The following is a 62,520-nucleotide window of genomic DNA, read 5'->3' on the forward strand; positions in this document are numbered from 1 at the left end:
AGGGCCAGTAGCTATATATTTGGATCATGATCAATGCCTCCCAACAACCCATCGAGACGTGCTAGAAAAGAGAGAGAAAAAAAGAACTACCAGGAGTGGATCGCAGGATAAAAGAGGATCAGTACCCACAGTAGGATATCGACCACAGTACTGGACTCGGCTCAACCCCAGGTCCTCGTGCACAGAAGAATCCATAAATCAAGGATAATCAAACACCTCCAAAACAATCCCAGCTTCCCAGGACGTCCTAATAGGCTCTTTCGAGAAAGGACATCGCAAGTTCCAGGGGGCAACTGGATACCAATCACAGCACCGGACCTGATCAAGCCCAACGTACAGGAGTCAATACAACCAGGACCTTCAGCACACAGCAAAACCTACACCCAGTCAGCCCTGCACCTCACCAACCACACCCAACCACACCATGCCAACCTCTAAGCGAGGAACGTCCAAAGTGACCTAGGAATATTAACCACCTCTCCTCACTGCTCACCATCACAAAAATGGAAATTAAGGGAAGCGACAGCACAGCCTGAACAGAGACACAAACGCTGCTTCCACATGGAAAACCCACCCACAACAAGGATATTCAGGAAAGCACCAGATAAGACCACTTGGAAGAGGGTGCCTAACTCCACCATCAAACCTACCCCCACACGAGGGAAGGGCTCCAACAATGTAGAGACATAGCAAACAGTCTCTCTCTTCAACAAATCTGACAGGGATTTACCAAACCCACCAGGGCGTGCGCCACCACTGAATTCCTCCTCGTCTAATAGATCTAAAAAAGGACAATTTTTTAAAAACCTCAAGAAAGAACCAGAAGGAACCCAGTCCCCCCAGGATACAGAGGGCGCGACTTTATGGCCACGCTGCACCTGAAAAGCAGCGCACCAAGTCACAGCGTAGCCGATAGAAGCCGGAGACCCCGCTCCTGGGAGGGTGGGGGGGGGGGGTGGCAGGCGGTGTGCCCCAGCGAGCCCCGGGACCGTCCCATAGTGTGTTGGGGCTTGGAGGATAGAGCGTCGCGTCAGGGGCCTCAGAGCTCGGGACGTGATTTGAAAATGTTGCCCCGACCTCCCGCTGTGGTGATATACATCACTGTAAGTACACAAAGGGTTAATGTACATACACTACACCTAGCTAGACACTAGAGGGAACACCAGAGACAGACACACAGGCAGTCAACCAATAGGTCAGTAAGATAGGACACGACCAATGGGCAGTCACGATACACACAGAGGTGACACTACCACAGGATTACACCAACCCATATAAAAGGACACATCACACATGCTCAGTCTCTTTCCAGTGGAGACACTCAGTGAGTACAGACACAGGGTTGATTTGAAACACATCACACCCACCACGTGGATTGTAGCAGCCTGGTTTGTCAGTCTGAATAGCTACAGCAGGATTAACAGTAGCGTTGAATCCAAGTAGGAGAATTGTTAATAGTTTAATAAACATGTTAAAGCTGTCTCCAAGTCTGAACCTTCCTTTGTCAGAGTGCACATCAAGGAAGCAGCTTATGCTACGTCAAGAGCATAACAAAACACCCACTACATTGAGGAGTTCCACGAAGCAGAGCTCCTCATTGCACAAAACGGGGCACGCATTCCCTGCTGAGGCCCCGGGAAACTTGTGGCTAACTGCTCGCGACGGGACTTTGTTCCCTTTTAGTAAAATCTCTCCCATAAACTGCCTGGGACATCGAAAGAGATAGGCAAAGTAATAAAAAAACAACATAAAAACCTGATATGATTTGCTCTAACTAACTTGGGTAGGACAGTGGCTATCACTGTGGCTTCACAGTGCGAGGGTCCCAGGTTCGATTCCCTGCTGGGTCACTGTCTGTGCAGAGTCTGCACGTTCTCCCCGTGTGTGCGTGGGTTTCCTCCGGGTGCTCCGGTTTCCTCCCACAGTCCAAAGACGTGCAGGTTAGGTGGATTGGCCATGATAAATTACCCTTGGTGTCCAAAAAGGTTAGGAGGGGATATTGGGTTCCGGGGATAGTCTGGAAGTGAGGGCTTAAGTGGGTTGGTACAGACCCGATGGGCCGAATGGCCTCCTTCTGCACTGTATGTTCAATGTTCTATGTTCTAACTAGGGAGCTATCCTCAAACTCAGTGAGGATTTAATTAACCCGACCACCTAACTCCACAACAACCAACCACCCATCACCCTGCCGTGGCTCCATTCATCTTCATTATAAATGAGATAAGGCTTGTCCAAAATGCACTCTCTTCCCACAAGTACAAGGATTTCAGCACTTAATTTGAAAAAGGAGTAAAACTGAGCAGAGGCCACATTTCACAAAATCAACTCAACATGGATTCCGCTGGAACAGGATAACAGGCGACTCTCAACCTCGTGCTCACACCTCGCACGTCCTTGCAGAAGAAAAAACAACAACAAATAATCAACAACATAATCACAAGGGTGTAACATCCAGCATTATTGAAGAATTGCAGGATAATAACACCATCATGTTGCTCAAAAAAGCCCAAAACATGACAGGATCATCAAACCCTCCTCGGATCTCGAGAAAATCCTGACAAATGAAGCCCCTTCAATTCCACCATGCTGTCACCCTACGGATCAAGTGCTGGAAAATGGGATTTGATGGTCGGGTTAGATGTGATGGGCCGAAAGGCCTCTTCCCATGCGGTAAAACAGTACAACGCTATAAGCAGAGCCAGATGTCGGAAAAATGGAACTGCTCCCACACTCACGTCACGTGACCCCCCCCCCCCCCCCCCCCCCCTTCACTTTTTAAAAATTCTTATACGGGATATGAGCGTCACTGACAAGGCCGGCATTTGTTGCCCATCCCTAGTTGTCCTTGAATTTTTTTTAGAGAGAGTTAAGTAAGCACGGTAGCAGAAGTGGATAGCACTGTGGCTTCACAGCACCAGGGTCCCAGGTTCGATTCCCCGCTGGGTCACTGTCTGTGCAGAGTCTGCACGTTCTCCCCATGTCTGTGTGAGTTTCCTCCGGGTGCTCCGGTTTCCTCCCACAGTCCAAAGATGTGCAGGTTAGATGGATTGGCCATGCTAAATTGCCCTTAGTGTCCAAAAAAGGTTAGGAGGGGGTTATTGGGTTATGGGGATAGGGTGAAAGTGAGGGCTTAAAGTGGGTCGGTGCAGACTCGATGGGCCAAATGGCCTCCTTCTGCACAGTATGTTCTATGTTCTAAGCAGCAAGCAGTCAACAGTTTCCACAGTGACTAAGTTGGGTGGCGGCTTAGTTGGGGGGCGCTGTGGCTTAGTTGGAAAGTGCCTGTCTCCTAACCAGGAGATCCTAGAATCAGATCCCAGCGGTGCCTGCTATTTAGGGCAGCACAGTAGCACAGTGGTTAGCTCTGTTGCTTCACACCACCAGGGTTCAATTCCCACTTGGGTCAGTGTCTGTGCGGAGTCTGCACATGTCTGCGTGGGTTTCCTCCGGGTTCTCTGGTTTCCTCCCACAGGTCCGAAAGACGTGCAGTTAGGTGAATTGGACATTCTGAATTCTCCCTCTGTACCCGAACAGGCACCAGAATGTGGCGATGAGGGGATTTTCACAGTAACTTCATTGCAGTATTAATGTAAGCCTACTTGTGACAATAAAGATTATTATTAAATGAAGCTCTCTGAGTTTTGTCAGCAAGAACTCCTTCAATGATGTAAGTCACTGATTGGGGTACACCACTGCTGTTGTTGTGTTGAGTTGGGTGGTAAATGTGTTACGTTCCCAAAAGACTGACAACAAGGACATGTAACAAACAGTAGTTTATTTACTGAGCAGCTACTCCACGCTTGTGCTCTGCCCCACACTCTTGGGGAGAACTCCCGCACTCACAACACGTGACCATTTTTGTAGCTGCCACATCACGTCATCACGTGACCACTCGATCGCGAAATTCCCCGTTTAGTTGGGACAATTAGTTCCATGAGATGTAACAGTGTGCGTAAATGGAAACTTGTGCACAGACCATTTTGTAACGTACAAATTAAAAGGCTGTCATGAATCTGCCTAGTAACAGCAGTAACATAAATTTGACAAGGCAACAGGTACAAATCTGCCGAGCAATAGCAGTAGCTACTATTCAAATTGCAGGATGAGATGTGACATTCTCAGTCAAGAGACTATTAGGCATCTAGAAAGAATCAGGTGTAAATCACCTGGGGGGTGGCACAGTAGCACAGTGGTTAGCACTGTTGCTTCACAGCATCAGGGTCCCAGGTGCGGTTTCCAGCTTGGGTCACTGTTTGAGCGGAATCTGCAAGTTCTCCCCATGTTTGAGTGGGTTTCCTCCAGGTGCTCCGGTTTCTTCCCACAAGTCCTGAAAAACGTGCTCGTTATAAATTGGACATTCTGAATTCTCCCTCAGTGTACCTGAACAAGTGACGGAGTGTGGCAACTAGGGGACTTTCACTGTAATGTCATTGCAGTGTTAATGTAAGCCTACTAGTTGCACTAATAATTATTATTATTCGTAGAAACAGCTTAACCAGATGATGGAGTGATCAGTGGAGGTATACACATGCTAATTTCTAGAGTCAAGGAATTTGAGAGAGATAGACAGCCAAACACAGAATGCAGAATCAAGGGGGAAAAATGGATAATTGCCATCACCCTCAGAAGCAGACAGGCCAGTTTACACCTCACAGCCGAGAAGCCAGTTTACATCTAACTGCCAGGAGACTAGTCGCATTAACGTCTCACAGCCAAGGCAGTGCAGAAACCTTTGTAAAAGCTGTTTAAGCATCTTCATTGGACCAGGAAAAGACATTTCCCAGACTTCATTATCAGTCTGTATTGTGTGGTAACTATAAACTGGATTTGATTTATAAATTAATTTAATGTGGATGTTGTTTGGGGAAAGGGGAAATTTCAAGGCGTTTAGGGATGATAGATTTATTTTGGAACAAGCGGTACGTTCGATATAAACTATTTGTGGGTTCAGTGATTCATATACTTAATTGTCTTAAGAATTGTGTAATCCTGTTCATGTGTATTTGCCTTTTCTTTAATTTAATAAATAGTATTTAACAATTGTTACATAATGACCTGGCTATTTATTCTCACTAGATTTCCACCTGACTCCTCACATCATTCCAGAAACACAATTATACACACCCACGATCTGGTGTTTCAAGATGGGATAACCTCCCAGATACCATCAGTGTGGTTCATGACAAGGCTAACAATACATAACCATTTACATATGGGACGCGATTTAATGGAAACATTTCAAAGTGTCATTTTGGGTGCATTTAGCAGGTGTTTCCCGACGGCCTCGTTGGCGAGATCGTGGCCCGAATTCAGTTTAGTACCAAAATGAGCCCCACGATGTTATCACCATTACTGGCTGTCTCGTTGTATAATTCACCGTTCTCACTCTTCGGTTTCTCACCGCTCACTCTCAGTCAACACACAAACATGGCAGCGTGCAGACCTGTTCCTCGCTTTGGCGAACTGGCCAGGCTTTCAATGCTGTGAATGAGATGCAGACATCCTGTTCCCCCCCGAGGGGGGGGGGGGGGGGGCAGAGGACCAGCAGCAGGATCAACAATGCCACCTGGGTGGCAGCTGCTGTCACTTTGGGCAGCATGACCAGGAGGACTGCCGTCCAATGCCAGAAGACCAATGACCTCCACCAAGCTGCAAGAGTAAGTTACCACCTTTCTTCTGCTTCAGTTCCGCCTGCCACCCCCAAATCCCCCACAAATCACTGGCTGGCACCTTGCACCCTCCTCACATCTGCTCCTCGTGCTTGTTCTTCAGTAACCCCTGGCACCCACCCAACCCCTTCATGTACAGGTGTGGTGCTCACATATGCTTCTCTAGACCCCCGACCCATCAAGCGGTGGCTCACAACGCCCTCTTTTTCTTCCTGCAGGAGAAGAGTGCCAATATTAAGCGGGTAAGGGCCACGATGGGGAGTGGGATGCCAGGATTTGGGTCCTCATTCACTGAGGAACAATCTGCGGAAACCACGCGGTTGTCCGAGAAGAGAGCAGTCACCGTCAGCGAAATTGGCCTGTTCCACAGAGGTGAGGATGCATTTCCGCTTCACCCAGATGAACTACTCACTTGAGACGAGTCATGTCAGACGAAATGATCCTTCCCTCTCACTGACCACATATCTGTTCTTCACAGTATATGCCTCTGATGAGGCAAGGGCATCTGGAGTCATTCCACCCTCTAACCCCCCCTCTACTACCACACCCCAAGGGACCATCTTGAGGTGACCACCATCAACCCCACCTTCCACCAGCGCAGAGAGACACACCTCTGTGGGCAACATTAGTAAACCAGCTTCTGGGGCACAATCTTGTGAGGACCCCACAGTTGCTGATGCACATCAGGTGGGGGCAGGAACATCCAAGGGAGATGGCAGTCAGAGGGCTGCTCAATCCCAGGCCTCAGCTGGGTCCCAGGCAGATGTCAACCCTCTGGGCAAGGTTCTCCCAGAGCTGGTGCAGATGAGAGGACACAGCCGTGACATTGAGGAGAGGATGTCAGTGACCAACAACTGCAATGCCAATTGCAGGAATCCTAAAGGCATCAGGTGCACAAGACGGTGCTGGCAATTTGTGGCACCCAGGACAACTGCTCGGCTGGCAACCAGTGGAAAACCTGGAGCACGACAACCTCTTCTTGAGTGATGGTGCCCAAGGCAGGGCTCAACCCGTGATAATTATGGCTGAGGGCCACAGCTTCATGTCCCAGTCACAGAGACCGCCCCAGATGCTGTTGAATATTGCCAAGGCACTCCAGAGCATGGTGCAGTCACTGAGGGCATCAACACCACAGTGCAGACAATGGGAGTCTCCAGGCCTGGTAGTGTTAAATGACTGAAGACACAGCTGCTCCTACATCTGAAGTCCCGCAGGAGCCTATGGGCACCATCAGAGAGGAGAAATTGCTCAGCAACCCAGGCTTGCCAATTAGAAGATGGTATTCTACAGTTCTTCTGCATCACCCCCTCCTGATACTGGCACATCAAGGACAGTGGGCAGAAGAAGTTGGAGTAGTGATCCTTACAGTACCCCACTAGTCACTGGCTGAAACTACCTCTTCAGCCCAGTTTCCTTTGCGGCCTGCCAACCAGTTTTCTATGCATCACAATAGATTGTCCCCAATCCTGATGCTCAATTTAGACAGCAAAAAGTCTGCCAAAATGCCAAGCAAACCCCAGCCTTGTCCGTCATCAATGCATGTTAACAATTTGATCTTGCCACTTGTTTCCCCTGGGAGGAATCAGTGATGTTGGGGAGTCAGTGATGTTGGTTAAGCACAAGTAACTAAAATGTATGGCTCAATCAGTAAATAGCTGGGGGCTCTCTGAACCGGTCAACTATGATGCACATGTTTTTGTCACTAGTGACTGCAGGGTAGAAGTGGTACGAATTGAAATCATCCTACATCTATATGAAAAATCAGGATGCAAAGTAGAAGCAACCACAGCATCTCCGATTCATTGTTCAGAGAATGTGCCCCATTCAAACTGAAGGACCATTGCTGCAGCAAAGAGGAAGACAGCCTCAAATACAGTCTGTATATCTGGCTTTGAATAAGTTGGAATAAATTTAAGGAAATCTGAAAAAAAAAAAATCAAGGTAGATTAGTTGGTATGTCCGATACTGATGTTTATTCAATTCTACTCATTTAGCTGACCTTTGCTATTTCATGGTCACAGCAAAACACAAGGCAAGTTCATCTCAGGTTGGTTTATTTTTTGTCTACAGTTCAATTTCATTACATTGAGAAGCAGCAGCTCTTGGTCTCTTCATGAACACTGCAGCCACCACCAGCAGGGACAGGGACAGCATCATTAAGCCAATGGATACTCCTTGCAGAGCCCAAGAAGGAGATTCAGCAGCACCTAGTGGGAGATTAGAAGAAATGATATTTGAGACATGATATTTGAGAAGGGTTGACAGGTGACCTATTGAAAAGTCTCTACTTACCATTTGCTTCATGCAGTTTCTTTGATTGGTGACTCTCATCTTCCAGGAAAATGGGACCAGGAGCACTCACTAATGTTCCCTCATAGATGGAACTCCTGCGTTGTCTCTCTATTGGGAAGAGAGGACGACAGTTTTGATCCAATTCAGACTAGTTCGCCCAAAAAGGCGAACTAGCAAGCAGCATGTGATCAAGTGAGGAGAGCAGCAGATACAGGTCTAATAGCGGAGCTACAAACAAATCACTTCAGCTTCTCCTTTTAATGTTTATGCATTGATGATACTCAAATACAAAACATCTCGACATGCAGGGAATAAAATTCATCAAGAGTGAGAAAGGCAGGCCTATAGAAAGGCTTCTTCAGAGGGAGATAAAAACGTAACCAGATATCCCTTTCACAAGATTAAAATAACTCACTTTGGCCACATTTGGGTGCACAGTCATCCTGACTAGAGGGTGAACAGACTTCAGCACTGCAGTGCAGGTAAACCTGAAGGAAAAAAAGGTAATGATGAACGAAGCGGTTTAAAAGTAAGGCTCGGGCGGAGGCTGGGAGAAATCATGGCGGAGGACTAGAGTTCTGGCTTGCTGACCCAGCGGTCAACAGAGCAGTTGATGCAGTAGGGTTTCGCCAAGCAGCAACAGGACTGCTTGGATCCAATTAAAGAGTCGATGGTGTGACTGGAACTCAGGTTGGATGCGCAAGATCAGGTGATCCAGAAAGTGGGCACTGACTGAGCAGGTTGAGCACCAAGCTGTAGTGGAGTTGGGAATGTTGAGACCAACCCCCCCACTGAGCACAATGGTGGTGAGATTCCAGGCAATTTGGTTGTGATTGTTTATGTTTGCATGTGTGTCTCTGAGTGGAGGAGAGGGAACAATAAGTGGGAAAATGTCTGGCACCATGGGCAGGGGCCACCAAGCTAGCTGGGCAGGCTAGCTCACAGAAGCACAGTGGGGGAGGAAATGTTCTGCTGACAGGGTGGGACTTGTGCTGTGGGACAATGGGGGGGGGGGGGGGGGGGTCAGCAGATGGATGGGGTGCAGGCTAGAGACTGGCCCAAGAAAGGTGATGGCTGATTGGTGGGAGGGGGGGGCGAGAAGCCCCCCCCAACCAGGCTGATCACGAATTCAAGAGCACTAAATGGGCTGGTTGAGAGGGCACACATGTTCGCACATTTGAGGGGACTGAAGGCAGATGTGGCAATGTTGCAGGAAACACACCTTAGACCAACACCAGGTCAGACTAAGGAAGGGACGAGTCAGACAGGTTTGCCCACTCGGGGTCACGATCCTGATCAATGAGAGTGTCATTTGAAGCTGGAAGAATAGTTGCGGACATGGGGGGGTTGGTACATTATGGTCAGTGGAAAGCTGGAGGGGTTGCCGGTGGTACTCATGAACATGTACGTGCCAAATTGGGATAATGTGGAGTTCATAAGAGCATGTGGAGGAAGATCCCAGACTCGCACAAGCTGGTTATTGGGGGCAGGAGGAGGAAAGGCTTCAGTCATTAACTCAGGGCTAGACCGATTTAGCTCAAGGACAGGCAGGGTGCCAGCAATGGCAAAGGAGTTTAGAGTGGGGAGGGGAAAAAGAAGACTCATTGAGATTTGGGCAGCCAAGAGTGAAGGAGTTTTCCTTCTACTCGCATGTGCATAAAGTGTACTCCTGGATTTACTTTTTTTTTTTTTTTTAATCCTGAATACAGCTTCACTGACAGGGTAGTGGACAGGAGTACTCAGCGATCACCACCTCAGATCATGCCCCACACTGGCTGGATGTGGGACTTTTAGCTGATGAGGAGGTTTGGGCAAGTGACGAAACGTATCCAGAACTATCAGAAAGTCAACAACAAGGGACAGACAGAGCAGTGACGGACCGACTGATAAGGAAATACTACAGGTCGACAGGAGGTATGCAGAGACCCCAGAGGCAGGGCTTCTAAGGGAACGACAGAGGCTATAGGTGGAGTTTGGCTCGTTACCGACAGGGAAGACAGTAGAGCAGCTGAGTAAGGAGAGGAGGGCAATTTATGAATATGGAGAGAAGGCCAGCAGAATGCTTGTGCAGCAGGAGGCAGCCAGGGAGATTGGGGAAGTAAGGGACAGGGATGGGAACCTGGTTGGAGATTCAGCTGGGGTCAATAAGGCGTTTGAGGAATTCTACAGCAGGCTGTACGAGTCAGAACCCCCAGCTGGGCCGGAGGGGGATGAAGCAATTCTGAGGGGGGCTGAAGTACCCGAAGGTTGATGAAGACTTGGTAGAAGGGCTGGGGGCCCCGATTGGGATGGGAGAGATAGCAGATGGGCTGAAGGCCATGCAGTCGGGTAAAGCCCCAGGGCTGGATGGGTACCCCATGGAATTTTACAAAAAGTTCTGGGATGCTGGGGCCACTGCGGAGGAGGACATTTAATGAGGCAAGGGAGAGGGGTGCTCCCCACAATGATGTCACAGGCCATTATCTCACTGATCCTGAAATGGGATAAGGACCTGGAGTTGTGGGTCCTACAGACAGATCTCCCTACTAAATGTAGATGCCATATTGTTGGCCAAGATCTTGTCCTCAAGGATTGTTGACTGTGTTCCGGATGTGATTGGGGAGGATCGGATGGGATTTGTTAAGGGGAGGCAGTTGGCAGCCAACGCAAGAATGTTATGATGCTCCCAGAAGGTAGGGACGTAGAGGTAGTGGTTGCAATGGATGCAGAGAAGGTATTTGACTGGGTGGAATGGGATTATCCGTGGGAGGTACTGGGATTTGGACAGGGCTTCATTGACTGGGTCAGGCCCCTGTGGAATTTGTTAGTTAGAACAGTTTGACATCAGGCTATTTTAGGCTGCACCAGGAGACCAGGCAGGGATGCCCCCTCCCCCGTTGTCATTCACACTAGAACCGCTGGCAATTGCGTTGCTAGTTTCAAAGGGCTGGAAGGGACTGGTCTGGCAGGGGGGAGGGGGGGTGGAACACAAGTCTTGCTTTAGGTGGACGATCTGCTCTTATTATGTGCGTCGGACCCATTGGAAGGGATGAAACAAAGGTGGTGTCTGGCTGTTATTTGGGCTACAAACTGAACATGGGGAAGGAAAGAGATGTTCGTGATCCAGGCAACGGGGCAAGAGGCGATTGGGGGAGCTGGTAGGGGGAAGTTTACAGTACCTCGGCATCCAGGTGGCGTGGGAATGGGAACGGCTGCTCAAGCTTAATCTGGCCCGACTAATAGACCAAATGAAGGAGGATTTTCAGAGGTGGGGCGTGCTGTCACTGGCTGGGAGGGTACAGACAGTGAAAATGACGGTTCTCCCGAGATTCCGGTTTGTGTTAGTGTCTCCCATAGTTATTCCTCAGTCCTTTTTTAAAATGGGTGAACAAGGTGATCTCTGGCTTTGTACGGGCAGTTAAGACCACGCAAGTTAGGGGATGAGAGAGCGCAGCCGGGGGGGCGGGGGTGCAGGCCAGCTGGCACTCCCGAACGTTAGTAATTAGTACTGGGTGGCGAATATAGCCATGATCCGGCACACTACTCCACCAGCCCTGTGGTGGTCATGGCACTGAGTCTGTACGAGATATGTGGGAGCATCAGTCTGGTCCCCAATTTGCAATAATCACCGATTTGCCCCAGGGGAGGTTAGATGGAGGGTTCCGGGGGGTGGCAGACAGCAGGGATCAAGAGGATGGGAGATATGTTTATAGAAGGGAGCTTTCCCAGCTGGAGGGAACTGTCGGTGAAATTTTGAACTGGCGGGAGGGAATTAATTTAGGCACCTACAGGCGCAGGACTTTGTAAGCAGGCAGGTGTCAACTTTCCGCTCCTACCACCAAGGGGGATAAAGGATAGGGTAGTTTCCAGAGTGTGGGTGGGAGAAGCGAGGGTTTCGGATATTTATAAGAAATTTATGGGGTCAGAGGAAACGCAGACCGAGGAGCTGAAACACAAATGGGAAGCGCAGTTAGGAGGAGATAGAGGATGGTCTCTGGGCAGATGCACTAAGTAGAGTCAATGCATCCACAACATGTGCCAGGCTCAGCCGGATACAACTTGGTCGTTCACCGAGCTGACAGTGGCCCAGATGAGCCCCCGAAGTCAGAGACCTGGCAAACTGACATGGCGAGCTTGATCTGGAGAAGATCAGGTTCACCCTGAGGGGGTCAATGTTAGGATTTGCCCAGAGGCGGCAGCAGTTTGCCGACTTTAGGGAAAATTAGTCGTCAGCAGAAGGGTGGGCGGGGGCTGTGGGGGCAGTTTAGTGCTGAATAGGGGACTAGAAAAAGGTGGGACCCGAGAGAGAAGCTTTTGCACTCTTTATAATTGTATGTACACTGTTTCTTCTGTTACTGTTATAAAACCATAAATACTGTCTGTTACCTTTCTGGAGAGAGGTTGCTCCAACTTTCCATCCAAGAAAACAAAGGTCTTCACTTCAAACCGCTTGTGATGTGTTGGGAACTCCAGGCCAGAAAACACACCCACTGGGTGTAGAAGAGTCAGATAATCATCACCCTCATAAGGACACCTGTTACCAACAAAGAGAGTGGAGCCCTTTTCAATTAAATATTTCACAAACATTCCATTGTTCTAGGCTGGCTCCAATCAATGTGGAATAATACTGAAGGTAAAGAACGTTAATGACTAACGGAGACGAAGAGGAACTACTTCTCAAGAATGTGGTGAATGTGAAACTTGCTGCCTCAGTGTGTAGAATCAGAGTCTTAAATAGCTTCAAGAAGGAGTTATATATTTATGATGTTAAATACAGGATAAATGGAAAAGGGGAACAAGTAGATAAATGGATTTGAAAACAGGAAGAGATCTGCCATGATCTATCAAAGGGCTGAATTGCCTACTACTGCTCCTAATTCCCCAAGTTCCTATGCAAATTGGAGACAAATGTTTGTATTCTATGAAACTAGCACATATCACAGATACTAGATTTAAAAACATTTAGCTACACTGAATCCAGAGTGCAGGAGGTCATTAAGCTACTTTGAAAGGGCATCTTTGAATACATGAATGAGAACAGAATGGACCACAGAAGTGCAGAAGATTTTAATTTAGATGTGCATTATGATCACCTCATGAGACCTGAAGGCCTGTTCCTGTGCTGCACTTCAACCACCAAACTTTTGGCACGAGCATGGCCAATCAACTTAACTGACATCTTGTGCAAACACAGAATTACCCAAGGTTGAAATTGAGAAAGAATTATCATTCCTGAAGAATGTAGCCATGGGTGATCATGGACCACGTGTTTCCAAATATTGCTGGCTGTTGTATTGGTTACTGAAAGGGGTAGATGGTCAAAATAAACAGGCTAGTGACCTGAAAGACTGGATTCAGTTGCTGAAAACCCCAATATGTCCAGAGTTCAATCCCGGTGAGTTTCTGGCTACTTAATCATATTGTTCCTGGGATTGTCTAAAATCTGTTAGCCTTCCCATTCCTACTCACCCATCCACCAATAGACTCCATTGCACCTCATGGTCAGGGGCAGGAACAGGAGTTGCCCAGCAGTCATGCAACCTCAGGACAATCATTGGGTCATTACGATCCAGGACACGAACCTCCACAAACACTGGTTCCTGAAGGATTCTCTGAATGGGGTAGTCACTATCCACATACCAGGATCTGTAGTCACCACCTGAGGGGCAGACACAAGAACCAGTCACTCCCAGTATGGATACATCCCCACTGCTTCCATAAACCATTACCCAGGCCAGCTCTACCTTTTGCTATTCGCAATTCCAGTTCCAGAATCCCATCTTCAGAAGCAGGAGGTGGAGGAGAAACAGTGTAAACGGTGACATTGATCTGGAAGCCAGTCTCTTGACTCCCTGTGTACTTGCACTGGACATGCAGGCTGCAGAGAGACAGAAGTAGGTGGAGCTTCATTCAGTAACACGTCCCCTCCCAATACCAACATCTCCCACTATCCCCCTACCTGAAGGTGCTGTCCCGAGTCACTGAGCCCAGCTTCCCAGTCTGAATCATCCTCTTCCCCAAGACATCTGTTTCATATACCAAGGATCCATCTTCCTCCTGCAATGAGGAGGCTGTTTTAATAAGAAGCCAACTCCTTCACTGGGAAAATGCTTTGACCCTTCAATACTCACCCGCTTGCTGGAGCCACAAGAGGTAATTGGAAAGTGGAAAGTCACAAATTGGGTAGTGGTTAGTTTAGGCTTGCACTCAGCCTCTTGTCCATCCTTCACATACAGAGATGACAGGTTGAGGGCAGGACGGGTCAGGTTCCTGGAGATCACGATGAGGAACTGACCATCAACTGTGCACACTGCAAAGAGAGAAAATCATTTCCACTGCTCCTATTGGTGGTTAGGGATCAAAAAGATCAAAAAGCCACAAGCAGCTCTTCAATTGATGGAGCAAGGATGCATTTGTCACAAACCACAGGAAAGTCAGTCAATGGAGTTGAGAACGAAACACCCCACCCCAAAGACAGGCAGGAGGATTGACAATGCCAATTATTGAACTGGAAGAGCTCAAACCCTTCCATTTAGATTCTGAAACCATCCATTCCAATGCAGTAACCTGAATGACCTATAGTGTGGTGATGTACCATAGGCCAATACCACCACCACAAGCCATGTGCTCAGATCATAGTCATTATTGTTAATGTTTGCCACTTCCACCTCCCTTGTGGACGTAGTGCTCCAGATCTCTCACACCTCTTCAGAACTTGTATAAATTTACATCACCCAAATTATTTTTTCCAATTAAGGGACAATTTAACATAGCCAATTCACCTACCCTGCACGTCTTTGGGCTGTGGGGTGAATGTGCAAACCCCACAGGAATGACCCAGGTCTGGGATCGAACCTGGGACCTCAGCACCACGAGTCAGCAGTGCAAACCACTGTGCCACCATGCTGCCTGACCTCTTCAGACTTAGGAACATGTAGAAAAAGGAACACGAGGAAAAAGCATTCACAAGTGGAAAAACAATTCACTTGCTCAGGATGGGGTGGCATGGTAGCACAGTGGTTAGCACAATCGCTCCACAGGCCATGTGCAGAGTCTGCATGGTCCACTCAGGTCTGCACAAGTTTTCTCCGGTTTCCTCCAATGTCCAAAGACTTGTAGGTTAGGTGGATTGGCCATGCTAAATTGCCCCTAGTGTCCAAAGGGCTTGCTGAGTTACAGGGATAGAGTGGAGCGGTGGGCTCAAGTAGGGGACTCTTCCCAACAGCCAGTGCAGACTGGGTTGAATGGCCTCCAACTGCACTAAATTCTAGGATTACAGTCCTGCCAAACAGCTAGTTGTCACTTCTGACATGTCACCATTTGATCACACTGCATGGAAGATATCAGCAAGGGACTGGTCATTTCACCTCCCAGATACTGGTCACAACTGAAAACTACAACATGCAAATTGAGCAAGAGGATCTGGTAGTGGTCTTTGCCAAAGACATCCCAACAACATGGTGCATGGGAGCACTGGTGCCTTACACCACTAGGTACATGGGTTCAGTTCCAGCCTCAGGTGGCACTGCAGGTGCTGTGCAGCTTATGCAGATCCAAAAAGATAGGCAAGGTAATGGGGATAAGGGAGCATGGGCTTAGTTAGGGTGCACTTTCAGAGGGTCAAAGCCAACTCAATGGGCCAAATGGCCTCCTTCTGCACTGTACAGATTCCGATTACAACCACTTACTGCACAAAAAACACAATCCCTTGATCCAGATCTTAATCTGTGTTCCCAGTCCTTGCCAGCTAGTGGGACAAGTTTGCTCTTCGCCACCTTATCAGGTGGCAATCATGTACACCTGAAATCCCCATCAATGATTTCCATTATCCACCACAACAGCATCCACCACATGCCTTTCACCTACCTGCATAACAGGCAAGCACATTTGCTTTTTAAAAATCATCAGCTCTCCTCAACTCCAACCAAAAAGATTTTATGTAGGATTTCAAAATCATTATCTCCCATTTAACACAAGTCAAACTGACATGAAGGGTGTTATATTCCAATCTGAAGTCTTCACCAGACAAAGGCATGGAAAGACAACATCCAAGCCCTTTCACCACCTGCATCCATACATCTTACCTGGGCTGCAAGCCATCAACACCAGGTGACCTGTCTACTCCAAGCAGAGCCTCCCTTTCAATTGTCACACCATCCATCGCATTAGATTCCTCAATGAAAGTATTCTAGCCTTACCCTGTACCTTGTCCCCAAATCACCCCTTTAGACACCTGGCCTAATTGACCCACATTTCCCAGCAAGGCCTCCTTTCTAGTTGGGCTAAGAACATTCGGGTCAAGAAAGGTCCCCTGAACACAGTTCAGAAATCCCTCTCCCTCCTTACATTCTATTCAGTCCTCACTCCCATTTTTGCACCAGTGATCTCCTTGCAGATTTGTTCCAGAGTCTCACAGAAAACCGACAGAAAACTCAAATAGCATCACCGAGCAAACTAAAAATCTCAGGTTTGACCAAACTGTCCCATTAGGATTTCTCTCAATTAGGGATCAATCATTTAGAACTTTTAAAAAAATCCCAACATTAACTCAATTTGCTCATCTGGACCCGAGATTCTCTAACACCGGTAACAGCCTCAGCAATATGATATCGGAATTACTGGTGTTGGGAAGGTTAAACCCATCCCCACAACCCAGTTAGTTCACACACTCCAGCGGAGGAATTCCCCCCTTTCCTATTCTCCATTACACAGTGAGACAGCAACAAATCCCGGGATTAGTTCCTGATTTGCCAAGTTGGATTTTCTCTCTCCACTAGTCTCCCCCCTAGACTGGGGAGGGGGTTTGTTACCTGGGCTCTTTCTCAGATTGTAGAAACAGGGATGGGGACTGGAGCTCTGCGGGTCAAAGCAGCAACCCTGGCGGCTGCACTCGGTACTGCTGACCCCGGAGTGACCGCACTCAAATCTCCAGCCTGGCTCTGGGACACAAACATCATTCCCGAGGAGTGGCGGCTGGGCTGAGAGTAACGAGCCGGCCAGGAGGCAGAGCGAACAATAACCCAACCAACGTCCCATCCTGGTTACTGAATCAGGATAATAACTCCCCCAAACACCAGCCCGCTTTATAGCCGGGAAACCGCCTCCAATCCCATTCCCACGGGTTACTCGGGAATGTATTCAGCATCTTTAATGAGCTCTAACTGTCAGCCTGTCTCGATTCCTGCTCCAAATGACACTTTCACAAACTTGCACACTCAAGTCTGTTCCAGGGCAGAAAGTTTACCTGGATTGGAAAGTGAGATATCGGTAATTATATACTGCCATCACCATCTCCCTGTGGTACAGGGTAGGGTTCCCAACCTTCCTGGATTGGGCTGGAATCTCCAGGAATTCAGGATCAATCTCCAGGACAATGTGGTGTGCAACCCTGGAGAAAAATCATTGGGACTTTTTTGTTTTTTTGCCATTTTCTTTGAACATTTTGCTTGAATATACTGATGTAAAAAATATTGAAAAATTTGGGGGACTATTTTGTTTATTAAACAGTAAATGTTACAAATGGCCAAAACAAACAGTACAAGCATTAAACCACAGCAGGGCAGTTACACAAAGAAAACCAGGTGTTGGACAGTAAACATGATGTGGAGATGCTGGTGTTGGACTGGGGAGGGCACAGTCAGGTGACGTTCCTGATGAAGGAGCGAGACTCTGAAAGCTAGTGATTCCAAATAAATCTGCTGGACTTTACATAGCTGGTTTGGCTCAGTGGATTAGACTGCTGGTTTGTGATGCAGAACAAGGCCAGCAACGCGGGTTCAATTCCCAGGTTCAATTCCTGTGGGGGCTTTTCACAGTAACTTCATACTTGTGATAATAAATATATACCTGTGTTGTAAGACTTCTTACAGTAAACAGGCAGCAAGAACACAAGGTCAGCAGCAGGCCGCAGCAACATGCCTGCAATATCCTCATCAAGGTGTCCATTCGGGCCATTCCGCCTCGTTCTCCCCCCACCTTTGCAGTTCCCAGCAATACAGTCATACAGCGCTGGGTGTGCTGGGGAGATCGGATACCCTCGCCTCTGTACCAACGTCAATGGCAAGACATCACACAGCCTCCCTTCCAGAGGAGGCGGCAACAAACAAACAAACCCTTGACCTCCTGGCTGAGGACATTGAACAGGCAACAGTATAATAAGGACAGCAGCACTCGACAAAACCACTCGTCCCACGCCCCGCAGTCGGATCAGTCCGACCCATCATCGACAAAGAACAAAGAAAAGTACAGCACTGGAACAGGCCCTTCGGCCCTCCAAGCCCGTGCCGACCATGCTGCCCGACTAAAGTACAATCTTCTACACTTCCTGGGTCTGTACCCGTCTATTCCCATCCTAATCATGTATTTATCAAGATGCCCCTTAAATGTCACTATCGTCCCTGCTTCCACCACCTCCTCCGGCAGCGAGTTCCAGTCACCCACTACCCTCTGTGTAAAAAACTTGCCTCGTATATCTACTCTAAACCTTGCCCCTCGCACCTTAAACCTATGCCCCCTAGTAATTGACCCCTCTACCCTGGGGAAAAGCCTCTGACTATCCACTCTGTCTATACCCCTCATAATTTTGTAGACCTCTATCAGGTCGCCCCTCAACCTCCGTCGTTCCAGTGAGAACAAACCGAGTTTATTCAACCGCTCCTCATAGCTAATGCCCTCCGTACCAGGCAACATTCTGGTAAATCTCTTCTGCACCCTCTCTAAAGCCTTCACATCCTTCTGGTAGTGTGGCGACCAGAATTGAACACTATACTCTATAGTGTGGCCTAACTAAGGTTCTATACAGCTGCAACATGACTTGCCAATTCTTATACTCAATGCCCCAGCCAATGAAGGCAAGCATGCCGTATGCCTTCTTGACTACCTTCTCCACTTGTGTTGCCCCTTTCAGTGACCTGTGGAGCTGTACACCTAGATCTCTCTGACTTTCAATACTCTTGAGGGTTCTACCATTCACTGTATATTCCCTACCTGCATTAGACCTTCCAAAATACATTACCTCACATTTGTCCGAATTAAACTCCATCTGCCATCTCTCCGCCCAAGTCTCCAAACAATCTAAATCCTGCTGTATCCTCTGACAGTCCTCATCGCTATCCGCAATTCCACTAACCTTTGTGTCGTCTGCAAACTTACTAATCAGACCAGTTACATTTTCCTCCAAGTCATTTATATATACTACAAACAGCAAAGGTCCCAGCACTGATCCCTGTGGAACACAACTAGCCACAGCCCTCCAATTAGAAAAGCATCCTTCCATTGCCACTCTCTGCCTTCTATGACCTAGCCAGTTCTGTATCCACCTTGCCAGCTCACCCCTGATCCCGTGTGACTTGACCTTTTGTACTAGTCTACCATGAGGGACCTTGCCAAAGGCCTTACTGAAGTCCATATAGACAACATCCACTGCCCTACCTGCATCAATCATCTTTGTGACCTCCTCAAAAAACTCTATCAAGTTAGTGAGACACGAGCTCCCATTCATAAAACCATGCTGCCTCTCACTAATACGTCCATTTGCTTCCAAATGGGAGTAGATCCTGTCTCGAAGAATTCTCTCCAGTAATTTCCCTACCACTGACGTAAGGCTCACCGGCCTGTAGTTCCCTGGATTATCCTTGCTACCCTGCTTAAACAAAAGAACAACATTGGCTATTCTCCAGTCCTCTGGGACATCACCTGAAGACAGTAAGGATCCAAAGATTTCTGTCAAGGCCTCAGCAATTTCCTCGCGAGCCTCCTTCAGTATTCTGGGGTAGATCCCATCAGGCCCTGGGGACTTATCTACCTTAATATTTTTCAAGACGCCCAACACCTCGTCTTTTTGGATCTCAATGTGACCCAGGCTATCTACACACCCTTCTCCAGACTCAACATCCACCAATTCCTTCTCTTTGGTGAATACTGATGCAAAGTATTCATTTAGTACCTCACCCATTTTCTCTGGCTCCACACATAGATTCCCTTGCCTATCCTTCAGTGGGCCAACCCTTTCCCTGGCTACCCTCTTGCTTTTTATGTACGTGTAAAAAGCCTTGGGATTTTCCTTAACCCTATTTGACATCAGGTCAGTCCACCCCGAAACTATCCTCACTCCAGGCCACGGCAACAGAACAGGTGACAATAAACACACACACGGCCTGCAGGCACCGGTGGCCACCAAAGCGGGTGGGCAGCAGTCCCCACTCACAGTTCCCTCCAAACGTAAGGAAGGTTGGCAAGCAAACAAAAGGAAAGGGAATGGGGGATAAAGCAAAGAAAGGGGTGGGGGAGAGGCTGTTCGGCTGACAGTCACAATTGTGTCATTAGCTTTCCAATTGGTGTAGCAAGGCCATTCGTCACAAGGATGGGTGTGTTGGCCAATGAGCAACTGGAGCCTAGAGAAGGCCATGTGAGAAACCTCCAGGAATATATTTAATCACCGTTGGCAACCCTATAGGTGAGTCATAGAATTTCTACAGTGCAGGAGGACACCATTCAGCCCATCAAGTCTGAATTGACACTTTATAAGAGCACCCGACTTATACCCAATCTCCGCCCTATCGTGTGTTAGTGTTTATTAACAGGGGGCTTGAGTTTAAGAGCCGTGAGGTTATGCTGCAACTGTACATGACCCTGGTGAGACCACACTTGGGATATTGTGTGCAGTTCTGGTCACCTCATTATAGGAAGGATGTGGAAGCATTGGAAAGGGTGCAAAGGAGATTTACCAGGATGCTGCCTGGATTGGAGGGTAGGTCTTATGAGGAAAGGTTGAGGGAGCTAGGGCTTTTCTCATTGGAGCGAAGGAGGATGAGAGGCGACTTAATAGAGGTTTATAAGATGATGAGGGAGATAGATAGAGTGGACATTCAGAGACTATTTCCTCGGGTGGATGTAGCTGTTAAAGGGGGCATAAATATAAGGTTCAGGGTGGGAGATATAGGAGGGATGTCCAAGGTAGGTTCTTTACTCAGAGAGTAGTTAGAGTGTGGAATGGACTGCCTGCTGTGATAGTGGAGTCGGACACTTTCGGAACTTTCAAGCGGTTATTGGATAGGCACATGGAGCACACCAGAATGACAAGGAGTGGGATAGTTTGATCTTGGTTTTGGACAAAGCTCGGCACAACATCGAGGGCCAAAGGGCCTGTCCTGTGCTGTACTGTTCTATGTTCTATACCCGTAACCTCTCCTGTATATCCCTGGACACTAAGCGGAAAGTTAGAATAGCCAATCACCCCAATCTTTGGACTGTGGGAAGAGACCGGTGCACCCTGGGGGAAACCCACGTAGACACGGGGAGAACTTGCAAACTCCACACAAATCTATCAAATCTCATCTCAACCTTCCTATCTCCAAGGAAAGCAGTCCCAAACTTTCAGATCTATACTCACAACTGGAGTTGTTTTATCCCTGAATTCATTCTTATGAATCTCCTCTGTCCAATGCCTTCCCATCCTTCCGCACCCAGAACTATATGGGGAACTCCAGATGGGGCCTAACTAGTGTCTTATACAAGTTCAGCATTACCTCCTTATTCATAGACTCAATGGCCATTAATAAAGCCTCAAATGCTATATGCTTCATGAAATGCTTCTCAACCTTCCCTACATCCTCAATGCCTTATGTATATTTACTCGGAGGTCTCTCTGTTCCTGCAGCCCCTTTAGCATGTCACCCTTTATTTATACTCTCTCTCCATATTCTTCCTGCCAAAATGCATCACCTCTGACTTCTCTACATTGAAGGTCATCTGCCAGTTGTTTGTCCAATCCACCAACATGTCCATGTCCTTTCCATGTTCAAGACTATCCTCATCAGTTGACAATGTTTCCAATCTTAGTATCATCTGCTAATTTTGAAATCATGCCTTGAACACCACAGTCTAGGAGGGTCATTAATATATAATCAGGAAAAACTAGAGTCCCAACATTGATCCCTGAGGAACTCCAACACAAACCTTCCACAGATCTGAAAAACAGTCATTTATCACTACTCTCTGTTCCCTGCCACTCAGCCAATTTCTTATCCAGGTACCTACCTTCCCTTTGGCTAGGATTCTGCATACAAGTCTGTTTTGTGGCACTGTATCAAAGACTTTTGAAAGTCTATATACCTCACATCAACAACATTACCCTTATCAACCTACTCTTACTCTATAACCTCCTCAAAAACCTCTAGCAAGTTAGTTAAACATGGCTTTCCCTAAATTTATCCATGCTGTCTTTCCTCAATTATCCAGCCCTTGACTCAGTGACCATTGATTTTATTCCAAGCTATAGTTTCCAGACGTTTCCCTACCACTGAAGTCAAACTGACTGGTTTGTCATTGCTGGCTTTATCCTTCCACCTTTTTTTAAACAAGGCTGTAACATTCACAACTCTCCGGATCTCTGGCACCATCCCTGTGTCTAAGGAAGACTGCAAGATATCATTAGTGTCCCTACAATTTCCACTCTCACTTCCCTCAGTATCCTTGGCTGCATCCCATGCACTTCTGGGACCATATCTACTTTAATTAAAGATAGCTTTTTATACATATATTTTGTTCGAGTTTTATTCATTTTACAAATAACGCAACAAATTTTCAAACACAAACTGATACAATACAGAACAACTACTTCGACTCTAAGCGTCCTTCCTGTTTATTCCCTGATTTCCCCTTTTGTTTTGCCGTTAGTATTTCTGATCCATGGATGATTAATGGACATGCATCTTTAAGTCAAGCAGCAGAATGTAGAAGTTACAGGTGAGAACGCTCTGCTCGATTGAACAGGAGGAGCTTCAGACTTGTCGGTATAGAGAGAGTGCTGAGGTGGGACTCGGTTTGACTGATTGCTGGTAGCCAATGAATTGACCCAAAAGGCCGTACTCTGCACAGTAATAGATGGTGATTGGATATTATCCCAGTGAAATGAGTCCCAAGGCATTTCAGTTTGCTCCTGGCAGCACAGAGACAAGGACTTGCTAGTCTCTCTCGCCTCCGTTTTCCGTGAGTGCTGTATTTCTGAAGCTACAGAGGCCTGAATGAATCCGCAATAAAAACCACGAACTGAAAGCAAGGTTTGAAGATGAGTGAGGTGCTGCAGACAACCAGCTGACTCAAAGACTCTTTTTCCTTTTACTTATGATTTTTATCCCTTTCCACTCCTCTGTGTTTGTCTGTCATGTGTGTGTAGAGCGGGGGGTGGGGGGGGGGGGGGGGGGAGAGCTAAAATGGGGAATTAGAAGTTAGCTAATTATTTCTTTTATTATAAATTTAGAGGAGCCAATTATTTTTTCCAATTAAGGGGCAATTTAGGATGGCCAATCCACGTCACCTGCACAGCTTTTTGTTGTGGGAGTGAAATCCACGCAGACAAGGGGAGAATGTGCAAGGAGTTAGATAACAGTTAACCTATTCTATTTGCTGCATATTTCATTCCAGTTCCTGTTATAAATAAACAGTAATTGTGTTTACATTTACAAACCCAGTGACTGTAATTATTGGGCAGCCAAAGGTCAAAGACTTCAGATACTTCTCGAAGAATTATTGGTTAATTCACTTGTGTTGTGACTCTGGGTCAAGTGGGGCTGGAATTGACTGCGTCCTAGCCCAGGTTGTCATAACACTGCATACATAAAACAGAAAAAGGCAGTAGAATTCCAGAACATTGGTTCATAAACTTTGTACCTCTAATTATATAGACCATCTAGAGAATAGGGGGGAAGAGGTTAAACAATGGATATGAAGTAATAAGATGCACACCTTTACATAGAGCAAATTCACAATGGTGCTTCATGACTTATGGAAAACCTTGTTGGAGCAGCTCAGACAAAGCCGGGCGTATAAATTTGAGATAGGGATTCCACACTTTTCAGAATGTGTATGGTTTGGAACAAGGTACGGGGTCAGAAACTCCCTAGGTATACACTCCATAATTACGTAATGCCAAATTTTAATCGAAGGATACTTGTCACCAAACCAGGAGTAAAAGATATGTTCCCATCCTGCAAATGTTAGGATGTTATAAAGCCTTTTTTTCATTAACGTCACTCATGATCCTAACTATAATGTGGAGATGCCGGCGTTAGACTGGGGTGAGCACAGTAAGAAGTCTTACAACACCAGGTTAAAGTCCAACAGGTTTGCTTTCGAATCAATAGCTTTCAGAGCGCAGCTCCTTCATCATCAATGAACTTTAACCTGGTGTTGTAAGACTTCTTACATTATCCTAACTGGGAGACCAAAAATTAAGAATAAAGGATCAAATTCTAGAGCTGTGCCAAATGTCCTCTCAGGCTCTTTGACTGCACCGGACCAATAGGATTGGTCACAGGACCAAACACAGTGTATGTAGTCACCCTCAACTTTAGGCACATCAAGGACATGGCAGGATCAAACCTGTGTCTTAGGCTCACTGTGGTGTGCAAACACTGCAATATTTTGAATGGAGTCTCCTTCATTCTATTACATACCAAAGTTTTATTGCCATATTTCCATATACTATCCCAGGTCTCCTCATCAGTATTGACTACCAAGTCTTTCTCCCAAGGCCACAGGATTTATATTCACACAGGATCTAGGGCATAAAGCCTCGCAAAACCTGCTAATTAACTATTTATGTTCTTTAAAAATCTGAATTTTTTCAACCTGGGAGATCAAACATCAAAAAACATAGTTGTCTTATTGAGGATAAAGTCTCTGAATTTCACATATTTGAAATAGGAGTGCCTTGGGATATCAAATTGCTGCAAGAGCTGCTCAAAAAATGACAAGTAAGCCCGACTGAGCATGTCTCCCAGACTACCTATTCCAAATCCCACCAAATATCAAACCAATAGTCCATAAGAATGGGTGGAAATTCGGGTTGCCCTGACTGGGAGAGAGAGCAGTAGGTAATTTCAATCTCCCTTCTAAGTGACAGACCATCCTCCATGCTCTATGAGTGTTGATAATTATAGGATTCTCACACTTCGCAGAGCCAGCCTTGAAGCCCCTGTAAAACAACAGGGCCTGTAAAGGATATACCAACCAGCCTGATTCAATACTGAACCACATGGAGGAGGTGTCCTCTCTAAATCAGTCCCTCAGGAACATAAGATGAGAGGCTAATTGACACTCTTCAATGTTCGGCTCTCCCAATCGCTGGCTTGGAATCTGTGAGCTGCAACTTAGCCAACTTCAGACGAGGTTTCTTTGTGTTCTATACAAATGAACTAATCGTCCCCATTAAGACCCCAGCTGAAAGCAAGGTTGGCAGCACATGCAAAGGGTATAGTAACTGTAGCACCATCGATCACACACGAGGCGAGACGTAAAGAACTTCAATCGAGGCTTTCTTGAGCAGACTTGTTCAGACACGTTCCCCAGCAGCTCAGTCACAGAATGCAGCTGTGGGGATTACCCAGGCTCTCATACCCCTCCTATCTGGGTGGAGCCCAGTAGGTGGAGGATCCAATCGGGATCCAGCATCTGTCCTCCAATAGTTCCTTGGCATTCCTGGTGTACCGTATTACCCCTAATACATACCACCACAGTAACCTAGACAACACATTAATCTTTATCAATACAATCCTCCCCAGCCAGGATATCGGCAGGGGACCAGTGGGTCGGGTCCCACCTAATAGATGCAATCGGCTGGGTGAAATTTGGCCGAGACAATTGCTTAACGAAGGGGGTAACTACATCACCCAGGTAAGTAAACCCTGAGGGGGATCACCTAAAGAGGAAGTTAGCAAAGAGGGGAGGCCTTTCTCTGAGCCCACCCTCTGGCATAGTCTCAGATTTTATAAATTTCATTTTGTAACCTGAAAAAATACTAAATACTAAATACACCACATCAATAATAATAGGAACTGAAATGGTTTGGATACAAACAGCAGCACATCATCCACATAAAGTGTGATCTTATGCTGCTTCCCTCCACTGTGTAACCCAGAAACCGAAGGATCCTGTCTGATTGCTTCTGCCAAAGGCTCTATAATTACTGCGAACAACAATGGAAATAAAGGATCCCCCCGCCCGCCCGCCCGCCCGCCCCCCCCCCCCCCCCCCCCCCCCCACCCCCCTCCCCTCCCACCTCAACACATGTGAGGACCGGTAAGGCTGAAGTGTGGTAAACCACGTTATTGTATTATATGCATTGTGCTGTATCGTGCATACCTGGGCTTGTCCAGGCTGGCTCCACCTGTGGCTCCTCCCCTCGGGCTTCTGTATAAAAGTGGCAAGTCTCCACCTCCGGACCCAGTTCGGGTCCAGAGGCAGGATGCTTGCTGTTTAGTGTATTAAAGCCTCAGTTACGTTTATCACTCGTCGTGTATTATTGATGGTGTATCAATTTAATACACTAAACTTCTAAAGATGGACTCTTCACTCAAGATGAACGCCTCACTCAAGCCTGATCACTTGGAACTGGACCCACAAGCAGCCAATGCTACAGAAACGTTTGAACACTGGCTAAGTCTCTTTGAAGAGTACCTCGCATCCTTTAACGAAGACTTCACAGACCTCCCGAAGAAGCAGGTCCTCCACGCACGGGTGAGCCCAAGAGTCTTTAACCTCATCAGGGATGCCCCCTCGTATGCGCAGGCAGTAACATTGCTAAAAGGACAGTAAGTGAAATCCGTTAACCAGGTATATGCTAGGCACCTCCTCGCCACGAGACAGCAACGCCCTGGGGAATCACTCGCAGAATTCCTGCATGCCTTGTGCATCTCTGCCGGGACTGTGACTGCCGGGCGATATCGGCTACCCAGCAAGCGGAGCTACTGATCAGGGACGCCTATGTCACGGGCATGCACTCTAACTATATCCGCCAGCGATTATTAGAAGGGACACTCGGCCTTCCAGAGACAGTACAACTCTCCAACTCACTGGAGGGGGCCTCCCAGTACATGGGGGCCTACACCTCCGACCGCGCGGCACCCTTGTGGGCGCAGCCATCAACCGACCCGGGTGCGGTGCAAGCCTGCGCCGTGCAGTGGCCCACCAACGCCAGAGGCCCGAAGTGCTACTTCTGCGGCCAGAGTAATCACCCCCGACAACGCTGCCCGGCACGGAACGCAACTTGTAATGGCTGTGGGAAGAAGGGCCATTTCGCAAAAGCCTGCCAGGCCTGACCCCCCCTTAATCTTCTAGGCCCAGCAGCGCTGCCTGCTGCCTGTCGGGGCCATCCCCAGCTGCTGCGCCACCCGCCACGTGCGACCCGTGGGCACCGCCATCTTTCATTGTGGCCGACACGGGCGACCCATGGGGCCGCCATTTGGATGCCATCTTGCACCTCACCCGCCACTTGCACCTCACCCGCCACCTCACCGTCACGTGCGACCCATGGGGGCCGCCATCTTGGGACCACTCCGCAGCCTCTCGGGAGCCCTGCTCACCCAACTGTACACTCGCCACCACTACTTCTGACCGGCCTACTGACAGCCTTCTGACACTCGCCTCCGGCACACTCGACCAGTCCCGGCCGCACCACCTTGCGAAGTCCACGATGACCGTCCGGATCAACGGGCATGAGACGGCCTGTCTTTTCGACTCCGGGAGCACAGACAGCTTCATACACCCAGATACGGTAAGGCACTGCTCGCTCTCAATCCTACCCGCAACCCAGAAAATCTCCCTGGCTTCCGGATCCCACGCAGTAGAAATCCGGGGGTACTGTGTCGCGACTCTCACTGTACAAGGCGTAGAGTACACCAACTTCAGGCTCTACGTCCTCCCCCATCTCTGCGCTGCCCTATTACTGGGGCTCGACTTCCAATGCCACCTCCAGAGCCTTACCCCAAAGTTCAATGGACCCCTGCGCCCCCTCACCGTCTGTAGCCTCGCGACCCTTAAGGTCGCCCCATCCTCCCTCTTCGCAAACCTCACCCCGGACTGTAAGCCCGTCGCTACCAGAAGCAGACGTTACAGTGCCCAGGACAGGGCCTTCATCAGGTCAGAGGTCCAGCAACTCCTGCGAGAGGGGATCATTGAGGCTGGTAATAGCCCCTGGAGAGCCCAAATGATGGTCGTCAAGACTGGGGAGAAGCACCGGATGATCATCAAGTATAGCCAGACCATCAACCAGTACACGCAGCTCGATGCGTACCCCCTCCCCCGCATATCTGACATAGTCAATCAGATTGCGCAGTATCGAGTCTTCTCTACAGTCGACTTAAAGTCTGCGTACCACCAGCTCCCCATCCGCCCGGAGGACCGCCAATACACAGCCTTCGAGGCAGATGGCCGCCTCTATCACTTCCTCAGGGTTCCCTTCGGCGTCACCAACGGGGTCTCGGTCTTCCAAAGGGAAATGGACCGAATGGTTGACCAGTACGGGCTGCGGGCCACGTTCCCGTACCTAGACAACGTCACCATTTGCGGCCGTGACCAGCAGTACCATAATGAGAACCTCGGCGCTTCCTCCACACCGCCAAACTCCTGAACCTAACTTATAATAGAGAGAAATGTGCCTTCCGCACAACCCGCCTGGCCATCCTCGGCTACGTCGTGGAACACGGAGTCCTAGGGCCCGACCCCGACCGCCCCCTCCTGGAACTCCGCCTTCCCCACTGCCCCAAGGCCCTGAAGAGATACCTGGGGTTCTTCTCTTACTATGCCCAGTGGGTCCCCAATAATGCGGACATGGCCCGTCCACTGATCAAATCCACCACGTTTCCCCTGGCGACTGAGGCCCGACTGGCCTTCGATCATATCAAAGCAAACATTACCAAAGCCGCGATGCACGCTGTGGATGAGTCCATCCCTTTCCAAGTGGAGAGCGAAGCGTCGGACTTTGCTCTGGCCGCTACACTCAACCAGGCGGGCAGGCCCGTGGCTTTCTTCTCCCGTACCCGCCATGCTTCCGAAATTCGACACTCCTCCGTCAAAAAGGAGGCTCAAGCCATCGTAGAAGCTGTGAGACATTGGAGGCATTACCTGGCCAGCAGGCAATTCACTCTCCTCGCTGACCAATGGTCGGTTGCCTTCATGTTTAACAATACACAGCGGGGCAAAATCAAGAACGACAAGATCCTGAGGTGGAGAATCGAGCTCTCCACCTACAGCTTTCTTGTATCGACCCGGGAAGCTCAATGAGCCCCCAGATGCCCTCTCCCACGGTACATGTGCCAGAGCACAAGTAGACCGACTCCGGGCCCTCCACAGCGACCTCTGCCACCCGGGGGTCACCCGCCTTTTCCACTTCGTCAAGGCTCGCAACCTGCCCTACTCCATCGAGGAGGTCAGGTCCGTGACCAGGGACTGCCAGGTCTGCGCGGAGTGCAAACTGCACTTCTATCAGCCAGACAGAGCACATTTGGTAAAGACCTCCCGCCCTTTTGAGCGCCTCAGCATGGAGGGCTCCTCCACTCTACTGACCCTAACGTGTACTTCCTCAACATTGTTGACGAGTACTCCAGATTCTCCTTCGCCATCCCCTGCTCTGACATGACCTCTGCCTCCGTTATCAAGGCCCTTGCACAGTCTTTTCACCCTGTTCGGGTTCCCCGCCTACATCCACAGTGATCGGGGCTCCTCCTTTATGAGCTATGAGTTGCGTCAGTTCCTGCTCAGCAAAGGCATCGCGTCCAGCAGGACGACCAGCTATAACCCCCGGGGAAATGGACAGTTGGAGAGGGAGAACATGACAGTCTGGAAGGACATCCTTCTGGCCCAACGGTCGAAAAATCCCCCAGTCTCCCGCTGGCAGGAGGTCCTCCTTGATGCGCTTCACTCCATCTGGTCGCTCCTATGTACAGCCACTAATGAGACTCCTCATGAACGTATGTTTGCGACTTCCGGTTGCGGCGATGCGGAGCTAAGCCGCACATTTCGGCGGCTCCCGCTAGAACGGACTTTTGGGCTCTCCGGAGGAGCCCCAATGGAAATTTTTCAACAACTTCACGTGTGGGAAGGTGAGAGCCAGGTCCCCCTTCCATAGTGTATGGAGGGGACCAGAAGTGGAGCGGTAAAAAAAGCGGCTTTGGAGCAGCGAAAGAAACGAGGGAGAAAAAACAAGATGGCGGAGGGCGGAGATTGAGCAGCATGGGGGCCGGAGCAGCAGGACTTTCTCAGGCGCTGCGTGGAGGAGCTTAGAAAAGAGGTGCTGGCGCCACTGCTGACGGCGATCGAGGGGCTGAAGGAGACCCAGAAGGCCCAAGGGGTAGAGATCCGAGAGGTGCAGGAAAAAACCACCGAGAACGAGGACAAGATCTTGAGCCTGGCGGTGAGGATGGAGGCGCACGAGGCGCTGCACAAGAGGTGGGGCGAAAGATTCGAGGACCTGGAGAACAGGTCGAGGAGGAAGAATCTTCGGATTCTGGGTCTCCCTGAAGGGGTGGAGGGGGCCGATGCCGGGGCATATGTGAGCACGATGCTCCATTCGTTGATGGGTGCGGAGGCCTCTCCGAGTCCCCTGGAGCTAGATGAGGCTCACCGAGTCCTGGCGAGGAGACCCAAGGCCAATGAGCCGCCAAGGGCGGTAGTGGTGAGGTTTCATCGTTTCGTGGACAGAGAGTGTGTCCTAAGATGGGCCAAGAAGGAGCGGAGCAGCAGGTGGGAGAATGCGGTGATCCGAATCTATCAGGACTAGAGTACGGAGGTGGCAAAGAAGAGAGCTGGTTTTAATCGGGCCAAGGCGGTGCTGCATAGGAAGGGGGTGAGATTCGGAATGCTGCAGCCAGCGCGATTGTGGGTCACATTTCAGGATCGACACCACTATTTTGAAACGCCTGAAGAGGCTTGGACCTTTATCCAAACTGTAAAATTGGACTCAAACTGAGGGTCTGTGGTTGTGGGGGAGATGTCGATTGTATACAGGGTTGTAAATATGTGTAAGGAATGTTCCATGGGTGGGGCGATGGATGGGGATGGGGGAAGAGATTTGATGGGGAGACTGTGGGGAATGTGGGCGCCGGTGCTGGAGGGAGGGGAGGCCCGGGGATGGGGGAATTGGGATAAGGCCGCAACAGGAGCTGCGCCACAGGGGGTGGGGCTGGCTCAGGAAAGCGCGGGCTTTTTCCCGCGTTAGGGAAGGGCAGATGGGGGGGATGGAGGAGCGCAAGGAAGAGGGGGGATTTCCACACGGGGGGGGGGGGCAACGGGAAGACGGGGGAAGCCGGGGTCAGCAGGTGTCAGCTGACTTACGGAAGTGTTATGGGGGGGAGCAAAAGCGCTTGACTTGGATCTAGCGGGGGCGGGGGGGAGAGGGGGGGAAAATAGGGTTGCTGCTGCATTGGCCGAGGGGGAACTGAAAACGGAAGAGGTGGTCGGGCGTGGGTTCCCCATCTGGGGGACTGGAGGGTGCGGGAGGCGTGGGCACGGGACTGGCCCAAAACAGGAGATGGCTAGTCGGCAGGGGGTGTGGGAAGCCCCCAAATCCGGCTGATAACGTGGAATGTGAGAGGCCTAAATGGGCCGGTTAAGAGGGCCCGAGTGTTTGCGCACTTAAAGGGACTGAAGGCAGACGTGGTCATGCTTCAGGAGACACATTTGAAGGTGGCAGACTAGGTCAGGTTAAGAAAGGAATGGGTAGGACAGGTATTCCATTCAGGGCTGGATGCGAAGAATAGAGGGGTGGCAATACTGGTGGGGAAGCGGGTGTCGTTTGAGGCCAAGAACATAGTAGTGGACAATGGAGGTCGATACGTGATGGTGAGCGGTAGGTTGCAGGGGATGGTATTGGTAAATGCATACGCCCCGAACTGGGACGATGCTGGATTTATGAAGCGTATGTTGGGGCGCATTCCGGACCTGGAGGTAGGAAGCTTGATAATGGGGGGGGGATTTTAACACGGTGTTGGACCCAGCATTAGATCGTTCCAGATCTAGGACCGGAAAGAGGCCGGCTGCGGCCAAGGTGTTTAGGGGGTTATGGACCAGATGGGGGGGAGTGGATCCGTGGAGATTTGCCAGGCCTCTGGCCAGAGAATTTTCTTTTTTCTCCCATGTACACAAAGCCTACTCCCGGATAGATTTTTTTGTTCTGAGCAGGGCGCTGATCCCGAAAGTGGAGGGAACGGGGTATTCGGCCATAGCCATCTCAGACCACGCCCCGCACTGGGTGGAACTGGAGTTGGGAGAGGAGAGGGACCAACGCCCGTTGTGGCGTTTGGATGTGGGATTACTGGCAGGTGAGGAGGTGTGCGGGAGGGTACGGGGGTGCATTGAAAGGTATTTGGAGGCCAACGACAACGGGGAGGTGCAGGTGGGGGTAGTTTGGGAGGTGCTGAAGGTGGTGGTCAGGGGAGAGTTAATCTCCATCAGGGCTCACAGGGAGAAGAGGGCAAGGAAAGGGAGAGGTTAGTGGGGGAGATTTTAAGGGTGGACAGGAGATATGCAGAGGCCCCTGAAGAGGGACTACTTAGGGAGAGGCAAAGTCTCCAGACGGAGTTCGACCTGTTGACCACAGGGAAGGCAGAGGCACAGTGGAGGAAAGCACAGGGGGCGACGTATGAGTATGGGGAGAAGGTGAGCCGGATGCTGGCACATCAGCTCCGTAAGAGGATGGCAGCGAGGGAGATAGGTGGAGTCAAGGATGGAAGGGGAACTACGGTGCGGAGTGCGGAGTGCGGTGAAAGTAAATGAGGCATTTAAGGCCTTCTATGAGGAGCTGTACAGATCCCAGCCCCCAGCGGGGGAAGAGGGCATGCGACGATTTTTGGACCAACTGAGGTTCCCGAGGGTGGAGGAGCAGGAGGTGGCTGGTTTGGGGGCGCCAATTGGGTTGGAGGAGCTGATTAAAGGACTGGGGAGCATGCAGGCGGGGAAGGCCCCGGGACCAGATGGGTTCCCGGTTGAGTTCTACAGGAAGTACGTAGACCTGTTAGCCCCGTTGCTGGTGAGGACTTTCAATGAGACAAGGGAGGGGGGGACCCTGCCCCCGACAATGTCTGAGGCGATGATCTCTTTGATCTTGAAGCGGGATAAAGACCCACTGCAATGTGGGTCGTATAGGCCGATTTTGCTCCTTAACGTGGATGCTAAGTTGCTGGCAAAAGTGCTGGCTACGAGGATCGAGGACTGTGTCCCGGGGGTGATTCATGAGGACCAGACGGGATTTGTAAAGGGCAGGCAGCTAAACACCAATGTGCGGAGACTCCTAAACGTGATAATGATGCCATCGGTGGAGGGAGAGGCGGAGGTAGTGGCAGCTATGGACGCAGAGAAGGCCTTTGACCGAGTAGAGTGGGAGTATGTCTGGGATGTGTTGCGGAGGTTTGGGTTTGGGGAGAGGTTTATCAGTTGGGTTAAGCTCCTATATAGAGCCCCGGTGGCGAGTGTGGTTATGAATCGGCGGAGGTCGGAGTATTTTAGGCTGTATTGAGGGACGAGGCAGGGGTGCCCCCTGTCCCCCCTGTTGTTTGCATTAGCAATTGAACCTTTGGCCATGGCATTAAGGGAGTCCAGGAAATGGAGGGGGGTGGTCCGAGGGGGAGAGGAGCATCGAGTGTCGCTGTATGCAGACGACCTGTTGCTGTATGTGGCGGATCCAGTGGAGGGGATGGTGGAGGTCATGCAGATCCTAAGGGAGTTTGGGGACTTCTTGGGCTATAAGCTCAATGTAGGGAAAAGTGAGCTCTTTGTGGTGCATCCAGGGGACCAGGGAAGAGGGAAGAGGGATAGACGACCTACCGTTGAGGAGGGAGGAAAGGAGCTATCAGTACTTGGGGATCCAAGTAGCTAGGAGTTGGGGGGGCCCTGCATAAACTTAATTTGATGCGGCTGGTGGAGCAGATGGAGGAGGACTTCAAACGATGGGATATGTTGCCACTCTCGCTAGCGGGCAGAGTACAGTCGATTAAAATGATGGTCCTCCCGAGGTTTCTTTTTGTGTTCCAGTGCCTTCCAATTATGGTCACCAAGGCCTTTTTTAAGAGGGTAGACAGGAGCATTATGGGTTTTGTGTGGGCAAACAAGACCCCAAGGGTAAGGAGGGGGTTTCTGGAGCGTAGTAGAGACTGAGGAGGGCTGGCGTTGCCGAATCTGGGTGGCTACTATTGGGCAGCCAACGTGGCGATGATCCGTAAGTGGGTGATGGAGGGAGAGGGGGCGGCATGGAAGAGGTTGGAGATGGCGTCCTGCAAAGGAACGAGCCTGGGGGCGCTGGTGACGGCACCGCTGCCGCTCTCGCCGACAAGGTACACCACGAGTCCGGTGGTGGCGGCAACGCTAAAGATCTGGGGGCAGTGGAGACGACACAAGGGTGCGATGGGAGCCTCGGTGTGGTCCCCGATCAGAGATAACCATCGGTTTGTCCCAGGAAGGATGGACGGGGGGTTTCAGAGCTGGTATCGGGCAGGGATTAGAAGAATGGGGGACCTGTTCATCGATGGGACGTTTGCGAGCTTAGGGGCGCTGGAGGAGAAGTTTGGGCTACCCCCGGGAAACGCTTTCAGGTACATGCAAGTGAGGGCGTTTGTGAGGCGGCAGGTGAGGGAATTCCCGTTGCTCCCGGCACAGGGGATTCAGGACAGGGTGGTTTTGGGTGTATGGGTCGGAGAGGGCAAGGTGTCGGCGATATGTCAGGAGATGAAAGAAGAGGAGGAGGCTCCGGTAGAGGAGCTGAAGGGCAAATGGGAGGAGGAGTTGGGGGAGGAGATTGAAGAGGGTCTGTGGGCTGATGCCCTAAGTAGGGTTAATTCCTCTTCCTCGTGTGCTAGGCTCAGCCTGATACAGTTTAAGGTTATTCACAGAGCGCATATGACAGGGGCGAGGCCTAGTAGGTTCTTTGGGGTGGAGGACAGATGTGGGAGGTGCTCAGGAAGCCCGGCTAATCACGCCCATATGTTCTGGTCGTGCCCGGCACTGGATGGGTTTTGGAGGGGTTTCGCGAGGACTATGTCCAAGGTGGTGAAAGTCCAGGTCAAGCCGAGTTGGGGGCTGGCACTATTTGGAGTGACGGACGAGCCGGGAGTGCAGGAGGCGAAAGAGGCCGGTATCCTGGCCTTTGCGTCCCTGGTAGCCCGGCGGAGGATCTTGCTATTGTGGAAAGACGCGAAGCCCCCCCGTGTGGAAGCCTGGATAAACGACATGGCAGGGTTCATGAAGCTGGAGAGGATAAAGTTTGCCTTGAGAGGGTCTGTGCAGGGGTTCTTTAGGTGGTGGCAACCGTTCCTAGACTATCTCGCGGAGCGTTAGATGGAGGTCAGTCAGCAGCAGCAGCAACCCATGGAGGGAGGGGGAGGGGGTGGGGGGTGGGTAGGGGAGGGGAGGGGGGTGTTTCTTTCGGTGGGGGGGTAGAAGGGTGAGCAGGGAAAGGGGTTTTTCCTCGGGGCACTTGAGAAAGGAAAAACATAAACATATGGGAAAGTCAATATGTGCGGGAGGAACCCATTGTACAAAGTTCTGTATTATGTCGGATTGCTATGTTTATGTCTTGCTATGCGACTTTTCTTTTCTTTTTTGTTACGGGGGCGGGGGGGGGGCGGTTTGAATGGTTTAAATTTTTTTTGGAAAAATTCTGAATAAACATTTTTTTTTAAATGAACGTATGTTTGCCTTCCCCAGGATGTCCACCTCCGGGGTCTCGCTTCCGTCCTGGCTGACAGTCCCGGGGCCCGTCCTTCTCTGGCAGCATGCGAGGAGCCATAAAACTGACCCCTTCGTCAGTTTGCATATTCAAACCCCCAATATGCCTACGTGGCACACCAGGACGGGCGGCAGAACACGGTCTCCCTTCGGGGTTTGGCTCCTGCAGGCTCCCCGGAAACCATCACCCCCACCCTACATCGTCTTCCCCCACCCCTACTCACCTCCCTCGCGAACTGACACCCGCAGCCCCATCGACGACAAGCACCACCACCTCCACCCGTACACCGCCCCCCACCTTCACCAACTCAACATCTGGGTGAAGAAGAAGGTGACAACACGCTCCCGGACGCGCTGGTCTCGACGCCGGCACCCACACCACAGCCGGGACTGAGGCGATCACGGCGGATGGTCCAGGCCCCCGACAGACCTGTCCTATAAGACCACCTCACCCCCGCTGGACTCTTTTTTAAACAGGGGGTGAATGTGGTAAACCACGTTATTGTATTAGATGCATGTTGCTGTATCGTGCATGCCTGGCCTTGTCCCGGCTGGCTCCGCCTGTGGCTCCTCCCCTCGGGCTTCTGTATAAAAGTGACAAGTCTGCGCCTCCGGACCCAGTTCGGGTCCAGAGGCAGGAGGCTTGCTGTTTAGTATATTAAAGACTCAGTTACGTCTATTACTCGTCGTGTATTATTGATGGTGTATCAGGAAGCAATGTTTTTAATGTTCACAATTCTATCTCCGTTTCATCGAGCTTTTCGTTGGTATTCAGCAATTCGGTTTCATGAGCACTAATATTCTGTGTCAGCAAGCCGAGTTTATCATCTATCACTCTAATGACATTCACAGTGCTTTCGAGAGGGCCGGGTCGAGAGCTCACTCAAAGTTTAAGTCTCCATATTGCAGGGTCGGCATCACCCCAACTGCTCACTTTTATTGACAGCTTTCTAACGATTCTTCTGCCTTTTGTTCTCCAACACTCAACCAAAAATCCTCCAGGAACATATAATTGAGTATTAACTCCCAGGTTAGGTAAGGATATGCTGCATAATCAGGAGAAATTAAGGATTAAAAGATGAGTAGGGGCAGAACCTGCACAAACGCTGCTATTCCCGTGCTCACAGAACGTGATCCCACAAAAGATAGTTTTTCTAACACCTTCGCCTTCTGATTTGTAAATTCCCCAAGTGTAACAATTACCTCCTCTCTAACCTTCACCTGGGTAGCATATTCTTCCTTTGTAAAGACGGTGCTAAGTACTTGTTTAGTAGCCGCACTATTTCTCCTACCTCCTCTTTATTATCCTAGTCAGCCCTACTCTTCTTTTTACCACCCTTTTATTATTTAGATATTTCTATGTCTTTCCCGCACGCTGTGGTCAGTTAGTGGTGCAGGTCTGTGTCCCAAGGTGAGGTTCTTTGTGTTTTGATGGGGACATAGTGAAATAGAAGAAGATTCTGCACAAATGCTCTGGACACCATAGATCATTGTGATTTATCGATTTCTATTGTCAGCACCAACATATATACACCTAAACCATGGCACAGATAAGAATCAGATCTACATACATATTGCACATCTGAAAGAATCCAAGATTTATGTAACAGATACGGCCAGACCTGCTAAGTGTTTCCAGCAGTTTTTGTTTTTATTTCAGTGTCTGCAGTGTTTTGGATTCAGCCTTACCCATGATATCTGCTCCTCCCATCCCTCCTCATCTCACTCCATCAATATATCCTTCAATTCCTTCCACCTTCATTTTTTAAAGGAATATGTTTACTGAGGTTTTACATTTCAACAAACAACGCAACAAAACGTCAAGAATGATACAGCACAGCAAGAAAAGAAAAGCTCCACGTATATGAATACAGAGGGGGACAGTAGGACAGCAATATAACCAGCTCAATACAATCATTAGACATAATTAGATACCTCTCCAGCCCCACCAAAGATCAGGTGAGAAACAGGATACGGCCTTGAAAACATGGTGAAATGGTGCACACCTTCCCACGTAGTGATTGCTCGCAATTGCCATGAGAGTTCAGGATAAACCTCTTGTTTCATGGTCCGGCGAGCACCAATATACATCTCCCCCAGAGACACCATTGACACACTGCAACCTCCTCCGCTCAGATACCAGGCCCACCTGTACACCTACATGAACCAATCATGGATTCGTTATATCAACCCAAAAAAAAAGAAAAATAAAATGAAAATACTTGAGAATCCCAGTTCGAAGGATTTTACACATTTACCAAACAACGCAATACAACCCCAACCTCAGGCCCAGTACAGAACAAACATCGGTCCACATATTTATACAGAGAGGACCAGACCTTAGGCGAACTCGCAAGACATTGCAATATAAATCCTGCCCATGTGCTAGTCTCACTTTAATGTGCTGAGACCCGAGGTGCTCGATACGTGGGATCTATTCCCTTTGCCTCAGAGACCTCGAGTGATCACCATTTAGTACTGGTCTCCAGAATCGGGAGACCAGATGGAACGGCACTCATGGGGGTCTCCCAGAGGATTGGAGGCCCTTAGGTTTGTGCCCTTTAGGCATAGTGGCTCTCCGACATTGCTGGTGCCACCCTGGCATCTGGCAGTGCCACCTGTGTGCCAGCCTGGCACTGCCATGGAGCCCAGGTGGCACTGCCAGGTTGGCACTGTCAAGCTGCCATATTTTGTGTGCTGGCGATTGGGGCGGGTGTGTCCTGTGCAAGTGTTGGGGATGGGTGTGGGGAAACCCAGGGACCCTCCCGTAGTATGTTGGGGCTTGATGAGGTAGAGCTTCGCGTCAGTGGCCTCGGAGATTGGGACGACATTTAAAAATCGTGCCCCGGTCTCCCGCTACTTTGAGGAGGCTTACCAGGGAAAGTGCTGTCTCGAATACAAAGATTTTCTCCTGTTCCACCACCATTCTTCCAAGGATACCTCGCAGTTCCACAGTGAGCTACGGATCAAGTGCTGGAAAATGGGATTCGAGTAGTTAGGTGCTTGATGGTCGGCGAACGGCCTCTTTGTGCTGTAAGACTCGACAACGCTCTTAGCAGAGCCAGATGTTGCAAAAATGCAACTGCTCCCACGCTCACATCACCTGACCCCCCTTTCACTTAAAAAAAAAAATTCTATGGGATATGAGCGTCGCTAACAAGGCCGGCATTTGTTGCCCATCCCTTGTTGCCCTTCAATTTTTTTTCGTGTGTTTAGTGAGCAGCAAGCCAATAACAGTTTCCACAGTGACTAAGTTGGACGGCACCTTAGTTGGATTAAACACCTGTCTATTTAACAGGAGATCCTGGGTTCGAATCCCAGTGGTGCCTGCTCTTTATGGCGCCATGGTAGCACAGTGGTTAGCTCTGTTGTTTCACAGCGCCTGGGTCTGAGGTTCGATTCCCGTTTTGGGTCACTGCCTGTGCGGAGTCTGCACGTTCTCCACGTATCTGTGTGGGTTTCCTCCGGGTGCTCCTGTTTCCTCCCACATGTCCCAAAAAACCAGCTGTAAGGTGAATTGGACATTCTGAATTCTCCCTCAGTGTACCCGAACAGGCGCCTGAATGTGGCGACTCGGGGATTTTCACAGTAACCTCATTGCAGTATTAATGTGGCGACAAGGGGATTTTCACAGTAACTTCATGCTTGTGACAATAAAAGGTTATTATTATTATTGTGACAATAAAGATTATTATTAAATGAAGCTCTCTGAGTTTTGTCAGCAGGAACATCTTCAATGATGTGAGTCACTGACTGGGGTACACCACTGATGCTGTTGTGTTGATCTGTGTTGTGTTCCGGAAACACTGACAACAAGGACATGTAACAAACAGTAGTTTATTTACTAACTGAGGAGCTACTGCATGCTTGTGCTCTGCCCACGCTCCTGGGTAAAACTCCTGCAACCCCAACACATGATCATTTTTGTAGCTGCCACATCACGTCATCATGTGACCACTCAATCGCAAAATTCCCCGTTTAATTGGGACAATTCGTTCCATGAGATGTAACAGTCTCCATAAATGGAAACTGTGTACAGACCATTTTGGAATGTACAATCTGCCTAGTAACAGCAGTGACATAAATTTAATAAGACACGATAGGATGTGATCTGCCCAGCAATAGCAGTAGCTACCATTCAAATGTCAGGGTGAGATGCGACATTCTCAGTCAAGAGACTATTAGGCATCTAGATAATAATAAGAATCGCATATTGGCTTCACAAGTTGGCTTCAATGAAGTTACTGTGAAAAGCCCCTAGTCACCACATTACGGCACCTGTTCGGGGAGACCGGTACAGGAATTGAACCCGCTCTGCTGGCCTTGTTTTGCATTACAAGCCAGTAGTTTACCCACTGTGCTAAACCAGCCCCCAATTGATAGAATCAGGTGTAAATTCATTTGGATGTTGTTTGGGGAAAGGGAAAGTTTTAAAGAGTTCAGGGATTATAAATTTATTTTGGAACAAGCGGCACATTCTACATAAACTATTTGTGGGTTCAGTGATTCATATACTTAATTGTCTGAGAGTTGTGTAATCCTGTTCATGTGTATTTGCCTTTTCTTTAATTTAATAAATAATATTTAATAATTGTTACATAATGACCTGGCTATTTATTCTCACTAGATTTCCACCTGACTCCTCACATCATTCCACCTGGGAGGCAGTGGCAATGGCTGTCACTTTGGGCAGCATGACCAGGAGGACCGCCGTCCAATGCCAGAAGACCATTGACCTCCACCAAGCTGCAAGAGTAAGTTACCACCTTTCTTCTGGCATCAATTCCGCCTGCCACCCCTCAAATTCCCAAATCCCAACCCCACCACAAATCACTGGCTGACACCTTGCACCCTCCCCACATCCCATCTTCGTGCTTGTTCCTCAGTAACCCCTGCCACCCACCCGCACAACCCCTTCACAGCGCCTTCGGGGTGGTCTACGTCAGCGGTAGTCATTCAATGGATGACGCTGGAAATAAGATTCAAGATGAATTTGCTAATGATCCTCCAGGTGTACAGCAGTTACAAAGGACATATCACTACTCCAAAGATTACAGACAGGTGATTATTGAGCCTACCAGTCAGAAGTTGTTGCCAGGCGCCCTCGAAGAGCCATATTACCAGCCACCATATACAGTTATGTTGGAGCGAATAGATGTGTTTCTACACAAAGTGGGGTCGACCGCATAGCCACTTACTGACAGCGTGGATCATTAGTTACCGCCTGTTCAGGGATGCAACAAGATATATGGACGGTCACCATATAAAATGCTGCCAGACCTGCTGAGTATTTCCAGGCTTTTTAACCTCGATGAAATTTGCACGTGTCCATCCTGGAAAGAATACCCAAGATAATTGTCAGGCCCACTGAAAAGCTGAGTGAGCAAATCACTCGTGCTCTTCACACGGAAGTGCGTTGCTGATTATCGGCTCGGTAGCACAGTGGTTCGCACTATTGTTTAACAGTGCCAGGGTCGATTCCTGCTTGGGTCACTGTCTGTGCAGAGTCTGCACAGTTCTCTGCATCTGCATGGGTTTCCTCCCACAAGTCCCAAAAGATGTGCTGTTCAGCAATTTGGACATTCCAAATTCTCCCTCCGTGTACCCAATATGCACAGGAATGTGGTGACTGGGGGATTTTCACAGTAATTTCATTGCAGTGTTAATGTACGCCTCCTTGTGAAAGAAGATTATGTAAATGTACAGGTGTGGTGGCCACACATGCCTCTTGTTATAGACCCCCCCCCGACCCATCAAGCATGCGGCTCGCGGACTTCCGGTTGCGGCGATGACCAGCTAAGCCGCACGTTTCGGCGGCTCCAGCTTAGACGGACCTTCGGGCTCTTTTAAGAGCCCCAACGGGAAAAAATTTTTTGACGAAACCCGGTGTGGGGTGAGGCAACAGGGAGTCCCCCCCCCAGTGGGAAAGAAAAAGATTGGCGGCGGCGGCCAAATCTCGGAGAATCCTCGAGGGCAGCGGCAGAAGAAAGAAAGGAGCAAGATGGCGTCGGAGAGAGCCCAGGCGACATGGGGACCGGACCAGGATGAATTTTTAAGACGGTGTGTGGAGCTGCTAAAAAAGGAGGTGCTGGCCCCGATGCTACAGGCAATCGAGGGGCTTAAAGAGACAAAAAAGGCCCAGGAGATAGAGCTCCGTGTGGTGGAGCAGAAGGTAACGGACAACGAGGACGAGATCCTGGGCCTAGCGGTCAAAATGCAGACGAACGAGGCGCTCCATAAGAAGTGCATCGAAAGGATTGAAGTCCTGGAAAATAGATCAAGGAGAAAGAACCTCTGGATCCTGGGTCTCCCCGAGGAAGTGGAAGGAGCTGACGGCGGGGCTTATGCGAGCACGATGCTATGCTCGCTAATGGGAGCTGAGGCCCCCTTGGAAGTGGAAGGGGCCCACCGGGTCCCTGCGAGGAGACCAAAGGCTGGAGAACCACCTAGGGCGATGATCGTGTGATTTCACCGCTTCAATGACAGAGAGGTTGTTCTGAGATGGGCCAAGAAGGTACGAAGTAGCAGATGGGAGAATGCGGTGATACGAGTGTATCAGGATTGGAGTGCGGAGGTGGCGAGAAGGAGGGCGAGTTTCAATCGAGCCAAGGAGGTGCTGCATAAGAAGAAAGTGAAGTTCGGGTTGTTGCAGCCGGCGCGATTATGGGTCCAACTGGGTTGCTGCTGCTGAGATCGAAAGGGAGCTGGTAAGAGAAAAGGTGGTCGAGGCAGGAATGAGCCGCCTAGGGGACGGGTGGGTGCGCAGGACCGGGACGTGGGACTGGCCCAGAGAGGGTGATGGCTAGTCGACAGGGGAGGGGGGCAGGCAGCCCCCCAGTCCGGCTGATCACGTGAAACGTGAGAGGCCTAAATGGGCCGATTAAGAGGGCCCGAGTGTTCGCGCATTTAAAAGGACTGAAGGCAGACGTGGCCATGCTTCAAGAGACGCATCTGAAGGTGGCGGACCAGGTTAGGTTAAGGAAAGGATGGGTGGGACAGGTGTTCCACTCAGGGCTGGACGCAAAGAATAGAGGGGTGGCCATATTGGTGGGGAAATGGGTGTCGTTCGAGGCTAGGAACATTGTAGCGGACAGCAGGGGCAGATATGTGATGGTGAGTGGCAGACTGCAGGGACTGGAGGTCGTGCTGGTCAACGTATATGCCACGAACTGGGATGATGCGGGATTTATGAAGCGGATGCTGGGACTCATCCCGGACCTGGAGGTAGGAAACCTGGGAATGGGGGGGTACTTCAACACCGTGCTAGACCCAGGGTTAGATAGATCTAGATCCAGGACCGGAAGAAGGCCGGCAGCGGCCAAGGTGCTTAGGGGGTTTATGGACCAAATGGGAGGAGGGGATCCGTGGAGATTTGCTAGGCCGCTGGCCAGAGTTCTCCTTTTTCTCCCATGTCCATAAGGTATACTCCCGGATAGATTTCTTCGTTTTGGGAAGGTCACTGATTTCGAGGGTGGAAGGAACGGAGTACTCGGCCATAGCTGTTTCAGACCATGCCCCACATTGGGTGGATCTGGAACTAGGAGAGGAGAGGGAACAGCGTCCACTCTGGCAACTGGATGTGGGATTATTGGCGGATGAGGGAGTCTGCGGAAGGGTGCGGGGATGTATACGAAAGGTACCTGGAGGCCAATGATGATGGGGAGGTCCGAGTGGGGGTAGTATGGGAAGCGCTGAAGGTGGTGGTCAGGGGAGAGTTGATCTCCATCAGGGCTCACGAGGGGAAAACAGAGGCCAAAGAGAGGGAAAGATTACTGGGGGAGATTTTGAGTGTGGATAAAAAATATGCGGAAGCCCCGGACGAAGGACTATATAGGAAGAGGCGCCGACTCCAGATGGAGTTTGACCTGCTGACCACAGGGAGGGCAGAGGCACAGTGGAGGAAGGCACAGGGGATGAGATATGAATATGGGGAAAAGGCGAATCGCCTGTTGGCCCACCAGCTTCGTAAGAGGACAGCGGAGAGGGAAATAGGGGGAGTTAGGGATGAAATGGGAACCACGGTGCGGAGAGCAGGGAAAGTAAATGAGATGTTCAAGACCTTTTATGAGAGGTTATATAGGTCCCAACCCCCGGAGGGAAAAGAGGGGATGCAGCAGTTTCTGGACCAACTAAGGTTCCTGAGGGTGGAGGAGCAGGAGGTGGCAGGCCTGGGGGTGCCAATTGGGGTGGACAAGGTAACCAAAGGGCTGGGGAACATGCAGGCAGGGAAGGCCCCGGGACCTGACGCGTTCCCGGTGGAATTTTACAGGAAATACGTGGACTTGTTGGCCCCGCTGCTGGTAAGAACCTTTAACGAGGCCAGAGAAGGGGGGACCCTACCCCGACAATATCACTAATCCTGAAGCGAGATAAAGACCCGCTGCAATGCGGGTCTTATAGGCCTATCTCGCTCCTGAATGTGGACGCCAAGTTGTTGGCAAAAGTGCTGACAATGAGGATAGAGGATTGTGTCCCGGGGGGTGGTGCACGAAGATCAGACAGGGTTCGTAAAGGGGAGACAATTAAATGTCAACGTGCAACGGCTATTGGGGGTGATAATGATGCCCCCAGCAGAGGGGGAGGCAGAGATAGTGGCGGCAATGGATGCAGAGAAGGCATTTGATAGGGTAGAGTGGGAGTATCTATGGAAGGTGCTGAGGAGGTTCGGGTTCGGGGAGGGGTTTGTCAGCTGGGTTAAGCTCCTCTATGGGGCCCCAATGACAAGTGTAGTCACAAATCGGCAAAGGTCGGAGTATTTTCGACTACATAGGGGAACAAGACAGGGATGCCCGCTGTCCCCATTACTGTTCGCGTTGGCAATTGAACCGCTGGCCATAGCGCTGAGAGACTCCAGGAAATGGAGAGGGGTGGTTAGAGGGGGAGAGGAACACCGAGTGTCACTCTACGCAGATGACCTACTGCTGTATGTGGCGGATCCAGTGGGGGGGATGACAGAGGTTATGCAGATATTGAGGGAGTTTGGAGATTTCTCGGGATATAGGCTTAACATGGGAAAGAGTGAGCTTTTCGTGATACACCCTGGGGTCCAGAGTAGAGGGATAGATGGCCTGTCACTAAGGAGAGTGGAAAGAAACTTCTGATACCTGGGGATTCAGATAGCCAGGAGCTGGGGAACCTTACACAGACTCAATCTGACTCGGCTGGTGGAGCAAACGGAAGAGGATTTCAAAAGGTGGGATATGCAGCCGCTGTCACTGGCAGGCAGAGTGCAGGCGATTAAGATGATGGTCCTCCCGAGGTTCCTATTTGTGTTTCAATGTCTCCCCATATCGATCACTAAGGCCTTTTTCAAAAAAATAGATAGGAGCATCATGAGCTTCGTGTGGGCAGGGAAGGCCCCGAGGGTAAGGAGGGGGGTTCCTGCAACGTAGCAGGGACAGAGGGGGACTGGCGTTGCCGAATTTGGGCGACTATTACTGGGCCGCCAATGTGGCGATGATCCGTAATAGGATGATAGAGGGAGAGGGGACGGCGTGGAAAAGGCTGGAGATGGCGTCCTGTAAAGGAACGAGCTTAAAAGCGCTGGTGACGGTCCACTACCGCTCTCCCCGAAAAGGTTTACCACGAACCCAGTGATGGCGGCAATATTAAGTTTCTGGGGGCAATGGAGGCAACAAGAGGGGTGTGCTGGGAGCCTCGCTGTGGTCCCCGATCAGGAACAACCATAGGTTTGCCCCAGGGAGGTTGGACGGAGGGTTCCAGAGCTGGCACCGGGCAGGAATTAGGAGAGTGGGAGACTTATTTATAGATGGACGTTTGCGAGCTTGGGAGCGCTAGAGGAAAAATATGAGCTGCCTCCGGGGAATATCTTTAGGTATATGCAGGTGAGGGCATTCACGAGACAACAGGTGAGGGAATTTCCGCTGCTCCCGACACAGGGGATCCAGGATAGAGTGCTTTCGGGGGGGTGGGTCGGGGAGAGCAAAGTGTCCGAAATATACTGGGTATGAGAGAAGAGGGGGAGGAGCAGGTAGAAGAATTGAAAGGAAAATGGGAAGAGGAGCTCGGGGAGGAGATTGAGGAGGGTTTGTGGGCTGATGCCCTAAGTAGGGTAAATTCCTCTTCCTCCTGTGCCAGGCTTAGCCTGGTCCAATTTGTGCTACATAGAGCACACATAATGGGAGCGAGGTTGAGCAGGTTCTTCGGAGTGGAGGACAAATGCGGGAGGTGCAGGGGAAGCCCGGCGAACCACACACATGTTTTGGTCATGTCCGGCACTGGAGGGGTATTGGAGGGGAATGGCGGGAGTGATCTTGAAGGTGGTGAAGGTCTGGGTCAAGCCAAGCTGGGGGTTAGCTATATTTGGGGTAGCGGATGAGCCATGAGTGCAGGAGGCGAAAGAGGCCGATATTGTGGCCTTTGCATCCTGGCGTAGGATGTTACTCATGAGGAAGGAAGCGAAACCCCCCCGGCCGAGAGGCCTGGATAAACGATGTGGCAGGGTTCATAAAACTGGAGCGGATGAAGTTTGTGCTGAGGGGATTGGCTCAGGGGTTCACCAGGCGGTGGCAACCGTTCCTCAACTATCTAGCGGAACGTTAGGGGGAAAATAGATAGCCAGCAACAGCCCAGAGGGGGTGGGGGGTAAATTGTTTATGTTCTAGATGGGGTGGAGGGGCAGGAGCACTATTTAGCTCGATAACATTGTTTAAATAAAATAGTGAATAAAATAGTGAACTATCAGTTATCATGTTACCGTTTTTGTTGATTTGTAAGGGGGAAAAATTGTTTGAAAACTTTAATAAAATATATATATATATTTTTTTTTTTAAAAAGCATGAGCCTCGCAAAGCTCTCTCTTTGACCACAGTCAGATTGCTGTGTAGTAGAAATTATGGCTTGATGATTTTAGTAAATAGCTGGGGGCTCTCTGATCTGGAGCACTGAGATTAGACACAGACACCACCTACAGCAGGGGGGAGAAGTGGTACTAATTGGATACTCCTTCCAAATAGCTGGCATCAGCAAGTGAATGGCCTTGTGTTACAGCCTCGCCCTGATATCCTGCACTGGTTGCTCCAGGCTGTTGAAAGCTCCAAGATCCCACTATCACCTGGATTGTAGCGCTATCCAATATCTCATACAGGAGACCACCTGCATGTCAGCCCACATTACTGGATAACCAGGATGTAAAGTAGAAGTAACTCCCAAGGCAACTACAGCATCTGATTCATTATCCCATTCTTGCTGCAGAGAACATGTCCCATGCAAACTGAAGGACAATTGCTGCAGCAAGAGGAAGGCCAGAAATACAATCTGCATATCTGGCTTTGAATAAGTTAGACTACCAAATTTAAAATTGTATGTCTGATACTGATGTCGTTCATTCAATTCTACATATTTATGGTCACAGCAAAACACAAGGCAAGTTCATCTCAGGTTGGTTTATTTTTTGTCTACAGTTCAATTTCATTACATTGAGAAGCAGCAGCTCTTGGTCTCTTCATGAACACTGCAGCCACCACCAGCAGGGACAGAGACAGCATCATTAAGCCAATGGATACTCCTTGCAGAACCCAAGAAGGAGATTCAGCAGCACCTGGTGGGAGATTAGAAGACATGATATTTGAGGCATTGGTATTTGAGAAGGGTTGACAGGTGACCTATTGAAAAGTCTCTACTTACCATTTGCTTCATGCAGTTTCTTTGATTGGTGACTCTCATCTTCCAGGAAAATGGGACCAGGAGCACTCACTAATGTTCCCTCGTAGCTGGAACTCCTGCGTTGTCTCTCTATTGGGAAGAGAGGACGACAGTTTTGATCCAATTCAGACTAATCGCCCAAGGCAGCAAACAGCATGTGACCAAGTGAGGAGAGCAGAAGATACAGGTCTAATAGCGGAGCTATGAAGGTGGCATGTGGCACAGTGGTTAGCACTGGGTATATGGCACTGAGGACCCAGGTTTGAATCCTGGGTCACTGTGGAATTTGCACATTCGCCCCATGTCTGCGTGGGTTTCACCCCCACAGCCCAAAGATGCGCAGATTAGGTGGATTGGCCATGCTAAATTGGAAAGAAAATACCTGATCCAAGAATAATCTTGCACCCAAGGTCCATTGATTAACAAAATCACTTCACAGCTTCTCCTTTGACTGTTTAAGCAATCAATGATACTCAAATACAAAACATCTTCCATGCAGGGAATAAAATTCATCAAGAGGGACAAAGGCAGGCCTATAGAAAGGCTCCTTCAGAGAAAGAAACCAAGCCAGATATCCCTCACAAGATTAAAATAACTCACTTGGGCCACATTTGGGTGAACAGTCATCCTGACTAGAGGGTGAACAGACTTCAGCACTGCAGTGCAGGTAAACCTGAAACGGAAAAGTTTACTTTAGAGAGAGCTCAATTTAGCTAGATGAACTAAGCTGTTAAAAAAAAAAAAAAAAGTGTCTTTGTTACCTTCCTAGACAGAGGTTGCTCCAACTTTCCATCCAAGAAAACAAAGGTCTTCACTTCAAACCGTTTGTGATGTGTTGGGAACTCCAGGCCAGAAAACACACCCACTGGGTGTAGAAGAGTCAGATAATCATCACCCTCATAGGGACACCTGTTACCAACAAAGGGAGTATTCCAATTCGTTCAGTCCATTGTTAGAGGCTGGCTCTCAAATCATTGTTGAAGAATACTGAAGGTCAAGAATGTTCATGACTAACTGAGACTTCTTGCAGTGTGCTGAATGTGGAACTTGCTGCCCCATAGGTGGTGGAGGAACTGGAGACATTAAATGGCTTTGACAAAGATGCATATATTTAGGATTTACAAACAGGTTATAGGGATAAGGGGAAGTAGAGAAGTGCAGTTGAAAACAGGAAGAGATCTGCCCAAAAGGCTGAATTGCCTACTTTGTCTCCTAATTCCCATGTTTCTATGCCAATATTTTAAAATTTTAATCAAACTATCACAAAACAGGGTACTTGGATTTAAAGACATTTAGCTGCACTGAATCCAGAGTGCAGAAGGAGGCCATTCAGCTACTCTGAAAGGACATCTTTGAATACAGGAAAGTGAACAGAATGGACTCCAGAAAATGTAGAAGATTTTAGTTTAGATGTTAATCATGATTGGTGCACAGGGGCTGAAGACGTGCACAAGGGCTGAAGGGCCTGTTCCTGTGCTTCACTGTCAACCCACTCCACTGTAACCCCAAAACACCCACCTAACATTTGGACACTAGCATGACCAGCTCACCGAACTGACATCTTTAATGGGCAAAGAGCAGTTACTCAAGGTTGAAATTGAACCCAGGTCCCGGACACAGAGGCAGTGCTAATTCATTGTGCTGTCCTTTGACCCAAGAGTTATCATTCCTGAAGAGTGTAGCCATGGTGCAATGTATGTGGATTCAACTCAATAGTTATATTGGTTGCTGAAGGGAGAAGATAGTCAAAAGAAACAGAGGCGAGTGTGGCTTGAAAGACTGGATACAGTTGCTGGAAACCCCAATATGTGCAGAGTTCTTTCTCCCAAAGCGGTCATAGCTACCAAGGCAAGGGGAAGGCGAGATCAGAATCAGTCTGGTCATTGTTCCTTGAACTGTTAGCCTTCCCAGTCATACTCACCCATTCACCAATAGACTCCATTGCACCTCATGGTCAGGGGCAGGAACAGGAGTTGCCCAGCAGTCATGCAGCCTCAGGACAATCATTGGGTCAGTGCGATCCAGGACACGAACCTCCACAAACACTGGTTCCTGAAGGATTCTCTGAATGGGATAGTCACTATCCACATACCAGGATCTGTAGTCACCACCTGAGGGGCAGACACAAGAACCAGTCACTCCCAGTATGGATACATCCCCACTGCTTCCATAAACCATTACCCAGGCCAGCTCTACCTTTTGCTATTCGCAATTCCAGTTCCAGAATCCCATCTTCAGAAGCAGGAGGTGGAGGAGAAACAGTGTAAACGGTCACATTGATCTGCAAGCCAGTCTCTTGACTTCCTGTGTACTTGCACTGGACATGAAGGCTGCAGAGAGACAGAAGTAGGTGGAGCTTCATTCAGTCACACGTCCCCTCCCAATACAAACATCTCCCACCATCCCCCTACCTGAAGGTGCTGTCCCGGGTCACTGAGCCCAGCTTCCCAGTCTGAATCATCCTCTTCCCCAAGACATCTGTTTCATATACCAAGGATCCATCTTCCTCCTGCAATGAGGAGGCTGTTTTAATAAGAAGCCGACTCCTTTACTGGGAAAATGCTTTGACCCTTCAATACTCACCCGCTTGCTGGAGCCACAAGAGGTAATTGGAAAGTGGAAAGTCACAAATTGGGCAGTGGTTAGTTTAGGCTTGCACTCAGCCTCTTGTCCATCCTTCACATACAGAGATGACAGGTTGAGGGCAGGACGGGTCAGGTTCCTGGAGATCACGATGAGGAACTGACCATCAGCTGTGCACACTGCAAAGAGAGAAAATCATTTCCACTGCTCCTATTGGTGGTTAGGGATCAAAAAGATCAAAAAGCCACAAACAGCTCTTCAATTGATGGAGCAAGGATGCATTTTTGACAAACCACAGGAAAGTCTGTCAATGGAGTTGAGCAATGCTGAGAACTAAACACCCCACCCCAAAGACAGGCAAGAGGATTGACAACTCCAATTATTGAATTGGAAGAGCTCAATCTCTGAAACCACCCATTCTAATGTAGTAACTCAACCAAATCATCTGCAGTGCAATGATGTACCATAGGCCAATACCAGCTCCACAAGCCACCTGATCAGATCAGTCATTATTATTAATATTTTCTGCTTCCACCACCCTTGTGGACAGAGTGCTCCAGATCACTCAAATTTAAAAAAAATTTTTTTTTTTTTTTTAATTAATTAAGAAACTGAAGAGTACTTAATTCATTTTTTTTTTTCTTTCCAATCCTAGCCTGCACATCTTTGGGTTGTGGGGGGTGAAACCCACAGACACACAGAGAATGTGCAAACTCCACATGGACAGTAACCCAGAATTGGGATCAAACCTGGGACCTCAGCGCCGAGTCAATGCTGCCCAACCTCTTCAGAATTAGGAACGTGGGGAAAAAGCTTTCAAAACAATTTACTTCCTCAGGATGGGGCAGCACGGTAGCACAGTGATTAGCACGGTTGCTTCACAGCTCCAGGGTCCCAGGTTCAATTCCCAATTTGGGCCACTGTGTGTGGAGCCCGCACAGTCTCTTCAGGTTTGCATGAGTTTCCTCTCACAGTCCAAAAGTTTGTAGCCTTGCTAAATTGCACTAAGTGTCCAAAGGGGTTGCTGAGTTACAGGGATGAGGTGTGGCCTCAAGTGAGCACCCTTTCCAAGGGATGGTGCAGACTCAATGGGCCAAATGGCCTTCAACCACACTGTAAATTCGAGGATTACAGTCCTGCCAAACAGCTAGTTGTCAAATGTGACACATCACCATTTGATCACACTGCATGAAAGATGGCAGCAAGGGATTGATCACTTTCACCTCCCAGATACTGGTCACAGCTGAGCAAATTGAGAAGGGTCTGGTCATTGTCTTTGCAGTGAAGATATTCCACCATGGTAGCAGTGGTTAGCACCACTGCCTCACAGCACCAGGGACCCAGGTTCAATTCCAGCCTCAGGTGATACTGCAGGTGCTCAGTACAGGTTAGGCAGATCCAAAAGGATAGGCAAGGTAATGGGGATAGGAGGGCATGGGCCAAGGTAGGGTGCACTTTCAGGTAGTCAGCACCAACTCAATGGGCCAAATGGCCTCCATCTGCACAATAGGGATTTGGATTGCAACCACTGCACAAAAAACTCAAATCCTTTGCTCCAGATCTTAAAATAGGTGTCCCCAGTCTTAGCCAGCTATTGGGTCAAGTTTGCTCTTCGCCACCTTATCAGGGACCATCAATCATGTACACCTGTAATCTCATCCTCTTACCCCCCAAAAAGCTGAAGCCCAAGATCCCAGGTGCTTTGCCAATTGCTCCCAATGTTCACAGAATAATGCACATGCACTCCACCACCAACCCTCTGACAGAGTTCCTGTGAACCTCAATCTACCCCCCCCCCCCTAAAAAAAACCCAGGCACCACTAAACTGCATCACCTCACCTCACAAGTTCCACTTCCTGGTCTGTCCATTCAGTTGACTTTGTTATAGGGCTGGCCTGTTCCCCATTCTACATAGACAGCATCCACCACATTCCTTTCATCAACTACTTGTATAACAGGCCAGCACATTTGCTTTTTTTTTTTAAAAAAACAGCTCTCCTAAACTACAGCCAAAAAGCTTGTGTAGGATTTCAAAATCCTTACCTCCCACTTGACACAAGTCAGACAGACAAGGGTGTTATATTCCAATTTGACACCTTCTCCATATCTAGGGATGGACAGATCCATGTCCAAGCCTCTCACCATCTATCCCTACTTCCAACCTGGGCTGCAAGCCATCAACACCAGGTGACCTATCGATCTCAATAACAGCCAACCTATCAATTGTCACACGATCCATTGCACCAGATTCCTCTCAACGAAACTATTCTAGCCTTACCCTGCACCTGGTCCCCAAAAACACCCAGTACACCCAGATAGACACTTGGCCTAATTGACCCACACTTCCCAGCAAGGCCTCCTTTCTAGTTGGGGTAAGAACATTCTGGTCAAGAAAGGTCCCCTGAACACAGTTCAGAATTCCCTCCCCCTCCTTACATTCTATTCAGTCCTCACTCCCATTTTTGCACCAGTGATCTCCTTGCAGATTTGTTCCAGAGTCTCACAGAAAACCGACAGAAAACTCAAATAGCATCACCGAGCAAACTAAAAATCTCAGGTTTGACTGAACTGTCCCATTAGGATTTCTCTCAATTAGGGACCAATCACTTAAAACTTGAAAAAAAATCCCAAAATTAACTCAATTTGCTCATCTGGACCCGAGATTCTCTAACACCGGTAACAGCCTCAGCCGCCTGCAATATGATAGGGGAATTACTGGTGTTGGGAAGGTTAAACCCATCCCCACAACCCAGTTAGTTCACTCACTCCAGCGGAGGAATTCCCCCCTTTCCTATTCTCCATTACACAGTGAGACAGCAACAAATCCCGGGATTAGTTCCTGAATTGCCAAGTTGGATTTTCTCTCTCCACTAGTCTCCCCCCCTAGACTGGGGAGAGGGTTTGTTACCTGGGCTCTTTCTCAGATTGTAGAAACAGGGATGGGGACTGGAGCTCTGCGGGTCAAAGCAGCAACCCTGGCGGCTGCACTCGGTACTGCTGACCCCGGAGTGACCGCACTCAAATCTCCAGCCTGGCTCTGGGACACAAACATCATTCCCGAGGAGTGGCGGCTGGGCTGAGAGTAACGAGACGGCCAGGAGGCAGAGCGAACAATAACCCAACCAACGTCCCATCCTGGCTACTGAATCAGGATAATGACTTCCCCAAACACCAGCCCGCTTTATAGCCGGGAAACCGCCTCCAATCCCATTCCCACGGGTTACTCGGGAATGTATTCAGCATCTTTAATGAGCTCTGTCAGCCTGTCAGGTAGTCAGCCTGTCTCCATTCCTGCTCCAAATGACACTTTCACAAACTTGCACACTCAAGTCTGTTCCAGGAGAGAAAGTTTACCTGGATTTGAAAGCAAGATATAGGTAATTATATACTGCCATCACCATCTCCCTGTGGTACAGGGTAGGGTTCCCAACCCTCCAGGAATCTCCAGGAATTCAGGATCAATCTCCAGTACTTTGAGTTGTGCAACCCTGGAGAAAAATCATTGGGACATAATTTTTTTCCATTTTTGTTGAACATTTTGCTGGAGTACAGTAGTATTCTTACACCTAGGTTAAAGTCCCAACAGGTTTGTTTCGATGTCACTAGCTTTCAGAGCACTGCTCCTTCCTCAGGTGAATGAAGAGGTAGGTTCCAGAAACATATATAGAGACAAAGTCAAAGATGCAAGACAATGCTTTGAATGTGAGCATTTGCAGGTAATTAAGTCTTTACAGATCCAGAGGGGTAACCCCAGGTTAAAGAGGTGTGAATTGTCTCAAGCCAGGACAGTTGGTAGGATTTCACAAGCCCAGGCCAGATGGTGGGCGGGGGCGGGAATGTAATGCAACATGAATACCAGGTCCCGGTTGAGGCCGCACTCATGCGTGCGGAACCTGGCTATAAGTTTCTGCTTGGCGATTTTGCATTGTTGCACGTCCTGAAGGCAGCCTTGGAGAACGCTTACCCGGAGATCAGAGGCTGAATGCCCTTGACTGCTGAAGTGATCCCCGACTGGAAGGGAACATTCAGTACTCAACACCGACAACTGCCAATCTCCAGACACAATTCTGCAACTCATCCGCTTCATTCTGGATCACAACGTCTTCACCTTCAACAACAAGTTCTTCATCCAGACGCACGGAACAGCCATGGGGACCATATTCGCACCTCAATATGCCAACATCTTTATGCACAAGTTTGAGCAAGACCTGGGACTTCGGTGTTGTGGCCATTTTGGAGACATGGATAGAGCAGGGACAGGAATGGTTGTTGCAGGTGCCGGAGTTTAGATATTTCAGTAAGCTCAGGGAATGTGGTAAAAGAGGGGGAGGTGTGGCATTGTGAGTCAAGGACAGTATTACGGTGGCAGAAAGGACGTTTGGTGAGGACTCGTCTACTGAGGTAGTATGGGCTGAGGTTAGAAATAGGAAAGGAGAGGTCACCCTGTTAGGGGTTTTCTATAGGCCTCCGAAAAGTTCCAGGGATGTAGAGGGAAGGATTGCAAAGATGATTCTGGATAGGAGCGAAAGCAACAGGGTAGTTGTTATGGGGGATTTTAACTTTCCAAATGTTGACTGGAAACGCTATAGTTAGAGTTCTTTAGATGGGTCGGTTTTTGTACAATGTGTGCAGGAGGGTTTCCTGACACAGTATGTAGATAGGCCAATGAGAAGCGAGGCCATATTGGATTTGGTACTGTGTAATGAACGAGGACAGGTGTTAGATTTGGAGGTAGGTGAGCACTTTGGTGATAGTGACCACAATTCGATTACATTTACTTTAATGATGGAAAGGGTTAGGTATATACCGCAAGGCAAGAGTTATATCTGGGGGAAAGGCAATTATGATGTGATGAGGCAAGACTTAGGATGCATCGAATGGAGAACAAATCTATAGGGGATAGGCACAATGGAAATGTGGAGCTTATTCAAAGAACAGCTACTGCATGTCCTTGATAAGTATGTACTGGTCAGGCAGGGAGGAAGTGGTCGAGCAAGGGAACCGTGGTTTACTAAAGCAGTTGAAACACTTGTCAAGAGGAAGAAGGAGGCTTATGTAAAGATGAGACATGAAGGTTCAGTTAGGGCGCTCAAGAGTTACACGTTAGCTAGAAAGGACCTAAAGAGAGAGCTAAGAAGAGCCAGGAGGGGACATGAGAAGTCTCTGGCAGGTAGGATCAAGGATAACCCGAAAGCTTTCTATAGATATGTCAGGAATAAACGAATGGCTAGGGTAAGAGTAGGGCCAGTCAAGGACAGTAGTGGGAAGTTGTGCTTGGAGTCCGAGGAGATAGGAGAGGTGCTAAATGAATATTTTTTGTCAGTATTCACACAGGAAAAAGACAATGTTGTCGAGGAGAATACTGAGATTCAGGCTACTAGACTAGAAGGGCTTGAGGTTCATAAGGAGGAGGTGTTAGCAATTCTGGAAAGTGTGAAAATAGATAAGTCCCCTGGGCCGGATGGGATTTATCCAAGGATTCTCTGGGAAACTACGGAGGAGAATGTGGAGCCTTTGGCTTTGATCTTTAAGTCATCTTTGTCTACAGGAATAGTGCCAGAAGACTGGAGGATAGCAAATGTTGTCCTCTTGTTCAAGAAGGGGAGCAGAGACAACCTAGGTAACTATAGACCAGTGAGCCTTACTTCTGTTGTGGGCAAAATCTTGGAAAGGTTTATAAGAGATAGGATGTATAATCACCTGGAAAGGAATAATTTGATTAGAGATAGTCAACACGGTTTTGTGAAGGGTAGGTCGTGCCTCACAAACCTTATTGAGTTCTTTGAGAAGGTGACCAAACAGGTGGATGAGGGTAAAGCAGTTGATGTGGTGTATATGGATTTCAGTAAAGCGTTTGATAAGGTTCCCCACGGTAGGCTACTGCAGAAAATATGGAGGCATGGGATTCAGGGTGATTTAGCAGTTTGGATCAGAAATTGGCTAGCTGGAAGAAGACAAAGGGTGGTGGTTGATGGGAAATGTTCAGACTGGAGTCCAGTTACTAGAGGTGTACCACAAGGATCTGTTTTGGGGCCACTGCTGTTTGCCATTTTTATAAATGACCTGGAAGACATAGAAGGATGGGTGAGTAAATTTGCAGATGACACTAAAGTCGGTGGAGTTGTGGACAGTGCGGAAGGATGTTACAAGTTACAGAGGGACATAGATAAGCTGCAGTGCTTAGCTGAGAGGTGGCAAATGGAGTTTAATTCAGAAAAGTGTGACGTGATTCATTTTGGAAGGAATAACAGGAAGACAGAGTACTGGGCTAATGGTAAGATTCTTGGCAGTGTGGATGAGCAGAGAGATCTCGGTGTCCATGTACATAGATCCCTGAAAGTTGCCACCCAGGTTGAGAGGGTCGTTAAGAAGGCGTACGGTGTGTTAGCTTTTATTGGTAGAGGGATTGAGTTTCGGAGCCATGAGGTCATGTTGCAGCTGCACAAAACTCTGGTGCGGCCACATTTGGAGTATTGCGTGCAATTCTGGTCGCCGCATTATAGGAAGGATGTGGAAGCATTGGAAAGGGTGCAGAGGAGATTTACCAGAATATTGCCTGGTATGGAGGGAAGATCTTAGGAGGAAAGGCTGAGAGACTTGAGGCTGTTTTCATTAGAGAGAAGAAGGTTAAGAGGTGACTTAATTGAGGCATACAAGATGATCAGAGGATTGGATAGGGTGGACAGTGAGAGCCTTTTTCCTCGGATGGTGATGTCTAGCACGAGGGGACATAGCTTTAAATTGAGGGGAGATAGATATAAGACAGATGTCAGAGGTACGTTCTTTACTCAGAGAAGAGTAAGGGCGTGGAATGCCCTGCCTGCAACAGTAGTGGACTCGCCAACACTAAGGGCATTCAAATGGTCATTGGATAGACATATGGACGATAAGGGAATAGTGTAGATGGGCTTTAGAGTGGTTTCACAGATCGGCGCAACATCGAGGGCCGAAGGGCCTGTACTGCGCTGTAATGTTCTATGTTCTATTTTCCTCACCCCCCAGGACCTTCAACCGATGTTATACACCAGATACATCGATGACATTTTTTTCCTTTGGACCCACGGCGAAGAATCTCTGAAACGATGACATGATGACATCAATAAGTTCCATCCAACCATCAGACTCACCATGGACTACTCTCCAAAATCGGTTGCATTCTTAGACACACTCGTCTCCATCAAGGATGGTCACCTCAGCACTTCACTTTACCGCAAGCCCACGGATAACCTCACGATGCTCCACTTCTCCAGTCTCCGCCCTAAACACATTAAGGAAGCCATCCCCTATGGACAAGCCCTCCGTATTCACAGGATCTGCTCAGACGAGGAGGAGCGTAACAGATATCTACAGACGCTGAAAGATGCCATTGTACGAACGGGATTTGGCGCTCGACTCATCGATCGACAGTTCCAATGCGCCACAGCAAAAAAACTCACCGACCTCCTCCGAAGACAAACACTGGACACAACCGACAGAGTACCCTTCGTCGTCCAGTACTTCCCCGGAGTGGAGAAACTATTACATCTTCTTCGCAGCCTTCAAAACGTCATCGATGAAGATGAACATCTTGCCAACGTCATCCCCACACCCCCACTACTTGTCTTCAAAGAACCGCGCAACCTTAAACAAACTATTTTTTCCTGCAAACTACCCAGCCTTCAGAACAGCGACCACGACACCACACAACCCTGCCATGGCAATCTCTGCAAGACATGCCAGATCATCGACATGGGTACCACCATTACACGTGAGAATACCACCCACCAGGTACATACTCGTGCGACTCAGCCAACGTTGTCTACCTCATACGTTGCAGGAAAGGATGTCCCGAAGCGCGGTACATTGGCGAGACCATGCAGACGCTGCGACAACGGAAGAACGGACATCATGCAACAATGGCCAGGCAGGAATGTTCCCTTCCAGTCGGGGAACAATTCAGTCGTCAAGGGCATTCAGCCTCTGATCTCCGGGTAAGCGTTCTCCTAGGCGGCCTTCAGGACGCGCGACAATGCAAAATCACCGAGCGGAAACCTATAGCCAAGTTCCGCACATGTGTACGGCCTCAACCGGGACCTTGGATTCATGTCGCATTACATTCATCCCCCACCATCTGGCCTGGGCTTGCGAAATCCTGCGAACTGTCCTGGCTTGAGACAATTCACACCTCTTTAGCCTGGGGTTATCCCATCTCTGGATTGGTAGAAGACTTAATTACCTGCAAATGCTCGCATTCAAAGCATTATCTTTCATCTTTGAATTTGTCTATATATATATACACACACACATATATCTGTTTCTGGAACATACCTCTTGATTCGCCGGGGGAAGGAGCAGTGCTCCGAAAGCTAGTGATTTGAAACAAACAGGCCATCTGAGAGCAGGCCATCTTAGACTGGATACTGTGTAATGAGAAGGGAATTATTGCCAATTTGGCTGTACGAGACCCCTTGGGGATGAGCGACCATAACATGATAGAATTTTTTATCAAGATGGAGAATGAAATAGTTGTTTCAGAGACTAGGGTGCTGAATCTGAATAAAAGGGAACTATGAGGATATGAGGCGTGAGCTGGCCTTGATAGATTGGGGAGAGTTACTTAAAGGGATGACAGTGGATAGACAATGGCAAACAAAGAACAAGAACAAAGAAAAAATAAAAGTACAGCACAGGAACAGGCCCTTCGGCCCTCCAAGCCCGTGCCGACCATGCTGCCCAACTAAACTACAATTTTCTACACTTCCTGGGTCCGTATCCCTCTATTCCCATCCTATTCATGTATTTGTCAAGATGCCCCTTAAATGTCACTATCGTCCCAGCTTCCACCACCTCCTCCGGCAGTGAATTCCAGGCACCCACTACCCTCTGTGTAAAAAACTTGCCTCGTACATCTACTCTAAACCTTTCCCCTCGCACCTTAAACCTATGCCTCCTAGTAATTGACCCCTCTACCCTGGGGAAAAGCCTCCGACTATCCAAGGAACGCATGGAGGAACTACAGCAACTGTTCATTCCTGATAGGCACAAAAGCAAAGGGAGCAAGAGAGCCAATCCATGGCTTACAAAGGAAATTAGAAATAGTATCCAATCAAAGGAAGAAGTTTTCAGAGTGGCCAAGAAAAATAATAGTTCTGAGGATTGGGAGCAGTTTAGAATTCAGCAAAGAAGGACAAAGGGATTGATTAAGAAGGGGAAAGTACAGTACGAAAGGAAGCTTGCAGGGAACATAAAGACTGACACTAAGAGATTCTACAGCGATGTGAAGGGAAAGAGATTGGTAAAGAGAAATGTGGCCCACTGCAGACAGAAACAGGGGAATAATAAGGGACAAAGAAATGGCTGAGCAATTGAATACGTACTTTGGTTCTGTCTTCACAAATGAGGACACAAATCAGATCCCAGAAAGGTTGGGAAATGAAAGGTTTAGTGAGAGGGAAGAACTGAGGGAGATCAACATTAGTAGAGAAATGGTGCTGGGAAAACTGATTGGATTGAAGGTGGTTAAATCCCCAGGGCCTGAGAATCTGCATCCCAGAGTGCTTAAGGAGGTGGCTCTGGAAATAATGGATGCATTGGTGGTCATTTTCCAGGATTCTATACACTTTGGAACTGTCCCTGCAGATTGGAGGGTAGCTCACATCACTCCGATATGCATAAAAGGAGGTAGAGAGAAAGCAGGGAATTATAGACCAATAAGCCTAACATCAGTAGTGGGGGAAAACATATATATATAATTTACAGTGCAGAAGGAGGCCATTCAGCCCATCGAGTCTGCACCGGCTCTTGGAAAGAGCACCCTACCCAAGCCCACACCACCCTATCCCCATAACCCAGTAACCCCATTCAACCTACACTAAGGGCAATTTTTGGACACTAAGGGCAATTTAGCATGGCCAATCCACCTAACCTGCACATCTTTGGACTGTGGGAGGAAACCGGAGAACCCGGAGGAAACCCACGCACACACAGGGAGAACGTGCAGACTCCGCACAGACAGTGACCCAGCCGGGAATCGAACCTGGGACCCTAGAGCTGTGAAGCAGTTGCGCTAACCACTATGCTACCGTGCTGCCCATTGCTTGAATCCATTATCAAGGACTTTATAGCAGAACATTTAGAAAGCAGTGGCAGGATCAGTCAGAGTCAGCATGGATTTATGAAAGGAAAATCATGCTTGACAAATTTGTTGGAATTCTTTGAAGGGGTAACCAGTACAGTCGACAAGGGGAAGCCAGTCGATGTGGTATATTTGGACTTTCAGAAGGCGTTTGACAAAGTCCCGCATAACAGATTATTGTGCAAAATTAAAGCGCATGGGATTGGGGAAAATGTATTGAGGTGGATAGAAAACTGGTTGGCAGAGAGGAAACAAAGAGTAGGGATTAATGGGTCCTTTTCAAATTGGTAGGTAGTAACCAGTGGGGTACCACAGGGACCGGTGCTGGGACCCCAGGTATTCACAATATATCTTACTGATTTGGATGAGGGAACAAAATGTAACATCTCAGTTTGCAGATGATACCAAATTAGGTGTAAGGGTGAATTGTGACGAGGATGCAGGGATCCTACAGCAAGATCTGGACAGGTTGGGCGAGTGGGCAAACCAATGGCAGATGCAGTATAATTTGGATAAGTGTGAGGTTATTCATTTTGGAAGCAAAAACAGGAAGATTACTATCTGAATGGTTGTAAATTGGGAGAGGGGAGTGTGCAGCAGGACCTGGGTGTCCTTGTGCACCATTCGCTGATGGTAAGCATGCAGGTGCAGTAGGCGGTAAAGAAGGCTAATAGTATGTTGGCCTTCATTGCAAGAGGTTTCGAGTATAGAAGCAGGGATGTGTTGCTGCTATTGTACAGGGCCTTGGTGAGGCCACACTTGGAGTATTGTGTGCAGTTTTGGTCTCCTTCGCTGAGGAAGGATGTTCTTGCTCTCGAGGGAGTGCAGCGAAGATTTACCAGGCTGACTCCATTGATGGCGGGACTGTCATATGAGGAGAGATTGACTAGGTTGGGATTGTTCTCGCTGGAGTTCAGAAGAATGAGGGGGGTTCTCCTACAGGATTCAGGGTAAACCATTTCGGACAGAGATAAGGAGACACTTCTTCACACAAAGAGTGGTGAGCCTGTGGAATTCATTACCACAGGAAGTAGTTGATGCTAAAACTTTGAATATATTCAAGAGACGGCTGGATATAGCACTTGGGGCGAATGGGATCAAAGGCTATGGGGAGAAAGCAGGATTAGGCTATTGAGTTGGATGACCAGCCATGAGAATGACGAATGGCGGAGCAGGCTTGAAGGGCCAAAAGGCCTCCGCCTGCTCCTATCTTCCATGTATCTATGTAAACCTGTTGGACTTTAACCTGGTGTTGTTAGACTTCTTACTGTACTCACCCCAGTCCAACGCCAGCATCTCCACATCATTTTGCTTGAAGATATTGATGTTAAAAAATAGAAACATTTGGGGGAATATTTTGTTTATTGAACAATGAACGTGACAAATGGACAAACCAATTGGTAAAGCATTAAACCATGGCAGTGCAATTACATAAAGAAACCCAAATAGGTGTTGAACAGTAAACATGATGTGGAGATGCCGGTGTTGGACTGAGGAGGGCACAGTCAGGTGACATTCCTGATGAAGGAGCTATATTCTGAAAGCTAGTGATTCCAAATAAACCTGTTGGACTTTACATAGCTGGTTTGGCTCAGTGGATTAGACTGCTGGTTTGTGATGTAGAACAAGGCCAGCAACGCGGGTTCAATTCCCGTACCGGCTTACCCGAAAAGGCGTCAGAATGTGGCGTCAGAATGTGGCGACTGGGGGCTTTTCACCGTAACTTCATACTTGTGACAATAAAAGGTTATTAATAACATGTGTTGTAAGACTTCTTACTGAACAGTAAACAGGCAGCAAGAACACAAGGTCAGCAGCAGGCTGCAACAAGATACCTGCAATAGCCTCATCAAGGTGTCCATTCGGGCCATTCAGCCTCATCCTCCCCCTCCCTTTCAGCTCCCAGCAATACAGTCACACACTGCAGGGTGCGCTGGAGAGAGCAGATACCCTCGCCTCTGTACCAACGTCAGTGGCAAGACATCACCCAGCCTCCCTTCCAGAGAAGGTGGCAACAAACAAACCCTTGACCTCCTGGCTGAGGATATTGAACAGGCAACAGTATAATAAGGACAGAAGCATCGGCAAAAAACACTCCTCCCACGCCCCGCAGTCGGGTCAGTCCGACTCATCACTGACATCAGGTCAGTCCACCCCACACGACCCTCACTCCAGGCCATGGCAACAGAACAGGTGACAATAAACACACACCTGGCCTGCAGGTGCCGGTGGCTAGCAATGGTGTGGGCAGCAGTCATCACTCAGTTCCCTCCAAACGTACGGGAAGGTCACCAAGCAAACGAAAGGAAAGGAAACGGGGGACAAAGCGAGGCAGTTTGGCTGGCAGTCACAATTGTGCAATGAATGTTTTTGCTTTCCAATTGGTGGCCATTCGTCACACAAATGGGTGTGTTGCCCAATGAGCAGCTGGACCCTTGGGGAAAGTCATGTGAGAAACCTCCAGGAATATATTAATCACTATTGGCAACCCTACAAGTCAATCATCGAACTCCTACAGTACAGAAAGAGACGATTCAGCCCATCAAGTCTGCATTGACACACTGCAAAAGCACCAGACTTATACCCAATCCCCGCCCTATACCCATAACCTCATTTGTACATCTCTGGACACTAAGTGGAAATTTAGCATGGCCAATCCCCCAATCTTTGGACTGTGGGAAGAAACTGGAGCACTCGGGGGAAACTCACGCACACACAGGAAGAATT

At 49.0% G+C, this 62,520-nt stretch overlaps 2 protein-coding genes across 2 annotated transcripts; both read right to left on the reverse strand.

Moving 5' to 3' along the window:
* Window positions 1-7,706: 7,706 nt before the first annotated feature.
* On the reverse strand, window positions 7,707-35,687 carry LOC140394743 (zona pellucida sperm-binding protein 4-like). The gene is made up of 10 exons (XM_072481960.1): window positions 35,657-35,687; window positions 24,952-25,005; window positions 14,072-14,250; window positions 13,900-13,997; window positions 13,685-13,818; window positions 13,410-13,599; window positions 12,327-12,474; window positions 8,377-8,449; window positions 7,962-8,069; window positions 7,707-7,876 (listed from the first exon to the last, which is right to left on the reverse strand). Exons 1-10 carry the CDS (start codon window positions 35,685-35,687, stop codon window positions 7,734-7,736), a joined length of 1,158 nt encoding a protein of 385 aa, XP_072338061.1. The 3' UTR covers window positions 7,707-7,733.
* An 11,135-nt stretch (window positions 35,688-46,822) lies between these two features.
* LOC140394744 (zona pellucida sperm-binding protein 4-like) lies at window positions 46,823-52,813 on the reverse strand. The gene is made up of 9 exons (XM_072481961.1): window positions 52,588-52,813; window positions 49,680-49,858; window positions 49,508-49,605; window positions 49,293-49,426; window positions 49,018-49,207; window positions 47,858-48,005; window positions 47,697-47,769; window positions 47,079-47,186; window positions 46,823-46,992 (listed from the first exon to the last, which is right to left on the reverse strand). Exons 1-9 carry the CDS (start codon window positions 52,811-52,813, stop codon window positions 46,850-46,852), a joined length of 1,299 nt encoding a protein of 432 aa, XP_072338062.1. The 3' UTR covers window positions 46,823-46,849.
* Between the last annotated feature and the right edge of the window lie 9,707 nt (window positions 52,814-62,520).

Source organism: Scyliorhinus torazame, chromosome 18 (genome assembly GCF_047496885.1).
Source record: "Scyliorhinus torazame isolate Kashiwa2021f chromosome 18, sScyTor2.1, whole genome shotgun sequence".
Classification (NCBI taxonomy): Eukaryota; Metazoa; Chordata; class Chondrichthyes; order Carcharhiniformes; family Scyliorhinidae; genus Scyliorhinus; species Scyliorhinus torazame.

Excerpts from the sequence above, each read along its gene's own strand:
- LOC140394744 (XM_072481961.1), bottom strand. The coding sequence starts at position 52,813 with ATGGGACGTTGGTTGGGTTATTGTTCGCTCTGCCTCCTGGCCGTCTCG. Across the intron at positions 48,006-49,017 it reads TGGAGTCTATTGGTGAATGG|GTGTCCCTATGAGGGTGATG; the intron begins GTGAGTATGACT and ends TGTTGGTAACAG. Across the intron at positions 47,187-47,696 it reads TTCACCCAAATGTGGCCCAA|AGAGACAACGCAGGAGTTCC; the intron begins GTGAGTTATTTT and ends TCTTCCCAATAG.
- LOC140394743 (XM_072481960.1), bottom strand. The coding sequence starts at position 35,687 with ATGGGGCTGCGGGTGTCAGTTCGCGAGGGAG. Across the intron at positions 14,251-24,951 it reads TTCAGTATTGAATCAGGCTG|TGTGCACAGTTGATGGTCAG; the intron begins GTTGGTATATCC and ends CTCTCTTTGCAG. Across the intron at positions 13,998-14,071 it reads CTTGTGGCTCCAGCAAGCGG|GAGGAAGATGGATCCTTGGT; the intron begins GTGAGTATTGAA and ends TCCTCATTGCAG.